The following is a 71,819-nucleotide window of genomic DNA, read 5'->3' as shown; positions in this document are numbered from 1 at the left end:
CGGGCCAAGTGGTCAGCTCAGGAAGTTCAGAGGAAGGGTTTGGAGGAAGGCTTCAGAGAAACGGTCATCTTAACCCAAATATGTGAGTTAAAATGAAAGTGAGGAAGGGGCCATTGAAACTGGTGCCGGCCCTCATGGATGATAAAGAGGGTTAGGATGGCTCATTGCTGCACGGGCTGCTCTCTGGGCTGCAGAGGGCAGAGACAGGCGGGCTGGTGGAGGCACAGGGAAAGGAGGGTTCCAGGTACCCTGGCGGATGCTGAGGGCTTTACACTTTAGACCCAGAGACTGATGGGAGGCACTGGAATTTTTACAATGGCAAAATCTCGAGATTACATCAGGATGTTGGCAAGATCAGCTGTCACACTGTGGAGCACAGATTAGAAAGAAGCAACTCTTGTGGGACATAATCAGCACGAGGGCGGTGTTGGCGGAAGTAAAAGAGAGTTCAGCTCAGATATTTAGGTGAAGGGTGCAACTAACTAAGTGGAGCTAGAAGTGAGGGAGGTTTAAAGCTTGTTCTGTGGTTGGCTTGCCAGAGCCACGAAAGGAACACAGATGCCAGAACCCATTAAGGGTTCTGTATTCACCGTGCCACTCGGCAAAGGCTGCCTCACTGCTGTGTTTTATGATTAGCTAAAGGTTGTCTTCTTGGGTATAGGTGTTGTTTTACTCAAGCTGATGGCTAAACTACTTAATGCATTTTTAATATTAAAGAATTAAGGAATTTCTTTGGTGCTGGGAATCAAACTCACAACCTTACACTTGCCAGGCAAGTGCTATGCCATTGAGCTATATCCCCGGCCCTAAAGGATTAGGTTTAAATTTTAGTGTCTGACAATAAACAATTTGTTTTTAAAAGCTAAAGTGTCCTGAGTGCAGGGATGCATGCCCGTAATTCTAACAGTTTGGGAGTTTTTTTTTTTTTTTTTTTTGTCTTTTTCATTTTTGTTGGTACCAGGGATCGAACTCACGACTACCTACTTACAAGGCAGGCGCTTATGCCGCTGAGCTAAATCCCCAGCCCCTACTTTGGGAGTTTAAGGCAGGAGGGTACCTAGTATGAGTCCTTCGTGGGCAAATTAGTGAGACCTTATTTTGAGAAAGACTAAGCATTAATAAATATATAGGCTTCTGAAGGTTTGAGCATCAGAGAAACATTTTGAAAAGATAATGTAAGTCCTCTATTCATACAGGTACATAAACACACACATGTGTTTATATATCATATATTTTCATACACAAATATATAATGCACATTTTATTTATCACATAAAAATTGTTTAGGTGTTATTAGACTTGTAACATTTCAAGATTTTTTTCTGCGTTGTTCATGAATAATTACTCTTTCATTCCATTTAATAATCCATTAAGTAGATACTGCTACCTCAGTTTGCACTAACGGAAACTTAAGAAGCTTGCTGAAAATCACACAGCTTATAAAGGAACAGCCTGGCTTTGAATCCAGACAATGGGCCTAAACTCTTTCGTAGTGTTTACTGTATCTGTTGTTATTAAAGAGTGTAGGAAAGCAATTGGGTGACACCGGTCTTATCTGTTAGTGTCCAGGTAAAGAGCTGCCCGGAGTTTAACAGTAGCTGCTTGCAAACTGCATGAAAAGCAAAGGGTGTTGTGGAGACAGCACTCCCCATGGTGATGGCTGGGTGGGCGCCTGGTAAATCAGGTCGTGTGAGTTCTTGATGACTCCTTACTGCCTGAGCTCCCACAAATGAGTATCTTCTCTGTGCAAATCTTTACTTTTACCAAAAAAGATGAGGACAGACACAAAACACAAGGGCATTACTTAAGAGATGAAAATTAAAGTTTACAATGTGCACAAACACGCTTTACATAAAGCTGATAATGTTTGACCTCATATGATTGTTTACAAACCCGTTCTGCAGTTTTAAACCTCCCCCTCCTCCACGCAGGAGGCCCTCCAACCCCCCACCCTCCCAGGGTTCAGCAGTGAAGGCTAAGGTGCCAGTCGTTCTGTAGGTTGTGTGAGGTCATGGAAAGGCCCATGGTAATTACAGTTCCCGTCCAGTAGTGATTATGGCCTTCTGAAAGCTGCCACCTATCATTTAGGATTCCTAGCCTGGATCGTTTTACCCAGAACCCCTTTTTTAACTGTCCTCAGCAGTCTTCCAGCTTGAAAGCCTCTCTGCCACTGGGCTCAGATGGGGATCCAAGGAAGCCCACTAAACTCACGCCAAAGGGGCCAATGAACAGAGCTTGTGAATGGCTCGCAGGCAGGGGTTCAAGAGTGGCGAGGATTCCCATCTCATTACCCCACACTGCTCACACTTCCCAGGTTCACCTGAAAACAGTGGTGCAGGGGACAGGATGGGGTGGGGGACAAAAGGAGGGAGCAGGGAGCGGATGTAGCCAGGAACAATGTACTCCTGATAGTACTTCGAGGTGTGGCATGCAGTCCGCCAAAGTCCGCCAAGGAAGTCTTTGAGGAAGACTGAGTTGCTCGGCTCTGGAGTGTGCATGGGGTGCCTGCTCTTTGGTGCCCGTCTCCTCACCAAAACATCACAGCCATACCCGCTTACTATGTTCTGCAAAGAGGAAGGGTAATCAACAGAAACTTCTCTGGATTTTTATGGATGAAGAGCTCTAGGTTTTCTCCTCAGTGTCCAGCTGCCCAGATCTCATCTTCAATTACACACTAATTAGCCAGACCTTACTAAAAGAAATCCTGGTTTTTCTGGGCATCATCCACCAGCAAGTCTAATACCCTGGAACACACTTCCCTGTGCCTACTGTCATTGAATGGCATCACCGGTGTGTGGTCTGAGGATAGTGAGGTCTCTCTGAACCACTCTGGGCTGCAGTGTGCACCTTAAATGTTCCCTTCAGGCCCATGTGTTAAAGGCTTTGTTGCCCAGCGTGGGTCTGTAGGGAGCTGGAGCACACACTGAGGGAGCCTTATGAGAAAAGCCCCTCGGAAGGAACTGGGCAGCCAGGTTGTTCCTCCTCTCTTCTGCCATGATGGCCACCCCAAGCCCAAAGCAGCAGGACCAACTGACCATGGACTGAACCTCCACAACTATGAGTCAGAAACCAGCCCTTTCTTTTTATAGGTCGATTATCCTGGGCATACTTTATAGTGACGGGAAGCTGACTGAGAAGTTATGCCCTCTTGATTCTGCGAACTGATGAAGAGGAAATTGTAAGTGAGAGGGAGAAGGGGAAATTAAATCTGTGTTGTGGGGAGGCACGCCATGGAATGATAATGTGCTAGTGATGAACTCAGCCTCTAGTGATTTTTTTCCTCTCTAGGTTCACAATGTATGGGAAAATTCAAATTATGATATGCAACCATTACAACAGATTAATTTTGTTTCTGGAGCATTGAACTGCGGTTATTACTCATTGATTCTGCAGCAAGTTAGGACACTGTTTCTAGCAGCATGGAACAAGTGACAGACAACAGTGACAAAGGTGTCAAATATTAGCATAATGCTTTCAAAAGGCTTTTCACTAGCTTTACCTCACAACTGTCCTGCCTAGAGGTCATTCATTATTGTTTCCACTCCACGAACAGGGAGCTGTGCCAAGGCAGACAAACTTCCCCAGCGCCACACAGTGAGGAAGGGATAGCTGTGACGGTGCCCCGGTCATCTGGAGCCATATCCCGGGCTGTTCCCACTCCACTACATTTCATTCTCCCCCAAACAATTCTTTTTAGTTTAAAAAGTGAGGGAGGGAGGGGGTCTTCATTTTTTTCTTTCCTGGTGGTTCCCGGGCCTGGTGCTGTGAAGAATGAGACAGGCCTCCCGGGAATTCTGCAGCCCAGGGGATAGTGACAGTGCGTGACCCTACTGGGACCTAAGACTCTCTGCTACTGGACCCCAGGAACTAAAGAGAAGCAACCTGCTTATGCCTCAAGGTGAAGCCAGCATTTAGACCTCAGGATCCTCACTTAGGCCACCTCCGGAGTAGGGGCAGCCCCGGCATCTCAGCACTGAGGAAAGAGCAGCCTGAAAGACAGAGCACCTACGAGGAGATAAAGTGGAAGGAGAGCGCGCACTGATCTGCAGGAAGACAAGGAGGCAGGCAGAGGTGAGGCGGAGGCGAGGCAGAGGTGAGGTGGAGGCGAGGCAGAGGCCCTATAAGTGCAGCGTGGGAGCCAGACAGAAGCCTGTGGTGGCACTGATGCCCCACAGTCACAGAGTGACTCTGGCTCCTCAGGACTCTGCTCGCAACCACAGAGCACACAAGCTCCAGAGGAGCTGTGGGGTGGGCCTTGCTAGAGTGAGCTGGACACTCAAGTGTCGCAAGGGAAGTGTGTGTTTGTGTCTTACAAGCAAACTAAACAAGTCAGACAGTGCTCCTGTGGGCTGGTCTTGGAGCACAGATGCCTTGTGGTGACCAGTACAGATCACTCTGCAAAGCCCTGAGTGAGAAGCAGACCAATCAGAATGATGCGCTCTGCACGGTGGGCTCCACCTCGGCCCTGGAAGCCCCAGAGAAGAGACACAGAGGGCGGCTGCATTGCGGTTCCTAGTGTCTGATCTGCAGTGGTGCCTGCTCCCTGAGGGAGGGAGTAGGGCGAGGTGTGACTAGCCCTGTCACAGAGGGTGCCTCACTGGAAAGAAAATTCACTGGGAAGAGCGGAACTCAGCTAAGGCATGGACGTCCTGCTAGGTGGCGCATGGAACGGTGACAGGTGGGAGGTTGGCTTTTGGTCCTCGTGTCGCATCCAGGACCTTCTTCTGCATCCCTGGCTGACAAGTTTGTCCACCCTGAAAGTACACGAACATGCAGCTCTGCATTCTCACTAGATTTTTCATATTTATTTTGGGAATTCGCTCCATGCCTGAGTTATTCATGGTCCCCAATTATATTCCATAGCCATCCGTGTTCCACAAAATCTTCCTGCATCTTGCTTATTTTTCTACTGTTTTTAACCACTGCTTTCCATCCTCATGCTCTGCTGCAGTTAGCGAGCCGGGATGGCAGGAGGGACAGGCTCGGCCCACCCTCAGGGAGACTCCGAGGTGAGGGAGGAAAGCGCTCCGGAGGCTGCCAGCACTCAAGCACTCTGTGTCCTGTCTTTGAACTTGTGTTTCCTCCACGGAGTGGAAGCGCTCCCCATTATTCTGAGTAGAAAGGACACGCTCCGCGGGGGTTCCCGTCATTGTTCCCTGAGCCGGCAAGCCCAGCTTCCAGTGCGTTTCTCCCAGAAACCCACATGGTTTCCTCTCCACTCTATGGCCAGTGAGAAAACAAGAAAAGAGCAGGTTCCTGTTTGTCACGGACAGAGGTCAGCTTCTCCGTGGGAATGTGTGCTGGGCATGTACACCCTCCCCAAGGCCATGTCTCGGTGTCAGGCCGCACGTCCTAGGCACTAAGGGCTTCCGTGTGTGGACTGAGTGCCTGGGACAGTGCTAGGTGATGGTGACCGATGGCCACAGCATGGGGACCTAGCAGGCCCCAGAGGGGACCAGCAGTGGCTCTTACCGTGGAATACTGTCTGCTCTCACTAGGTCTGGGCTGCAGTGACTAGCAATAGAGTGGTGCCACTGCCTCATTGCAGATTTCCAAGTGTTAATTTGTGCCCTAAAATAATCCAATTTGAAAGGTAAATATTTTTCCACTTTCTCTGCCTGAAAAATAATTAGACGAGAATGAAAATAATAAAATTCATCATTTACCACGATCTGGAATCTGTAAGTTTTTACTCTGTCTTATTTTATTTCACAATATTGAAATTCTTAACTTAGTCTTTAAGAGTCCAAATGTTTTGCCTGAAGCAGAAAAAGAAAGTGTTTAATAATAAAGAGATAATACCTTGGTATGAAGAAGGGAAACGCGGCACCGACTGCCCAATTTCCTCCGGTGACTGTGCACCCAGGTCCCAGCTCGGGCCGTAGTGCGTGGCTGAGTGGCCTGAGTCTTTGTGTCACTGCACAGTGGAGACACCACACCCTGCTGGAATCTCTTCTTTCTAACCCGGTGAAACCCTGGAAATGTCATTACATCCTACTCACTTCCTGCCAGAGGGGGCGGGTCAAGCTAAGATCCACCAAGGCTTTCAGCTTGGTTTTTGCATCGCAATGTCCCCTGGCTCCCGGAAGGACGCAGAGTTTCAGCTTTCCCGGCACCTGAGATGATGTTTTCCAGGAAGACTGTCCTAACTCACGGCAAAAAGGGAAATAACCCAGGAGACCCTCGGCAACGAAGGGCACAATTACATTATAAATGCTCCCTTTTCCCAAAACGTTGGTCATAGTCACCTCTTCCCGAGTGAGTGTCCATGTGCTGCCAGAGGAAACAGCAGTGATCAGGAAAGGGTGGGAGGTCCCCACTGGGAGGTCATCGGTCTCTGAAGGCACGGTTTATCTTTGTGCGTTGCTGATCCTGAGTGGCAGTGTCCACGTTTTAACTCCTGATGGCTCTGTTTCCCGCACCACACTGGGTGGCCGTGCCATACCCACACCATGTCTCACAGACACACGAGGCAGGAAGAGAACAGAGGGATAGCAGGCCTGGGACACTGCCTAGTGAGTCACTGCTCTATAGCACTGTCACCTTCTTCATGATAGAATAAAAGCTGATCTGTTTACGGAGGACTAAATAAAACCCCCAGGAACCACCAGCCCATTGCCACTGGAGTCGCACTTCATTTGATCTGACATTTTAGTCTTTCTACAGTAATGGTACTTCTATCCCTGACGGGTCTCTGCAGTTAACTGTGTTAAGAAAATTCCTTCGCTGAACAGGGAGGGGAGGTGGCTCTGTCACGAATATCTGTCATGAAATGTTTTCCCGAATCGGGCTGCTGGAACAAAACACCGCAGGACAGCTTAGACAACAAGAATCTGTTTCTCTCAGAGTTCGAGATCATGGCTCTGCTCCGCGGTCTTTGCTCAGCGCTTCAGGAGGCTGCACCTTGCTGTGTGTGCACGGAGCCTCTGTGCGTTTTCAGGGGGAGACACTGGCAAGCTTTCTGCTCTCTCTTGGCCTAAAGCTCCTCCTCCCATCGGGTGACCTGATCTTCAGGACCTCCCGTAACCCCCATCCCTTCCCACAGGCTGCACCTCCAGGCCATCGCGTGGACAGTGAGGGCTTCTGCACGTGAATTGCAGGGGCATTTCAGTCAGTGATAGGACAAGTTTCCTCTCCAGCCTCTCACATTTCTGAGTTTTTATGAGGAAGGGAACTGATAACTCTCTCTGTCTCTCTCTCAGTCTGCTTTTTACTCTTTCATCTTTCCTGGACTGCCCTTTTCAAGATATACAAAGCAAACAGCTTTGGAAAACAGATACCAGGTTCATCTACAGGCAAAGGCAGCTTTGTTTTTCATGCAATAAAGGTGATGTGTTTCTCTGAAGAAGTTGGGACAGATTTGAGGTTGTCTGTTGTTTAAAAACAGGGATTCCTAGTTCAGGACTTCTGTCCTGCGGTGGTAGTCACCACCCATGCATGTGTCATCTTGCCTTGGACCCTGGAATTTAGGACCCTGGGAATTAGTGCGGTAAGCACTGGTGTCTTGGTTACTATTACTGCTGGGAGCCTGCCTTCCGAGCTCCTGGCCTCCTGTCTTCCACCAGCAGCCCTGAATTTACGGTGGCCTGACTGATAACTTACAAGTGGGATAAAATCTCACATCCTTCAGTCTTCTTAGTAATAGCTAAGTGAGAACACACACACACACACACACACATACACAAATAAACCAGAAAACAGTATGTGGGGGTAGCAAGAAAAATTCACATATGAATAAATAAATCCTAAGCTACAGTGCAGTATTAATATGAAATTAAATATTTAATATTCTAATTGTTATTCCATCTAAGGCTTTCATGAAACATCAGCATCATAAATTTTCTAAAATTCATTCAGAGTTCATTCATTACAGAGAGCCTTATCCCAGAGGGAACAAATTTTTTTCAATAGAAATAGCCTGAATTATCACAAAACACTTAGTACATTTGTAATGCAAATTCAGCCCAGCATCTTTTATTCATTGATGAAGTCATTTCTTGGTTGGGTAAAGTTTATTTGTCACATGTGTACAGAATAAGGCAGCAGCATTCTCCCTGGATTAAGAACAACACTAACAACCAATGTAGGGGACCAGGAAAGGCCTCACACTTAAGAGACTGAAATTCTCATCTGGGAGATGGTACACCTTAAAGAGATATGCGTGACTTCAGATATGACAAATGCATTAAAGAGAATAAAATCACCAGGAGAGGGGGAGTGATAAGGGAGGATGAGAGGCTCAGCCTGAGCCCTGGGTGTCCAGAGGGAGAAAGACTTAGAGGATAGGGTGGGTGGAGACTTTGCAAGGGACAGGAATGCGCAGAGCCAGCCCTGGGAAGAGTGGGGCACACAGTGTGACAGAATTGGACTCCAGGAGAGCAAGGGTGGAGGGAGCTAGGGTTGCAGAGCTTAGCACATGAATTTATGGGGGCCAGGGTCAGTTCACCCACCCTGAGTATCACAGGAAGTTCTTCAAGGATGAGGACAGGCACACCTGGCCAGCAGAGGCCACAGAGGTGCACACAGGAGCTACAGATGCTGCTGCACAGGTAGGATCACCAGTGTCGGTGGTGATGCAGAGGTGATGAGGAGCAAGTCCTGGAGGAGACCTGAAGGCTCCCACTGCAAGAACTGTCAGTGGGCTCAGATGCGGTGTGAGAGGTCTTTGAAGGGTGCTCCCTAGGCTCCTACCTGAGCAATGGAGCCATGACCTGGATGGGGGCCAGGCGGGAGAGGTGCGTGCTTTGTGAGGGACATCACAGGTTACTTCTCACTCTGCAGAGCTGGATTTCCTGCAATGCACTGGCAGGGGCACGGGGAGCAGATGGGCTCCAATCGGGGCGGAGTCCAGATCACATCCCAGCCAGCTACGGCTGCTGAACACACTGCCTGCCTCAATATTTATTTTGTTTGCAAACCTGTAACTCAAACAGGGCTTCATGGGGGTTGGACTCTGTTTCACTGGAAGTCAGCTGGGCCATCTCGAAGGCGGAGTCCAGGGGCCATCCAGAGCCGGGTGTGCAGCCGGTAGTTGATGATGGGATGATGGTGACTGTAAGTGTACGCTGGGCTTGGCCAGGAATCCCCACGTGGCTATCCACGTGGCTGTGTGGCTTCCTCAGAGGCCCATGGCTGGCTTCCAAGATGATCTCCTGAGCGAGGCAGAGCTGGAGTGAAGGTGGGGTGCCTTTCCTGGCCTGGTCTCAGATTCCCACCTCCTCACCTCGGCCTCTCTGTTCGTCAGGGGTCACTGAGGTGGGCTTGCAGTCAGAAGAGGAGGAGTTAGTTCCCACACTGGCGGGCCCTGTGTCTCAGTGTGGGTGGACATGTTCTAAAGTCAGCACAGACAAACTTGACTCATCTGTAGGAAAGTGGAGGCTAAGTGACATGAATCAGGCGCACACTTGGCTGTCACATGGTCCCTCTCGCATGGGAAACTCAAATTATAAATAAACTGCAAAATAAAGGATAAATAGTAAGAAGTAGGGAAGTGGAGCTTTCTCAGCGGGGAAGGGGCCAAGAGACGGAGGGCGGAGAGGGAAGGGAAGGAAGAGGAACTGCCAGGGCTGTATCCATGCACCAGCTCCCCGGGAGGAATGCAGACGGTGTGCACCACAAATGGGGATAATAAACATGAAAGCTAATGAACGGAGAGGACTCAGTCCAGAGGGTCTTCAGCATCGAGAACTTCCAGAAGAGGAGTAGGAGAGGATGCAGGAGGAGCTGGCCTTGAGAAAGGGAAGTCAGGGGGACGCAGTGACCTGAAAGCCCAAGGACGCAGACTTGTGCTCAGTGGAGAGGCAACTGGGGAGGAAAGCTGGGTGGTTCAGCACAGGGCAGTCAGAGGAGGAGGAGGAGCGGGCACTGAAGAGCGTGAGCTGCCAGCTGTTAGGGACTTGGAGAAGAGCTGCTGTAGTTGTGTGGTGACGCCAGGAACTGGATCAGAGGCTGAGAGAGGTAACAGAGGAGGCAGAAAGCAAAGAGTATCTTCTGCCTTCTTCCACAGGTTCTACGGGACTCTTACACAGGGACCAGGCGGAGCGAGGGGGCAGAGTGGCTGGGTGGCCAGCCACCCGCAAGGCGTTCGCTTCTGGCTGTGGCAGGTGGGCTGTACTTCATCCCTGATGATGAATTTCCAGGGGTGAACACCTCATCCTCACCCAGAAGGAGGGCGACTTGTCAATTCTTAAGATTGACTTTGATTATGTGCCCTAGCTGAGAGGGGGAAGCTTTCAGCAAATAGATTAAAAACAATTATATTATTGCTTTTTCATTACTCAATGAAAAGTAGAGATAATGTGAGTGCATTTGTGTTGTTAAATTTCTTTTTCTATTTTAAGCAAAAGGGGAAAACCCAAGTGGGTTTTTTTGGGAAGCACCAACTCTTCATAGGATCTAGCATTCTTTTTTAAACCTGTCCCTCAAGACCACCCTCAGCCAAGCCGAGCGTGTGTAAGTGTGAGGAAGACTGCATGCTCACGGTGCTTGCTCCTGCAGCGCGTGTGCCGAGGCTGGGAAGACTGCACACTACACTAGCTGGGCTTGCCTTCTGGTGATCACTGGTCTAAATTTACTCTTTCCGCTTAGTCTTTACAGTACTTGGTGCTCAGTCCCACCAGGACCGTTGAGATGAGTCTACCCTACCTGAGGCTCAGAGGGTCAGAGGTCCCTGCAGAGCCCGACGCCCTGAGCAGCTGGCCCAGCCTGGGCTCTGGGCTCTGATCACGGGGACACCCTGCCCCTGTGCACGTGCGGGCTTGCCGGGACAAGCCAGCAGCCTGCAACTGCTTTACAGCACTTTTTTTTAAGTAGTCAAATAAAATTTTATTGAAGTATTTAAAAGGTACACCTCTCGACTAAGAGGAGAATGTGAAACCCTCAGCCATGTCAGTGATTTAATTTTAATTTAAAGTTCTTTTTCTTTTCTTTCTTTTTTTTCTGGTATAGAATAGGACAAAAAAATCCTGCAGTGCTGTAAAACTCCACCAACACAGAGCAGGAATGCTAAGCGAGCCTGGACGCTGAGGAGCTGAGTTTCATTTTGAAAGAAGCTTTGTTGGAAAGACAAAGACTGCAGACTAGAGTGCAGCCTTCATCAGGAGGCAAATGCTATGCTCGGAGCCCGAATCCTGCTTCTCAGCCATGTCCAGGGTGCTGCCTTGCTCCAGATGCCAGCGTGAGGAAGCCGCCTGAACACAGGGCACTGCCGTGCCTTACGGGACTGGGACGAGATCCCTGAGGTGGCTGATTTCCTTGCCTGCCTGCCTGTCCGCATCTAGCTAGAAAATTCGTTCGGTCCCCTGGAGACGTACTGAGCAGCCTCCATGTGCTCTCTATGGCCCGAGTGGCCAGGTAACTAGAACGCATAGCAGGTACAGTTATTGTTTGGGAAGAGGCACTGGGAATTGAAGCGTAGATGACAGTTTAGTTAAACTTTGAATGACACTGCTGTTTGGAACAGATGAATAAGATAGACATTTTAAGCAAAAAGAAGAATACATAAGAAGAATATGAGCCAATCAGGTTGGCTCATGCTTATAATCCCAGCATTTGCGAGGCTGAGGCAGGAGGATCATTGCAAGTTTGAGACCAGCCTGGGCTACAAAGTGAGCGCAAGACCAGCCTGAGCTGCACAGTGAGACCTTGTGTTAAAAAGACAGGAAAAAAAATTCAAAGACAAAAATACTAGCAATATATATACATTCAGTTTTAGTAAAAACAGATACTGAATTTAATGAAATGAACCGATATACAGTAAGAAGTAAAAAAATGCCAATATTAGGGACAGTCACCCCTCAGTGATGGCCGTAAGGACTGTGCTTCTCAGGCTTCTTAACTCTGAATAAACTCAGCATGGCTGCTCCCTGCCACCGCTCTCCTCATGGGAACGCACCTGGGACATATACACAGTGAATTTCCCCCTTCCGTTCCTCCAGGTCCTAATGCAGGGATGGCAAACCTTTATGGCGAACCTTTTTTAGCTTTCGAACAGCTTCCTGTGGCACATGTGCCATCGGTTTGCCCCCACTGCCCTAACTCCTCTCCTGTGGGTATTAAAATCTGCACTACTTAGCATCAGCCAACAGCGAACCCAGCCTCTTTCGGCTACTTCAGATGGCACACAGCTGGGCAGCCAGACCCTGGATTGCCACGATGCTAGAATGCTTCCCTCACTCCTTCTCTAGCTTTAGTGCAATCAAGTAAAGTCTAAAGTTTTCCATGTGGGCTGTTCTAGGGCTATCTGAAGGCAATATGGGGTGATGCAAAACAGAGCGGAAAGCTTAGTACCTTGCACCTGACTTTCCGTCTTGGCCAAGATATATATATATATATATATATATATATATATATATATATATTGCAACTGAAGGGAGATAGAGACAAGGGTTTTGCAAAGTGAAAAAGCAACCATCAGAGATGATGTCAGCAATGTTTTCTTTAAAACACGAGGTTTTAGGCCATTTTCAGACTAGGGGAGAGAGAAAAATGGCCACACCGGCAAACAAGCCCAGTTTGGGAACCAGCACCTCCGTGGGCCACTGCTGGACTGAGAATGGCCAGACCTCAGCCCTTTCTGGCCTGTGGGCTGGCAAACAAGAAGTACCAGTCCCCCCAACCTTGTAAGCAACTGGCTTCTCTGGAGAAACACAGGCAGTGATAGCTATGGAGGTGAAGTGCAATCGAATGCCTGTGGTGCTCTGGTGTTTCAGTGACACTGCAGGCCTAGAGCCAGTGGTCTGATTATGGGAACAGAGGGTAGCGGTATGCAGCGTGACATCTCCTCCTGAGGGTGGTAGCCATTGTTGATTCTCTGTGATATTGTTTTGGAAGTCCTCTATCATTTCCATTGTTTTATTAAGTTGGGTTTTATTTTCTTTTGTTTGCGTTTGATTATGTTCAATCCAATGGCAGGAGAAGCTATTTCAAGGATTGCAAGATATATCATGGCAGACTTCATTGTTTTGTTTTTATTGTTTCTATTCATTCTGCTCTGTTTGATTTTTACTATGTTCAAAGTTATCTGCAGCTATTTTGAAGACATCACAAGGCATTATGGTAACTATTATTAATTTCATAATGTTTTGAAGTCTTGTGTCTCTTACACTGGTTTGTTTTCATTGGTTTGCTTTAAGCTCTTTAAAATAAAATTTAAAATTAAAAAAAAATCTAGGCAATTGTGTTAGGCAGAATAAAGAACCCCAACAATACCCACATCCCAAGTGGTCACTGTAAAGACCACATCAGATAAAGCTTGCAGAAGGCTTGGCTCCCACCCCACAGAGTGCTCACCGCGGAAGCAGAGCGCAGTCCAGGAATGAGACCCAGCGGGGAACGGATGCGCTGTTCCCTTGGGGAGCTCAAGGTCATGGTGTGGTGTCCTGAGCAGAATCTTAGTTATCAAAAGGAAGTGAGTGTCTGGGCACTGTGCTTTTAACATGGCAAAGAAGAATGAGCATACGTGCATGCGCGTGCACATTTACTGTTTTTAATATGAAAGCTAAATTTTACCTGCCTGTAAAAGTGCTGCCAGGAACCTCACTCCATTTCTTCCAGTGTCAAGTAGGTTGTTCAAGTAGCTCTTGAGGTTCAGACTCTGCTTTTACAGAGAAGACTCTCTGTCCTTCTGGAAGTCCTTTTCCTGACACCGTCAGCTCTGATACTGAGCAGATAGAGCCTCACATGGTATTTCCTCTTGTCATCTCACACAAAGCTCCCCCCGAAAGTATGAGAAATGACTTTCTGTGACTCTGGACCTTCAGCTACATAATATAGTATGTTCTTATGTAGAAATGTAAGTGAATAAATAAAAATATCTGTGTTGGAAAAGAGATTGGGAACAGTTTAAAACCAAACTAAAATAAAGCAGTGTCTCAGGGTCCAGGCTCCAGTTTAGCACCAAGCAGAAGTCATGGAGATCATTTTCCCTGATGATTCCAGAGTTCAGCTACAGGGTACGTGATTTTTCTGAGCTTTCACAAGTGCATAGAAACTAAGATAAATGAGGACAGCATTTGTCATGAATCCAGACTCATTCCATCCAAACAGCTCATTAGAGGCTACAAGTTAGTTGTATATGCATAGCATGGAATTGTTTTATTTATTTATTTATTTTGGTACTGGGAATTGAACTCACAACCTCACGCTTGCTAGGCAGGCGCTTATGCTGCTGAGCTAAATCCCCAGCTCTTGGAATTGTTTTAAAAAAAATTATGAGATAAACAAGACAGAAATGTTGAAAGGAGAGAGAGGCTCATTGAAACCGTGGGCAGGACAGTAGTCAATGGGGTGGGCTTTGAGCTGCCCTCTGCCTCTTCTACTTCTCTGTGGATGCAAATTAGTTCACCAGGTCTCCTTATTTTTCAAAATCTAGGCAGAGAACAATGACCAAACCACCAAATAAGCTCTGTATTGGGACCAGTGCCGTGTGTGGGCCATTGCCAGACTGGGAGCGATCAGACCCCAACCCCTTGTGGCCTGCAGGCTGGCAAACAAGAAGCACAAGTCCCCCCAGCCCTGTGTGATGATGCTATCAAGGTGAAGTGTAATCGGATGCCTGTGGTGCTTTGGTGTTTTACTGACTTGCAGGCCTAGGGTCAGTCGTCTGATCATGGGATCAGAGGATAGCGGTACGCAGTGTGCATCTCCTTCTGAGGGCTGAAGCCATTGTCGATTCCTCATGGTCTTGTTTTGAGGTCCTATATCATTTCATTGTTTTGTTGGGTTGGGTTGGATTTTATTCTCTTTTGTTTTGTTTAATTAAGTTAAATCCAATGGCAGGAGAAACTATTTCAAGGATAGCATATTATGGTAGTAATTTTGGATTTACCATGGCTTGTTTTGAAGTCCTTTACTGCATTCATTGTTTCATTTTTATTGTTTCTATTCTGTTCTGTTCGGTTTGGTTTTTACTGTGTCCAAAGTTATCTGCAGCTATTTTGAAAACATCAAAAGGCATTATGGTAACTATTGTTGATTTCCTAATGTTTGGAAGTTCTGTGTCTCTTACACTGTTTATATTTTATTGGCTATAGTCTGCTTTATCCTCTTTAAAATTAAATTAAATTAAATTTAAAAAATAAAATAAGAGGTTTTAAGTGTTGACAACCCTCAGGTGCAATTAACTTGAAAATTCTTCCTGTAATATTTTCAGCCCATAAGGGGCAAATTCATGGAGTACAGATCCTGGTAAATTCAGATCCTGAGCTTCGGTGGTCTGCCTGGAAAGTCAGGGTGTGCCTGCCCCGTGTGCTTGCATTTCCAGTGCCGTGGGCTGCCTGGTGCCAGGCCTGTATTGCACTAACACACCTTCAAGCATTATCTGTAAATCAAATTACAGAAAAATAAATTTGATTTTGAAGTCATTTGGGAAAAATTTCTTCTGCTCAGTGTTTCATTGGTGTGCAGGGTTTACAGACTTGGAGGAGGAATCATGGGAAACACAACTGGCTCTGGTGCCCACACGCGGGAAAAGAAAAGAACATCCCAGAACATGTAAAGAAGACTCAGACCAGGGATGACAGAGTGCCCTCTAATCCGTGAAAGGGGAAGTCCCAGTGATTTAAAACCTGTGCGGAAGAAAAGATAGAATTACTAATTAGATTTTTTAAAAAGAAAAACGGAGATTTCATACTCTGCAACAAGGTCTTTTGCTTTAAAACTAAGTGATTCTTTTGTTGTTAGTGCTCCACACTGCAAACGTGATTAATTCACAGAATTCCAAGTGGGCCGCACCTGGGGAGTGGCCCCGCCAGCAGGGCAGCAGGCGACCCCTCTGGCCACTGCTCTGGAAAGCTCTTTTGATCTCTTTCTGGTTCTGAAGATGTAAGCCTCCTCCTGTAAGTTCCATGTGAATTTTCTTTCTCTTGGTGCTCAAATTCTCCCTTTGTGATGTGCTGTGCCCCTCATGGCACTTATCTTGCACATTCTGGTCCGTTTTTCCCACTCTTTTTTCTCACTAAATCACTCTTGAGGTGGGGGCTTTGTCTTGGGATTTCTGTAACCCACAGGCCTGAAAGCTGAGGCTCAGGTAAGGCAGATAGGAAGGAGGGGAAGATGGGAAAGAAAACTGACTTGAGGGCATTCTACCATTAAATATCAAGCTATCAAGCATCTTAAGAGAAAAGAAGGCAGTAGTGTTTAGCCTAAGGCAAGGCCTGAGTCCCAGGGCTCAATCTGACGCCTAGCTCTGCCACTCAGAGACAGCCCCACAGTGGGGGAATCGCTGCTTCTGCTGGCACACTGCGCGCCTCTCGATGGGGAATAACGGTTACCACCTCCCAGGCAGATGGGGCTGAGTCACCCGGAGGGTGAGATGCACACAGATAGAGCCCAGAGCAGTGCCTGCAGTGTAAGCTCTGGGAATACGTTAGCAACTACTGTTAGCTATAAGGGCACACTGAATTCTTTCCTTGCATGCACCAGGCAGAAGTGTGTTCCCATTAAGTTGTTGCCAATAATAACTTACGATTAAAACCTATCAAATAAGAAAGGAAAAACTGTTACGAATAGAAAATAAAATATTAAAAAATCAGCAATGTTTCTAATTTTTAATTAACCACATCCCTCCAATGCAGAGCAGAAATAATAGTTTTTGACTCTAAAATTTTCTCAGTTATATACCTGCACATATTGGCTTATAAATAGCAAATCTTGTATTGTTCCTCAATCAATTAAGGATTCATATAAGAATGTTTGAAATAGAGGGTGGTATAATTTGATAAATTTAGACCAAATACATAAACACAACATAAAATGAATGTTGGATATTATGAAAATCTAATTCTTACCTGAAAGAGAAATATGAAGAGAAACATCCAAAGGAAACTTCTGGAAGCTTTCGGCTCGAGGCTGGATGTTCTGGGAACATCTGGAATCTGCAGATGCTCATGTGTTATGCAGGTGTGAAACTTAAGGATCCACACGTGTGGAAGGAGGAGAAAGCACAACTCCTCAAGGAAGGAGGTGACCTGCGGCATGGGCTGCAAGGCCTGGCACACTGTGTGGACTCTGGAGGGGGGGGTGTGTCGTTGTCCCCCTGAGTGTCCCTGGCCTGACCATACCACGCGTAGTCACCAATGCAGGCTGCTCTAAGTGATTCCCATGCATGTACTCACACATCGGATCCTACTAAGCAACGTTCAAGGGAGCCTGGTTGCTGGTTTTATGATTGTTTTACCTGTACATTTTCCAGACACAGTCTCTGGCCCAGGCAAGCAAATGCCTCAAACTCACACGTCTAGTGCGGTTAACTCCCCAGAGCCAGGCTGCAGTGTGGTGGCCTCACTGCTGTGCCTCTGGGCTCAAGGAAGAGAAGAGCTTTCCTGGTCTTGTAGGAGCCAGGTTGTCGGACCTACCGGAGTTTATTTAAAGATAATAGAATAATTCCCAGGTTGAATTCTAAACACATTCTTGGTAATGATTCAGTTTGTTAAAATGCATGGGAGCATAGGTAGGAGCAATGGAAGATTTTATTATAACCACTTCCCAAAAATAAAGAGGAGCCTTAAATTAGCAACACTAAGAACAAACATAATGCTCATGGGTTCAATGTGAGTTCACCAGAAATGAATCTCACCAAACACATACCTGTTCCTTCAAAATATGTTTATGCGTTGGTGAGGAATGACTGTGGGTTGCATTGTAAAAGGCATTCTTGGAGTTTTTATTACTACAAAGATTAAAAACACTTTAAATTAGGCAGAATAGACAGTTGCTTCCATGGCATAGCTTGAAAATGCATTTCTCTTGAGAATTATCTTCTGCTGCTTAGACAGACCACAGAACAGACAAGGTGGTTCACAGGAGGCCCTTAGCTCATGGTGCTAGGCTGGGCAGCATCTGGCAGGGCCTCCTGCTACACCTAATGTGAGGAGCAGGTGAGAGGACTATTGGGTAGGGGCAGTCTACATTTGGGAAAGAATGACCACTCTCAAGGCAACTAACCCAGTCCCGAGATTGAACCTAACCCTTCAAGAAACAATATTGATAGTTTTAGCAACCCAACATCCTTTTAGAGGTTTCCCCTCACAACCAACGGCAATAAATCCCAAAATCTGTGTCAGAGGGGAGAGGCCGCACTGGTACCGCAGAGATATTTCACAATGCCAATTCTGTCGCCGTCTGGTCACAGAGAGCTGTAACCATTCTTAATGATGCTGCTACTGCTTTAGGGGACTTCCAAAGAGCCACGCACTGATAGCTACTTGGGAAAGATCTATGCTGTGGGGATAGCAGAAGAGACGGAGGTCTTATCTGAGTGACAACTTTTGTAGTTCTTAATGCCGTGTGCTATGGTTCAGTCTAAACTGTGCCCCCTACGGCCACGTGTGCTGGTAGGCAGAGCTTTTGGAAGGGGATTGCATCGTATGGGTACAGCTGCCCTGCTGTCAGGATGAGCAACACCCTCCTAGGTTCCCCTTTCTCTCCACCCCCGGCCACAGAGAGTGAGCTGCCTGCTCCACCAGACCCTCCGAACTATGCCATTTGCTGGCTAGGGACTGACATCTCCACAGACCTCTCCTCGTTTAAATTGTGAGTGTCAGTGCTGTGTTCAGTGACAAGAAAGTGACTAAGACTCCATGTAAATTGCATCCTCCACACCAGAGAGAAATTGATAAGCGTATAAACTGGATTTTAATAACTACATAAACTAGATTACCTGGGAATGCTAACGCATCGCGTGGACCTTGATGCCCACACTGCCTTCTGCCATCGCTCAGCAGAACACAATGATGTAACCCAAGCTCGTGAAACCAGAGCAGGCTAAACGCACACAGGGATACCCCAGGACTCCAGTTCTCCTAGAAATAAAATTACAAGCACATAAAGAAAAAAAGAGAGAAGGTGCGAGGAATCTGTAATTATCACTAAGTACAAGCAACATCTTTCACTTTTTTGCATTTCTTCAATTTTCAGTGTTCAATGTAAAATTACCACATGGCACTCTGCAAAGTATTGAAAATTACTAAGCTCCATGGAAATAACCAAAGAGATCCCTTGGTGTGTTACCATACTTTAAACTTCGAAAGAGCAGAAGGAACTGACTCTTTACTGTCATTTGGGTTGCAGTGGGATTGTCCAGCAACTCTAAAGCCAAGGCTTCTGGCCCCCCTCAGACTCAGTGCAAAGCCAGGTCCTACGGAAGGTGGACACTGCTGGACATGGGCAAGGGTACTGCTCTACATGAGATTTTTCCAAAAAGAAAATCTTGTTTATTTCCTCTTCTCTTCACTGCTACAAACCACAATCAAAATTAAAGAAAATCTTTAGAGGAAAATTTGATACATCAGTATTCAGAAGATTGCTTAGAGTTGAATCATCAAAAAAGGACGACAGGACCTTTAGTAACTGTGTCTCCAGGATGCTGCGACCTGAGGTTGAGGGAAACATAAAAAAGCAAATGCCTAATGATTCCCCAAATGCACTTGATCTGTCCATGTTCAATTAAAATATTTAAGCTGTTAATGGTAATGAAAACAAAACCCTGATCTAGAGAGTCTATTTTTTTCACAGAATGTTGTATTTTCTACTAATAATTTTGCTTATTCTCATCACAGCCAACTGCCATGAGTGTCTGGATAACAGAAACATTTTATTTTAAAAATGAGGAACTTAGGAGACACAACAAAATAACGAAGGCCAAGTCCTTCACCAAGGCCATCGCAGAGGAGCAGGTCCTGTCACTCCATGGGATGTGTCTTCTCCCAAAAGACACAGCAGCAACGCGTTCTAGTGCCCTCCCAGCCCTTGAATAGTTTCTTCTTTCTCCCTCCCCCATGCCAGATTTTCCTCTCTTCTTGCTGTGATTTGTACATAGAGAAAATTATCATTGTTCTGTGGAATCCCATGACCCTGCAAAACGAGACCAGCCGTGGTCCAGAGGAACGGCAGTAGCTGCGTGCATACCACAGGGTTGACATCTAGCTATTTATATTTAATTAAATCAGACTTTCCACAGAAATTGTAGAATGGCTAAGATTGAATCCCAGTTGGGAGATGCTTGGGCAATCTTAACAGGAAAACCAAGACTTAGATATTCTGTTTCTTTGTTTTTGATGAAGATATTGGGCAAGCAATGCAGGAAAAGAGGAAAAGTACCAAGCAGCAATCGTTTCAGACATTTTAATTATTGACCACAAATGAAAAAAAATCCTTTCAGCCTTTGAAATAGCAGAAGCTGCACTTACTCATACAAGAACCCAGCACTATGCTTCAGGGTACGAATCCCGTGACAGGGACTCTGACAGCTGACCCCTGGGGAAAGACATCGTGCACCTAGGTATCCAGCCTGGGACAGCGGAGGAGAGGAGCAGGGAGGCCCCTTCCAACAGCCCACTGCTCCAGGCCCCCCAAACACCCTACACAGCCGTCAAGCTGTGATGTCGAAATTCACCAACTCAAAACAATGGATTCACTTGTCGGTCACTTCTGTTACCAGTGTGATGCCTCCCATGTAACAATTTTCTAGGCAACTTGGCTTAGAAGAATAAATGATGAGTAGCTGTGTCTTAGGCATCATGAGCAAAGTAGTGGATGACATTTGGGATTTTTATTCAAATGCAGCCACATCTTACAGAGCTGAGCACACACACACGTCTATAAGCAGTGTGTGTGTGTATGTGTCCACCCTTTATAGAGAGGAGCCCTACTGGAGTTATCACAGCTTCTCTTCCCAGTAACCAAATCAATGGTTTGCCAGTTACAATCTCCTTTTTCTATTTGACAGCTTAATATTGGAATTTCTCTGAGTCTTCTTATTTTTTCCTCTCCTTAATTAAAATTGACTATGCTAGGTAGATTTAAATATTCTTTTTATAATCTTAAAGAAGAGTCAAGAGAGAAATTTATTTTATAGCTAACAGTACAAAATCCTATTAATTGAAAATAAAAATTTATATATATGGTGTTGGCAGGAACTAAAAAATAAATGAATACACCTGCCATGGTTGGATCAGTGACTACCAAAAGCCGTTATGTCAAAGGCATGGTTTCCAGCATGTAGTGCATTTTGGGGGGTGCTGTTAGGGAGTGAGATCTAGCAGGAGGAAGTTAGGGGCCATGTCTCTGAGGGGGACACGTGGACCTTGGCCACTTCCAATCTCCTCTGTGCTTATGTCTGTCGTGAGGTAAGAAGCTTCTGCCACACATTCCCGCCATGATGCCTGGGTACCACAGCCCCAGAAGCAATAGGGAGCCAATGGTGAACTGAACTCTCTCAAACTGTGAGCAAAAATATACTTTTGCTCATTCTACAGTGATTGTTTCAGGTATTTTCTCATAGAGGCAAAAAGCTAACATAGCTCTGTAGCAGAGTTCAGAATACTGACATAATTCAACAAAATCCAACATGTAAAGCAACATTTTAAAAAATTGAAAATATACTTTTCAATTATTTTGAAACAATTTAAATTGGATAATCTCAATTTAAATTTGGCTTCTGCCTCACACTATATATGAAAGGACTCCAGATTGAGCGTGTGCTTAAATGTGAAAGGTAAATTGACAAAAAAAATTTAAGAGAATCCTTTTGTATTCTAGCAGTGCAGAAAGACTTCCTAACAAAGTTTGAAAACGTTTCCTAACAAAGTTTCTACAAGCACAGAATCAAAAGTGGGAAACTAGAGCGTGGTTGTATGAAGTAATGGATTTCCAGACAAAAACAACAAAGAACCAAAGAACCAGCTGGATAATTGGAGCCATAGGTAGGGGTCACTGTCTGCGTTATGCAGTGGGAGTCTACCGTGAGCAGTAAGGGAAGAAGGCAGTGGAGAAAGAGGACAAGACACCATCACCACCAACAACAACAACCATCCTTAGAGCAGAAAGCCTGCATGGCTGAGAAAGAGACGCGCAGCTTCACCAACAGTAAGAAGTAAGCACTGACTATCCGGCTTTACTGTTTAGATGTCAACACGCCAAACTCCTAGAGGTCTATTAAGCAGCGCTACTGTAGCTATGGAGAAACGCACTCTGCGAGAGTTTTTGCTCAGAACAGGAATCAGTCCAGCAGGGAAGCCAAGCGTTTCTGCCTCACACCTGTGCTTATTTTCCCAGTGGTGTCTCACTCAGCTGGGCAGGATCCCCCGCAGCACGTTCTTGTGCCTTTTGGAGGCTCTGGCCGGTGAGCAGCGGGGAAAGCGAAATGTGGGCTCACAGCAAAAATGACAACTGAAGTCCTCGTAAAGAAGTGTAAAATATCACCAGTGAGCGACGTTATACACTTGATTAGGAAAGTCGCCCCATGTTTACTGAATATCCTGATCGCTTTAGCCCTCCTGTCTGGGATGCACCGCGGGTCTCATGCCTGAGAACTTAGCTCCCTTCGCTTCCTCACTGCACGGTCACTGCCCAGGGACACTGCGTTGCTAAGTTTTCTGTCATGCTGATAGTGCAATACTACAACAAGGTCAGTTTAACAAACAGAAGCTTCCTTTGCCCCAAAGTCTAGGACACAAGACGGCGTATCTATTGGTGACCTTGCAGGTGGCTTCCTGCGATGCTCAGGGCATCACAAAACTAGAGACAGGAGTACACATGTGTGTGTCTCCCCACCCACAAAGCCAGCAGCATTCAGAGATGGGGGTTTCACCCTAAAGACTCCACTCTAATGGCCTCCCCTCTAAATCCCACAGGCAGCTGAGCTTGCCCTGTAATACGCAGTGTTACAACTTGAGGGACTTGACCCGAATATGAGTTTTGGAGGGGCGAAGCCGAATTCAAGCCACAGCAGATTACTTATCTTTTCTAAAAGATCCTCCTTCTTCATCCTGGCTCAGAGCCGGGCTTTGGTTCTTCTGAGCTGTTTCTTTCTCTGGGAGGGGCGTGGCTGTGTCCACCTGCTCACAGATCACCCATTACTGCCCGGCAGTGACTCAGACTCCCTTAGCAGGATGGAGACCGGAGCAAATGAACTGTCTGCAAGAGAATGTGGGGTGCTTCTTTACTTTAACCAACTTTAAAGGCTATTTTTAAAAGACACGACAGGAGGGTCTTGTTTTCCACTTTGTCCTTGTGGTGCTGAGCGTCGAACACAGGGTCTACTTCATGCTGGCTACACCCTGGACCCCTGAGCTCCATCCCAGAGCATCATCTTCCTGCCACTTACTGCACTGAAGAAGATTTTATCCATACGGTTTAGGGAATATTCACTTCTCAGATTGAAATGAATACTTTATCCTCTAAGTGCACAGAGTGTACATAGGGTGTTGCCTTAGTTCAGTTTGGGTCGCTGAAACAAAATACCTGGTTCTGGGTAAGGTAATAAGAAAAGAGGTTTATCTGGTTCGTAATTCTGGTGACTCAGATGTCTACCACTCTCCTCTGGCTGTAGCTCGATGTGTTAGAAGGAAGCGGAAACAGCCACGTGCAAAACAGGTCAGGAAGCAAATAGCCAGGGGGCCAGCTCACTGGGCTTTTTGTTTGTTTTTGTTGGGGGATTGAACCCAGGTCCTTTCCACTCAGCTCCCTTCCCAGTCCTGCTTTTTATTTTGAATTGAGGTCTTCCTCATTCACTTAGGCACGCCAGCTGGGCTCTAACTTGCAACCCTCCTGCCTCAGCCTCCCAGGGAGCTGGGATTACAAGCGTGGACCGTCACACTCTGCTCTTTTCTGAGCATCCTTTCCTATGGGGCCTAAAGCAATCTCGGGAGACTTGACCTCCTTGGGAGAGGAGCATCTCCAACCCCTCCCATGGAGCCCTGCATTTTAGGGTGCCCACTTTGCAATACTATGCCCATGCTTCACTGAGTCAACCCAAACCACAGAGAGTGCTGCATTGCACTTAATTATTTAAAATATCTGTATCGTATTGAAAATATTAGTATAGTTGACCTTGTATAATTACAACCTTCAGGTGTGGAAATATAATTGCAGACGGAATCTGGCAGTTTTCAATATACTCCACGCAAACCACTTTTTCACAGAACAGCGACGGTCACGCGCTCCGCATCTCCGAGAAGACGAGGAAAACGGGCACCAACGCGGTCCCTCGCATTACTCACTGGCGGAGACTCTGCGATTTTAAAGTGCAAGTAAACACGGCCGAGGCTGTGAGACAAAGCCGCTCATTGCAGGAGGGTTGTTTTCTGTGGAGAAGCTGAGTCACCCGAGGACGTCCCAGGGCCCTCTCTGCACTGCAGAGCCCTGCACTCCGGGCGGGAGGCGCGGCGTCCTGAGCTGGGCGGGGACCCTGGCCGCGCAGATGGGGTTCCAGGGTCCTGACACGGGGCTTGGGGTTCCAGAAGAGGGGACGTGAGTGAAACTACCCGAGCCTATTGCAACGGTAGGAAGAGAGGGTCTGGAGTGAGTTTTACACTCTGCAAACGCTCCAGGGTTCTCAGCCAGTTCCTCACTGCCAGCACCTAAGGCGCCCTATGCGTTCCTGCTCTCTTTTGTGTACTTTATGAAGAAGTAAAGCAGAACTGCATGGTAGAGAGTAGCAGTAGTTAACGCCATGGGGATCTTCATAGTTACTCACAGTCCAAGACAGAGACAAAAGAGGAAGAAACACGCAGACAATGGCGCAAACTAGCGGGGAACTAAGAAACTAGTGGTGAGAAGGACGCCTGTTAGTATGGACGTAAAGTAGCTTTGAACCATTGGAACAGGTGACTGGGGGAATTATTTTAGCTTCTCCTGACTTCCTAGTTGTCTTCTTTGTTGCTCTGTGTGTGTGTGTGTGTGTGTATGTGTGTGTGTGTGTGTGTGTATTTTCTTCTCATGTGAGAGAAACCATGGGACAAAGGGTTCTAGTGTGAAGGACGCGAGCCGCTTGATTGCTGACCTGGTCGGTGCTCTTCCACACTAGGGCCCAACTTACCGGTTCAGTCGGAGTCTCACTGTGCTCCTCGGTGTGCGGGGGCCACAGTGGGAAGCAGGCACAACCCCGGAGCTCTGCGTTTCTCAAGTTCTGAAGAACAGGCGGATTAAACTGCTGGCCCAGCCTAAAGAAGAGACTTGTTTTATTTTCCCTTTCACACTGCTTACTGAAAAGTGATGCTGATATTATTAAATTTCTTAAATAAACATTGAGTACTTTCCTTTAAAATGCCTGTAACCTTTTGAGAAACACATACCATCTGCGGCATTTTTAGCACTGTTTTAAAAGAGCAAATGTTATACGAAGGCATGAAAATTGGTGGCAGAAAATGAGCTGCGGTGGTCAGTAGTAAACTAGGTGGCTTGTCCTAACCAGAAAGGACAGGTCCTGATACAGGCACGGGATGTGGGCATGTGTAACAGTTTTGAAAGTCAGACTGTACAGACAGTCTGAGGAGCTGACCTGGACGGAAATTTTGGGCACTGCAATCTTAACATATCACCAAACCCGTAGCAGACACTCAATTTATGATCATGAACAAGAAACGGAGAGTACACTTTAAAAAGCACACAAGTAATAGTGAGTACACTTTCAAAAGCACGTGTAGCTTTAAGTGGACTCTTGGTAATTAGAGGATGGCAGTCTGTCTATGGAGAAAAATATGCAGAATGTACGCATTTTTCACAATCAACTACAAAGGAACTGAAACCTTTCAGACGGGTATCATATTTTCTCACAAATGTGTTTATGACAAAAATGTGCTTGTGAGATTTAAAAAATATAAATATTTCCAAACGGAACAAATTCCAATGAACAAGAGAATGCCCCCACTGCAGATTCCATGCAAATAAAGTCTGTGTGACTAACGGTGCTGTGTACAGATGCGCTCTGTGGAAACCCACACACATACACAGCAGAGAGACCAGAAGCCATGGCTCGCTTTGCAGCCATTAACCGCCATATTCCCCACTTCTTCTGCCTCCAGAGCAATCAGCTGAATGCTCGAACTGCAGAAAACAACTGAGTGAGAGGCAACAGAGTAGAGTGGAGACAGGCTTACAAACAGAAAGACTGTCAAGGTCTCAGGCCCACATACTTTCCTGTTCGATTTTGTTATCTACACAGGAAGCAGTAATAATCCTCAGAGTAGATGATGATGTTGATGAGAATGGTGATGGTGGTGGTGAGGATGATGTGATGGTAGTGATGGTGGTGATGGTGTTGGTGGTGATGGTGTTGTTGGTGATGGTGTTGTTGGTGGTGATGGTAGTGATGAGGATGGTAATGGTGAGATACTAATGATGGAGGACGATGATAGTGATGATGGTGATGATGATAGTGGTGATGGTAATAGTGGTATGATGAGGGTGAAAACAACAGCGATGATAACAATGGTGAAGGTGATGGAGGCTGAGGATGACAGTAATAATTTGATGGTTGTTGGGGCTGTGAGAGTTCATTCAGTCAACTTGACTGAGCAGCCAGATGATTGGTGAAGCCATTTAGGGTGTATCTCCAGGATATTTGCAGAAGAGGGTAACACTTAGATTACACAAAAAAAATCCTCAGCAATGTGGATGGGCGTCAGTCCGTGGTTTGAGGGCCTGAACAGAACCAAAGGCAGAGGAAGGGCATCTCTCCTTTTCCAAGAGCTGGGATGTCCATCTTTCTCTCATGAAAGGAAACATTAACGCTGACACCGACTCAGGCTTCTTGGTGTGTGGGAAGGATCATTCATTTCTGCAAACAATACGTGTAAGTCGGCTGCCGTGGATTTATACTGACTCAAAATTTATGTTGAAACCTAACAGCCAGTCAGACCTCAAACGTGACTAAACTCACAGACAGGGCCATCAAGGAGGTGCTCTGTTCAAAGGAGGCTTAGGGAGTGTCCTAGTCCAGGAGAGGACATGAGGACTCCCGAGGACTCTGGTGGCAGGAGCACCATGTAACGAAGCCGTGTGAATTACTGAAAGCCATGGGCTGCTGCCAACCATGAATTTCCTTGACCTTAACTTTCCATTTCCAGAATATGAGAACGACTCTGCTGCTCACTAGGCCACGAAGCCTGCTGTGTGTTATCATGACCTCACTGGCAAGCTAACACGGGGACTTTCCCTAGCTTCGAGGGGCCAGCTTACCTGGGCAGTGCCTCTGGCTGACCCAGCTGAGTCACTGTGAGTCTGTGGCCCAAGGTTCCAGACATTCACCAATGAAGGCTGCGTGAGAACTCTGTGGCCTGCTTCTCTTTTGCCCAAAGTGTTGTATTGTTAAACTGAGCACTGCACACACCAATGGCTTAGAAAAATACACAGTGAGTGAAGCACAGAATGCTTTAGCAAGAAAAGAAAAGTTGGTGAATATTACTGATGAATGAAAAACGGGCGTGAGAGGATCGTGAGGGCCATGCACCCTTCCCGCTGCACACACGTCTCCTCATGGGGCTCACACTGTGTTTTGTTTCTTGAAGCACATTTATGCTTCGTTAGTTTAAAGAAGAAAGCCTCTAACGTAGCAGCAAGGAAGCTTTCAGAAGTTATTAAAGAAAATATTGAAGGTGCCATCAAGTTCTCAGCTATTGCTTTCGTCCCACATTTAGAAGCCTGTTTGTGGGTACCAAGGCTACACGATGCTCCAGGGAAGAAGAGGCCTTGCCTCTCCCATCCACTGCTATGCCTGTCACTCTGGGTGTCTTGGACTGTGTTGCTTCCGTGGCCAGGAAATTTTGTCCTGCTGCCCGGTCTGTGCTCCCTAGAGAGTGCATCGTCTCTCTAGGAACCCGTGACAGTCACTGTCACTGTGAGGCATCTCCTCTCTCTGTTAGCATGCACCTGCACACCCTTGGCGTGACCCTGTGTGGGCGTGGGACCCCAGGAGTGCCTCTGCTCCTCTAGAAAGTCGAGTCCCTGTTTCATGTCATCAGTGCTCACTCTGTGTCTGGAAGAAGACAGATGCTTAGCAAGGGTCTGAACAGCCACTTTCAAATGCATATCGAACTTTATTTCAAAAATAACGAATCTGCATCTTTGTTCTGTAAGTCTTGCCATAGCACAGAGCTCTCGGTAGAAAACATTCATATTTTAAGCAACTGTGGTAAGCAAAATAGCAGCCATCTAGGGCACCTTTCCTCCTCCCATCCCTGCCAGGTGCCCCACTGCTAGCGGCGTGGTGAGCATGGTTCCCGTCACTTTTCTGATGCTTTGGCTGCAAGCACACCTGCACCTGTGTCTCTTCTTCCTCCCATAACTGGTGCCTGACCAACTCTGCAGATGCTGCAGTGCTGTTACAGGGACAGGCGGTGCTCCCTCGTGGCAGCTGTGCGGGGCTCCTGCACCTGGACTTCCCACTGTGCCCGGGTGGGCACGTGACCTCTCTTCTGCCCCGTGGCTGGTTGGCTCTGTGAACAACTCCAACATCTCTGAGCATGTGCACTGGAACATTTAAAAAACAAATCACTGGAAATGGAATTATTTCAGTGAAGGTGATGTTAATTAGAAATGCTTGTCCCTGCTGACAGTTTCCTTTCTGCAGAAGTGACGGGCAAGCCCTATGTGACAATGGTGAGTATGCTTCAGATGAGCCCTCAGGAGACGTCCCATCCCCAGTCTCGGGTTTGTGCGACTTGCACAGAAATATGGCGCCATTCAAACTTTGTATTCTCTCTAATGATTGGCAGTGAATCTAGATTTAAATGTCTACTTGGCACTAAGGTTTTAAAATTATTTTTTCCTCTTTCTTTAAAGCTTGAATTTTCTTGCCAGTTTAAGTACTTATGAGAACATTTGATGCAATCCCTATTAATGTTTTCAAATAACTCATCAACATGCTTTGCCCATTGTCCTTTGACTTTTAACTATTTATTTATTTGCTTATTTTTGAGACAGGGTCTTGCTATGTAGTACAGGCTGGCCTTGAATTCACTATGTAGCACCAGCTAGCCTTGAACTCCCAACAGTCCTTCTGCCTCAGCCTGACTAAATTTTAACATTTGTGTAATATTACAGAATATATATATATATATATATATATATACATATTTTTTTTTTTTGCAATGCTAGAGACTGTGAATGCTCCAGAGGCACTGTACTGTAGTTACCGGATAGTCCTAGAGGTATTTTATTTATTTACTTGTTTATTTATTTATTTATTGCTACCAGGGATCAAACTCACGACCTAACACCTTCCAGGCAGGTGCTTACATCACTGAGCTAAATCCCCAGCCTTCCTAGAGGTATTTTAAAATGTAACTTTTAAAGTGGAAACACTTCTGTTAATTTATTACTCATATTTTCTAGGATTTAAAAACTTAGTTTAGGAAGGCTTTTAATAACTCATTATGAAAAAATTCTATATTTTACTTAATTATTTAATATAGATTCATCTTATTTTTCTCTTTTTGTTGCTGCTAACAATTGAACTCAGGCTTTGCATTGAGATACAGTCCCAGCCCTCTTTAACCATCTTTTATTTTGAGATAGAGTCTCCTTAGAGGCTCACTGAGTCTCTCAGTTACATAGGCATTGCTTAGACTGTGAAGCCTCCTCTCTCAGCCTTTCAAAGTGTCAGGATTTCATTCCTGTGTTTAGTACTTCTTAAACGTGGAGTTTACTTTGTCTACTGCACAGTAGGGAGAAGTCTAGCGTAGCTCTCTAAATGAATAAGGCATTGTCTGTCACTAACTGTGTGGCCCTCACCTTTTCCCTACTAAATGAAAATAGTGCCAGTTGGTAGGCATCGGTACTTGCATACACAGGCTGGTTTCTGTGGCCCACTCCTCTCTACTGCACCCCACTCCATCATTCCACCCCATCCATTCCGTCCATTCACCTGTTTCTTTGTATCAGTGCCGTGTTAACAATGCCTTTATCACCTGAACTTCATATCATAATTTTCAATCTTCTAAATCAACTTTTTATTCTTTTTAAAAATGGTTTTGCTATTAAAATTTGAATGTGAATAAAGTAATCTGTCAAATTTTACTTAAAAAATGAAGTGACATTTTGGTTAAGATTTCATAAACTGGAAAGTGAGAAGAGTGTCTCTGTGACTTAGGGCAGCTCGGCCGATCTCCCTGTCTGTTTCCTCGTCTCATGGAAATAAGGCGGCAGACAAAGTGCAGCATGGTGCTTGGGCGTTCAGCAGACATCTCCACAAAAGTGAGGAAATGAGCCTTTTAATTCCAGGAAAACAACTGATGCTATCAGCTACCTTGTGGAAAGTCGGGCTTTTACGTAAAAACTAGAGTTTAAGAAAGCTCCTACCCACCACTAAGAGCTTCTCAGCAATAAAAGACCTTTCTGATGTGTCAAGAGCTGTTACTAATGAATGCTCTTAAGCTGGGGAGTGAAATGTGTCAGCATTTATAGGATCTGCATTCCTGCATGACTCAGTATTTTCCATAGGACATGGTTTGCACTGTATTGCAAAATCACGTAGGAGTAAAGGATTCATTCAAAGAGTGAGACAGACTGACAGATTGCAATGGCATGGTGTGAGCCATTCTCGGACACAGATCAGGTCCCGCAGGGTGACTCACCTCTAAGACACTGCAGCCTGTGAATTTTTGTTGTGCTACAAACCAGAGTATTTATACTTATCCTAAAGGCCACTTTTCCCCTTTGTCAAATATATCTATAAATCCAGACTTTCCTCCTTTACCCCAATCAAAACAATATGTACAGTGTAAGAACGCAGGAGCCAGCATGCGATTCCAATCCCTTATGTTAAATTAGGCATCACGGTGATTCAGAATTTAAAAAAATGCAAGTGGTGCTTTTCTCATTAATTTCTTTTTGGAAATTTTTTTATAAAACTGTTATTTATATTACTGCAAATTATATAATAACTGTAAAATCACTCCATGTGGTGAGTTTACTGCTACTAATTTTCTCATACTTTCTAATGTAATACATATCAACAAAAATAAATTATATAAATACAAACTCTTGTGTGTCCTCAATAGCTTTTGAGTATACGGAAATTCTAGATCAAACGTTTTGAGTATTGTTTCCCTAGACTGTTTTATAAAGAACTGTTTTTATAAACATTTTCTGTCTCTAAAGATAATATTGTACTTTACTGAAAGACTAATGGGAAAATTAATATCCCATGTGTAAAGGAAAATTTTAAAATTGAAGATGATTAACTCATATAACTATATGGTAGACCTCAGTTCATCCAGCTACTATTAATGATAGTGCTGGACTTTGTCAGAACCCTGTGCTTCCAGAAAACAGCAATACTTCATCTCCTGCAGCCTTTGTGTTCTAATTTGGGGACGGGGTGGTTATCAGGAATCAAACTCGGGACCTCATGCTTGCCGGGCAGACACCACGCCACTGAGCTGTATCCCTGACTCCTTGTTTTCTAATTTTTAGGTGACAAATAACAGCTGAGTATATTTATGGGACACAGTGTGATGGTTTCAAATATATGTTCTTTTTGTTCATCATTTTTTTGCAGTAAGAAAACTATGAATCTCTTTTGGAAACTTAAAAACACACACTACATTATTAACTCTGGCCACTATAACATCCAAACTGACTTATTCCTAACTGAACTGTGTATTGTCTACTCCAGTACTACAGAGTCATAAGATTAAGTAATAGTCGATAAGTAGGTATATTTAAAGAGGCTGAGGGTAGAAGTTTTATTAGTTAAAGACGAGAGGGGGAGAAAGAGATGTTCGCTGATGACACAGAGGCCGGCCTTGGAAGGCCAGGCAGGAGTCCACAGGAGCCCAGCCTGGTTGGAGGAAGACACCGTCCCAGGCCAGTGCTCTGCCAAGATTGCGCCCCTGGCATTGCTGTGGTCTTAAGGAGCCTCTGGATGTGTGCCCGCCTACAGGGCATGGAGGTGCAGGTTGTCAGAAAGTGATAATGAGTCCTGTCCCGAACACGAAGCCTTCACCTCCTCCGGAGTTTGTGGCTCTCTCTGCGTCCGGGTATTGCAAGAATGGAGTCTTGGTATCAGCAGTGTCTGTGGTGCTCTTGATTGAGGTCTTCCCTGACACATTTTTCACTCTTCCCTCGAGTCCAGGTGACTACTTTTCAGCTCTATTTCTAGGAGACTGGAGTGGCGTAGGCACCCAATGGAATGTGATTGACTCTTGGGAACAAAGGAAATTCTGCTACCTATGACCTTACAGATGGAGGATGCCATAACTGCAATAGCACAAGAGAAAAAGGTGGCATAGAAAGCCGAATGCTTTATGGTCTGACTTGCATGTGTCATCTAAAAACCAAACAAAGCCCCAAACTTCCATTTTCTGAAATCTCTCGCCCTCTGTTTTCTGAGACACAGCTAGGTACCTAGACCACCCCTCTGCAGGAGGTGTGAGCCAGCTTCTCATGGCCGGGACAAGAAGCTGGGGTGGCCAGGGCCACACTTGGGGCTGGGTCTATGGTGAGGCAGAAAGCGGACAGTGGACAGTTCACCGCTTGGAAGAGTCGCCATGAGGACAGGGAGGCAGCAGAGGCCCACTGCGTCCTTCAAGGGCACCTCTGTTACCCTACCTTCTGTGCACCAGGTCCCACCTCCCCAGGGTCTGCCACCTCCCAGCAGTGCCACTGGCTGGGGGTCAAATCTTCAGCACGTGAAACTTTGGGGGACACTGAAGACCCAACCCTGACTGCCTCAGGCGAGTCACTGCCCTCTTCTCCTGTCCCCACAAGGCCTGCCAGTGACTCTCTTGTTACCCAGCACCATCCTCAGCACATGCTCTCCGGAGCCCCCTTCTTTGCTTCTTAAGTGTTACCAGGCCAGTCCTGCCCCCGCTCTTCTGAGGCCGGCTAGACACAGACAAGCACTCCTCCCTCTCTGTGCTGCCCGAGGCCTCCATGAGGCTGGCTTCATCCAGATTGTACAATCAGCACACCTGCAGCTAGAGCACGCCTCCCTATAAAGTTCTAGAGCAAAGCTGTCTTGTCAAGACATCCTGACCTCTGGGTCCAGGGTGCTCACTCTGCTGTAAACAGCCTGTGTAGAGCTGCATTCCTGCTCACTGGCTCGTTTTTGTTTCCATGTTTTCCTTGTTGTTGATTTGCCATTGGCATTAAGAGTAAGTTCATATTTTTGTTATCTTCCAGCTTTCAAAATATGTTGAAGCCTACAAAAATAAGAAACTCTACACTGATCTTTATTTTTTAGAAATACAAAACACTTAAAATGAAACATTTGCTGCAAATACTCTGAACCCATGAAAATGATTTTATACCTTCCAACAAAAACACAGTTTTTAACAGGATTCCACTCAAGAGAGGGATGAACCACTGATGATCTGTGTGGCACTGCAGGGACAGGACTTCCTGTGCCAAGCACGGAGTGTCTTCATGTTGGTGTCAGGTGTGGGGCAGAGAGCGTTCCGGGCCCCAATGCCGCTCCCCTTCACACCTGGCATTGTGTGTGTGGATCTCGGAAGCAATGAGTCAGCGGTCTGTGGGGCAGGGTATGACATGAGCCATTCATTTAACCACACATCGACATCAGCAAAAGCTGCAGCAGGAATCAGCGATGGCCACTGCACAGAGGGAGCCGGGGGAGGCAAGTCCAGGGCAGCAGATTGCAACACGGGGCTCTGAGTGTCCTCCTGCGTTGTTTACCTAGGGCTCACTCCTCTTCCCTTGCAAGTGTTGGTCTTTTGAAATTCCTCGCGCTGACTTAGGACATTGGAGACTGCTGGTGCAGTGTGTTTTCTGATCTCACAGCATCTGTGGTACTGGACACTGCTGCTCCCAGATAACCCAGCCACGCCCTGGCCACAGGCAGTGAGGACCCTGCGGAGGAAGAACACGCTGCCCTACTGCTCAAAGCTAAGCTGCAGTTCCTGCCCCCACCAGCACGATGTGTTTCTAACAGAAATAAGAACAAGAGCAAAGTTCACTGGGCAAGGAGTCTTTGGCAAGGTCTCCCAGGCTAACTTCCAGTGAGGAAATGTTCCTGCCATGAAATGAAAACACAGGCTTTCAGAACAGGTGTGTTTCCTACACCTTGGAAATTCGATGCAGTCTCAAAAATTTATTTAGTTGCATCTGTATGGAAAACTCAGTATTCAGAAGAAAATTAGTCATATTGAATATATAATTTTTATTTTGAAGCTAGTGAAACACAACAGAACAAGACAGAACAAAGCCAATCAAGACAATGCAGTGAAGTTGGTACAGAACTTCAGAGCAGGTTACCAGGATAACAGTAATGGGTACCATAGTACACCTTGTTATCTTCACAATAGTTGGCCAGGTATAGTGAAATCAAACTAAAAACAGAACATTATAAAACCTATCAAAACAGAATACTGAATAGAGAAAAATAGTCAGAACAAAGCAAAACAGTGAAAACAACATTAGCCTTCAAGCAGAAGATAGAAGAAAAGCCCCCATATTTGCTATGTTGCATACGGTCATCTTTCCAAGAGAGGCTCAGACCTCGGCCCCCAGTTGCTAACAGAGGAGGCAGGGACAGGAAGTCAGCAGCTCAGAGGAGACACTGAGAGGTTCTCTTCCCGGCTTGCCCCCCGCTCGCCATGGCTGCTTCCCAGGACGGGGGCTCATTGCTTTCTTGCTGGGCCCATTAAGTTCTACCATGGCTGGATCTCAGGAGATGCTGCCTGATTCTCTTCCTGGCTTGCCCCCATATCGAATATTTTTAAAGTCACACCATTTATGCTATTAGCTGAGAAATATTTTTGACTGATTTTTATAATGTAATCCATTGTAAATTTGGCTATAAACAAATTGACATAAAATTGAAATAAATTGTCACTAGTCTTCCTACAGTGTAATATAATGAACTGTAATATTGACAAGAAATCTAATAATTTAAAACTCGAGATTGGTAATAACTGCAATTATATGCCATCATTTTGCTAAACAATTTAAATAATTTCTTTTGAGAATTATTCTCATGAAATGTCAAAGAGGCATTTGAATCTATTCAATTGTTCAAAATTATTTGATTTTTTTAAGTTATTATCAGTCTTAATCTGCTTAAGAACTGAAATGAAATCATGTTGCATTTAAATTTATAGGGTGTTTCTATTCCAAGCAAAATTGAATATAAAGAGTAAAGTTTAGGATTACTATTTCCTGCATACTTCGAGAAATGTAGAAAAACTATTAATATTTTTCAAATTTCAAGGTTTCTTAAATCTCAGAATCATGAGTGGGTATGTAGCCAGCCTGCCATTTGGAAGACACATGTACTCTGTGCTTTTTTTTAGTGAGTCAGGAAAAAAAGTTCAGAATAATGCCTTAGATATATCATGCTATGTAAAAATGCAATATGGAAATCTCCAAGTGACACGCTCTCCACTATTATTCTATGAGCACTTTTTCCTGGATAGAGGACCATTTCTTAAGTGCAAGTCTTCATGAGGGAAGATAAACCCCTGCGAACCCTGCACAGGCGGGCAGCTGGTGTGTTAGTGAGCATCCTTCCCACCACCGCACCCAGCGCCTGGGGTGAACACCTCCAAGAAGGAATGGCTGGCCCCGTTCACAGGCCTGGAGGATTGTGGGGGTCAGAGTAGTCGTATCTACCACACAAGAGGCCACTCACTCTGGGCAGGGAGGAAAGGGGAGAGAGGAAGAGGTATGGACGGGTCCCACATGTCCTGTACGGGCACAAGCCCAGCTCCCAGTGACCTTCCTACAGGCCTCTCCTCTTAAGAACCCCACTGCCACCAGACAGCGCTCAGGCTTTTGGGGACTTCTAGGACCACAGGGCTTTCCAAGACTTCCGGTGTGGATTCAAGCAGCCAGGGTGACAGTCCTGTGCTGTGTAGCTGATGGAGGCCACTGGCTGGTCCTGATCTCAGGGCTCTGAGCTGTCCTCAGTGGCTCAGCACAGCCGAGCAGGAGATGTTGACCCTGAATTCACCTCTGTCTTTCTGCAAGGCTGGCCTTACCCAAGAAAGTCTCAGGTGCACTGTGTCAGGCATCAGGAAGTTCCTGATGGGAGGGACCAGGTGTCTCTTCTACCCACAGCCCACAGCTGGTCCCTCCCAAGACCCTGCCACAGCCCAGGCCTTCAAGTCCCAGCACACTGACACTGTGAGCTAGCTCTGGGACTCTGGAGGGTCCTTGGAAGTGTCCCCTCCTTGGGCAAGATTCACGTGGACCATCCAGAAGGTGACAGAGACACTGAACAGAGGACCTAGGTCATCTCTTTGGGGGAGCTATGCTCCAGCTATAATTATTTAAGGAAAAAAATTTACCAGCATAAATATGTATCTTTGTTTACAAAAGCAAACAAAAATAAAACAAAATAAACAGAGCTAACCAGTAATTATGGTTAGAAAGTTTGAAATCCCAAAATGAAACCAAATTCACTGTGCTATTTGCCAGGCAAACTCTATGTCCCACGTGGAAATACAGCTAGTGCGTTAGCGATAGAAACCAAACAAAAGGCAGCTGACTCGGTGTCTCTTCCCTGTCTGTCTGCAGTAACCCTTCCGCACTCTGGAGCAGGACTGTGCGGCATGAAGAGTTAACACAAGCAGCTCTCTGTGCACGGCTAACTCCCAGCCCCAGATCACACGTGAAGGACAGTGACCACTTGTTAAAGGGTCGGAGCTGTGTGTCAGGGGGCATCCACTCTACGGAGAACAAGGCAGAGCCCTGGCACCCGGGACCCTGGGTCAGCCTCTTTGTAAAGTTCAAAAAGAGACACAACTTACTGAAGTGCTAAGTAACAGACTTATCCTCAAGGCGCCCAAGAGTGGATTTACTCTGCAGGAAATTAAACCGGAGCTACTGAGGGCTTGAGCTCAGCTTCATGTTTTCAAAAAAATTCAGTTTCTTGCAGCACAACGCGATGCCTGTCTGGACTGCACCACTTTTTCACTTGTGCTTGTAAGAACATTGATGCTCTTAAGGCATTGACACATTAGGATTAAAAAAGGTGTCTTGTGAACAAATCTTGTCTAGTTTGGTTTTTGACAATTTTTGATCTGGAAATAGAGCAAACAAAGGACTGACAACAGCAACAACAGTAACAAAATGCCAAGAACAGCAGGACCAAGATTAAGGTTCCCTGCCTGAGACAAAGAAGAGCCGGGAGGAAGCTGTGCCTGCCCTCGGTATGGCACACAGCCTGCTCTCCCCCGTGCCCGTCCGCCTGGAAACACGCGTTCTCCCACGGAGAGATGCGTGGCCGTGGGTTCCCACGTCCTTTGGGTGAGAGCCTGTCAGAAGGAGGAGAGGATCCACGGGGGAATCTTCTGTTTCGATCCATTCAAGCAGGATTGGAACACTGTGAAAGAAGTAAATAGCAAATAAATGACACATGGTTCTCCGTTTAACACCCACAGCTCCCCTGTGATTTTCTTTACTTTTTGTTTGCATTGGTCCATGTTCACAGTGCACAGTGATCGCACTCATCCTGGGGAGCGGGTCCACCGACTGCGTTGTAGTTCTTTTACGTCTCCACCCTTCCTCTCTCCACTGGCTGGCTTCGTCTCTGGGTCCCCTCCATTTTTCATCACCTATCCTTTATTCTCCTACTTAACTTGTTTACACTTTGGTTTTTAGTGAGAAATTCACTCACCCACCTGTGGTAGGAGCCCCTTTCCCTGCTTTCCGTTGTATTACTTGGTTTTTGGGTACCGAACTTGGAGGGTCCCAGAGCGGCCAGTGTAGGTGGCCGGAAGTGAAGAGAAGTCACTGGGAAGCTGAGGGCAGAACTAGACGGGCAGCTCAGGAGGGACCCAGCATGGACACGGGGCCCATGGCCAGGCCACGGCCCTCCTCTCCAGCCGCTCTCGAGGTGGCTTGCTTGGCAGTCTCTCGGATGCCCTCCCCTTCTTGCTGTCCATCTGCAGTTTCTGCGAAGCCGATTTCCCCCAGGCAAACCCTGCTGGGGAGCTCCCTGTGGGCCCAGTGCCCAGCAGGGCAGGGACAGAGGCTCTGGTGCTCTTTTCCACACTCTCATTGTACCTGGTTGTTGTTCTTTTTTTTTTTAAAGCATAATTTTATTTTTTATTAGTCCATGTTTGCAAGACACAATGATTGCATTCATCGTGGGGAGTCGGTACACGTGCATAATGCATCTTAAATCTGTTTCCATGGCTCCTTAAGGTAAGGTCTGCCCAGCTCTTCCCAGCCGTGAGAATCTGCAATCGACCGTTAGCTACCCGTGGGTTCCTGCAACTGGAAATGAGCAACAATAACGTCTGTTTACCAAATGTTGTGAGGATAAGGTGACAGCTGGCACGCACAACGTGACAGTGGTTTTCTGCATGAAGAGGCATGAAATTGAGTTTAATTAGAATTTGCTATAAACCCTGAAATCAAGGCTCAGGAGAGCAGCAAAATACAGGTGACAGAATTGGAACTTCAATTAGTCTGAGAATAGCTTTCATATTTCCTGTGTTCCACACTAATTAATTAGGACCCACATAGGCCTAGAATGCTCCAGGTATGTTTAAGGCAGAGGAGAAAAATAGAAAACTCTTGACACACGTGGAGAGAGAAAGCGTCCGTTCGGAAATGTCACGCAAAACAGCCTCCACGGCCACAGCTTCCTCAGGAATTTCAGAGAGCGTGGGACGGTGGGCGCCTGGAAATGGTCCATGGGCATATTCATAGGCGACCCTGGGTACCTGTGACAGCTGCTGTTCCAGTGTGCAAGCGCCTGCCGAGAAGGAGCTGTCCGAGCTGTCGCCCTGTTGTGCTGCCGGAGGAGCAGCCAGGACCTGGCCCTCCTGCTCCAAAGCCCGCCTTGCCGCTTCCCGGGACTCCCCGAGTCCCGGCCTCTGCCTCAGTTTCTCCATGGAGCTAGGCTGCCCCGCGGGACCTCTGCTCTCCAGGTGACTGCTTTTCAGGACTGAGGTCCTCCTGATCCTTGTCTGCCTGCCCTGCGCAGCAGCTGCTAGTCAATTGCTCTCAGGGTCTGAGTGTTAACACTTGCGTTTCCCGATTTCCTGCCTCTCCTTCACTTGTCCTTTTCTGTGTTTTTATATGATCTTTGGGTCATAAAATCATGTAGTTGTTGCAGATTTCTTGTAGTTTGTATCCACCAGCCTCCGGCGAAATGACACCGTTGGGACCTCTACTGCCTTTTTTCTTTAAATGTTCTTAAACTTGTGTTTAATATTCATGTTTGGCATATGTCTGTCTGACCTTTTCCTTTAAACATTTAAAGCTGTTTCACACAGATTTAGCTCATATTGAATATACGGTTTTAAAAGTTCTGCTGTCACAGAAGAAATGCTTTTTATGTTAATAAAGTGCTTTCTCCCATTTCTAAATTATTACGTGAGAAGCGTCCTTCTGGCACCTGCTCTTTCCTCAGCATTTCATCAGTATAATTTAGCTGTAAAACACCCTGCATATGTCGAGTTTCATGACTGAGGAGCATACAATTCTTTTGTCTTCTGTAATTTCATAAATGGAACAACCTACATATGTGTTTCTTTGAGAAATCAGAAATGTGGTTTTCTATTCCTATAAATCTGCCGTTCCTCAATTTTTACTTCATATATTTTGAAATTTTTGCCCAGTTCATTGTCCCAGCAAGTTGCTAGTGTACTTTTGAAGTGTCTGGGTGCTCCTCCAGCCCTGACAGCTGGGTGCTGGGCTTTGTGACCCCTAATTTCGTAGTGTCTGGGGATGAATTCTACACAACGGTGCACACTTTTCTCCAGGAGTTCATTTGTCTTTTCAACACCACAGATTCTCTTCCAGCAGGTTTTTAATATTAATTCTGCTCCATGATTCTCCCCTTATCTTTGGAAGCCCTGGTTGGGCACTGTTGGGTGTTGCCACCTTCCTTGGCTCTATCCTCAGGTCTTTCTGGAAGGCAGCTCTGAGTCTGACCCTCCTGGGCTGTGCACAGCATGCCCATCACTCACACTTCTGCTTCCTGGCATCCCTCTTGGAACCACTGACCCCACCAGACACCCTGCAGCCCCTGTCTCACCGGGTCTAGTTTATTCCTCCATAAGTCTGTCTGGAGGACAGCACTGGCTGGGAGGACACCTCAATTTGGTGCGTCAGGTGAGACACAAGAGACAAGGTAAAATAATGACAGAGCTGAAATTGCTTTACTCACAGAGGCTGGAGAGAAAAGATGCTCAGGCTGGTAGAGACTGGGCCCTCAGGTGCTCCTCGGGAAGGCAGGAGCTGGAGAGCCGTGGGCCCATGGGCCGTCACTGCTTTGGCTCTCCCCACAGGGCGGGGGAACTTCCTCATGTGACACAGGTGTTGGCCTCCAGTTTGGTCTTGGCCCGCAGCTGTGGGGCAGGGTGGGCTGGATTTGGTCTGTGGGATGAGAGACAGGGAGCCTTTCTGGGAAAGCTGCACCGCGAAGGGGAGGGGACCAGGCCAAAGGGGACAGGTGTGTGGGTGAATTCCAGAGCAGCAATGGTGTTGAATGGATCCAGCACGTAGCAATCTTATTGTCCGCCTGGTGTCCTGTGAGCTGACTTTTGTACCCGAATCTTCATCTCTGGGGTGATTTCTTCCATTTCTGTCCTAGTTTCCCATCGCTGGGTGATTTCCCCTTAGTCTCCTATCCATTTGTTTTCTCTTCAGTTGTAACTGGCCTGGTTTTTACTAATTCATTAAATGTTTTATTTCAATGTTGATAACTTAGTGCTAGAAATTTTACTTGTATTTTTAATACTGTTTAAAAATAATAGTGCTAATAGTATTCTTTCTAAACATGTAAACAAATTTTTGTAGTCCTTCCTTGATACTTTGATCATGTTAAATTTCTGTGATCAAATTCTGTTATTTGTTTCTTGACTGTGGCACATAGCTTGTTTTCATTGTGTTTTTAAATTCATCTTCAGTATGTCTGCGTCTTGCGTAGCTTCTTCATATGTTTAGTTTTTGTCTGCTGTGATAATGTTATCATGTCCTAACTAGTTTGATCATGAGAGAGAGGGAAGAGGGCGAGGAAGAGGGAGGGGGAGCGGAGGGAGAGGGAGAGAATGAATTACATTTTCATTGAACACCTCCCCCACAGCGTTTTCCAAATTGCAAGGGGGAAACGGACTTGTGTCTGCTCTTTCTTGTCCTTTAATCCACATACACTTCCAACCAGTGCCTCTCGCACTTTGGTGTGGACCCTTGCACACTTCTCTTGCCCACCCATGGCTCAGGTCTATAGGCTAAACAACTGTGCACTGGCCGCCAGGATCAGATTCAAAGTGGTCCAGATTATATCACATCCAACAAATATTCCTCACAGTCTTAAATATGGTGTGGGTCCATTCTCATATTTAATATAGATGAAGATTTTGTCTCCAGTTCTTTCTTTGCTTATTATTTAAAGTGCGTTTTATTCTGAGATGTATTTCCGACTCATGGAGCTAAGATACAGTAGCTTACTTATTCTAGAGGAAACAGGCATTTAAAGGGTTTCTCTGTTAATTATGTATGATTGTACTTCATTATCAATTTGGGTCAGTCGTTTGACATCCCTAAACATTAATATCCTCAGTCATAAGATAGAGACTGTAACATTCTTTGGATTGTTGTGTGGATTCAGTTGAGAAGCACAAACACTCCTAGCACGTTGCTTAGATGTCAGCCTGTGTTATTACTACTAGTAGATTTCAAAAACTGATTTTCGTCTCTGGGATGTATTTTTAATAGAAAACAGCTCTGTAGCTTTTGGAGAGGTGGGAGCAGCAGAATTTAGGTTATCTTAATCAGTTGTTCTTTATCACCTCTGGCAGGATTCAGAAATCACTGGAAAATCTTACCTAAGGAAAAAACCCTGTGAAACTAATATCCTGAATCTGAAATGAAAGATAATTGTCTCCCCAAGAATGTGACACAGGTCAGTGATCACAGCATTTCATTCGAGCTAAAAGAAGGTTAAAAAAAGAATCCTACAAATGAAGTAAGAAAATAAGAAGCTTTTCCTCCTTTACCTCCGTTGTGGCAAAGTTTTCAGAGCAAATGTATCACCAAGCAAGAGCATAACAGATGTATAAACTCCAACATGAGCGATACGCATGTCGTACTGACAGCTTACAAACCAAAGGGATAGCCCACCGTCCTGCTTACGTTGGTAAGAAAGGTTCCTTTCATGACGGTGTGGGCTTCCTTCCACCCTGGACCAGAGCAGCTGCACCGGGAAGAGCTGTGTCAGCTTCAGAAAGCAAGATGTCTCAGAGCGGGTGTCCTCCTTCCCACCAGCTCCCAGCGCATCTGAAGAAAAGAATGTAGATTTGCTGTTAGGAAGCAACAGTTGGCAATTGTGTAGGCTACCTTCCCTCTAAATTTCCCAATTTCAGTACTCCATGACTAGGAAGTTAGGTCATTTGTCTCAGAATCCTGAATTCCAAGCCTTCAGGACCACTGCAGTTTCGATATGGTTTTAAGTTATGTCCGCAGTGGATTTGTGTGTTTTAAGTGTGGGCCAGAGGGTGGTGTTAGGGAGTCTCAAGACCATGAGGAGATGGAGCCTGGCAGGAGACCTTGGCTCACTGATCCTTACATCCGAAAAAGATTTCACAACATGTGCATATGACATCCAGTGTCAATGTCTACATTGTCCATCTGTCTGTCTGTCTCTCTGCTGTTGAAATAGTCACAATTCATTAAGCGTTATGCCCTTACATGACCCTCTGGCAAAAAATTTTTCCTCTTTGAAGTTTTTACATTACACATTTCTATACAACTTCTGTGACTGCAATATCTAAACCATGAACTTAAAAATGTCTCCGGCAAAATCTAAAGCAAAGTAAAATTACAAATAAAGGGTTAGAAGCTCAGGCCATTGATAGAAATGCGGACAGGAACTCGACAGACTGAGTTTACACAGGAAACCTGTACTTGTAATTACTAAAAGGGCTTTACCTCTCCATCTGTCCCCCAAGCTACCTTTTAAGGAAATAAAATATATTTGGAATATCTTGAGAAATACTTCTAATTCAAGAAGAAATCAGGCATCATGTGTTTTCCATAAAAAACAATAATTTAAGCTCTATCCAGGAGGACAAAAATATTTGTAAAAGACAAATATAATTTTAATTCCTAAAATCAAAGGATTACATAGAAGAAACATTTTTTTTTTTCTCAAAAAAGCTATTTAAAAACTGATGATTTTTTTTCCCCTGCAAATTTCTCAGTTTCCAAAAGTCATTTAGTGGTTGTTCACAAATGAAAAACACACACTGCTCTCTGGGTTTGAGGCCAGACAAATTTGTTTGCAAAAGATGTCAGAGCATTTTAAAATGTTCGATGTTTATCATACACCAGGCCAGAAGTAGGCAGTGGGAGGAAAGAAGACCTTTTCTCATAAAGCCTCCCAGAGAGCGATCTTGAAAGCATACCTAAGATTTCCTCAGATAAGGAAGAAGCACAGAGTGCCCTTTGGGAAGGGCTACGGTGACCTTGAGTTTACAGGAGCCTTTGTTTACACAAACGTCTGGGAGTCACCTCTGTGTCTGAATCTGTGACAGAGATAGGTCAGGTGCACTTCAAACATGCAAACGAATTGGCTGATTTCCCAGGATGTGCTCAAACAAGCCAGCAGCACTTCAGACTCGGAGCCTCTCTTTCATATTCTGAAATTCTGCGTCACACTGATTCTGTTCTTCTCTGTAATCTCTGTATGGATGGTAAAAGTTAGGAGAGTTGATGGTTGTGGAATGCTTCCAAATCTACTAATTACATTTGCAACAGTAACTGAGATTTTCATGTTTGTCTGTCAGAAATTATATCTTAGAATTGCACTTGACTTCTTGAATTTATACTGAATTCATTTACAATACCCTTTTCTCCTGAAGGATTTGCCATTAGTTGTCTGAAAAAAAAATCAAACCAGTTTCTTACTGGAAAGACTTTTAGAGATAATGTAACTGGAGCACCAGCTCTCAGAGTTGAAGAGACTGGACTATTTTAAAAAGTGAGACAGCATTCTAATATCACATTGCAAGTAGTTTCAGAGCATGAACCTGAACATATTATGATAATTCTCAATCTTATTCCTCCTGATATGCCCTGAAGAATATAAAATTTTATATATTGTTTTAAGTTTCTGTTCCTAGAACAAAAATACCTAGGATAATCAAATTAGAAGAAGCAAAGTTTCTTTTGGCTCATGGCTTTGGCGGGTTCAGTCTACGGTCAGTTGGCTTTGGTGCTTTGGGCCTATGGTGAGGCTGTTAGGGAGTACAGGTGAACTGAGCTGTTGTCCATATGGTCAGAGAGTGGAAAAAATAAAACAGAAAAGCAGGGGCAGATGCATACCTCTCCTGGGGCCTGTCCCCCGTGACCAGAACCCGCCAACCATTCTCCACATCTCAGAGCTCCTTTGCCAGGCCCATTGCCATCCAGTGGGGGACCAAGCCCCTTAATACATATGCTGTGAGGAACTTTTCAGAGTCAAACTCTTGCAGGATCAACAATCTTTAAAGAAAACGCAGTGTGTAATGTCTTTAGAGGAATAGTAAATTTCCTTATGTTTTACTTAATAGAAGTTTCTACATTTTTTGTTCTAAAATTTCAATCTTTATTTGATAGTTTCAGTCTTATAGTCTGAAAGTATGAGGAAAATGTAATGTGAATCCCAGTGCTTCCACTATGTTCTGGGAGGCTACCAGGGCGCCAGAGAAACTCTGGCCAGAGGAAAAGCTTTAAAGCCATTGATAGAGGGTGTGAGGGCGGCACTGATTCTCCAGACCCTCAAGTTTTCTCAGCCGCCTCGGTGAGGCTGTGATTTGGAGTCTTTGTGTTCTCTGAGCTCACTGAGGACAAGAACCACCGCGTCCTCCTCATGTTCAGTAACCTGAACCAGGTACAGTTTGCCATCATAGCTCATCTATTTTTATATGACTGATCATCAATGTTGGACCAGCTCCCTGGAAGCTATAAAATATCTGCATTTTTCTCTCTTCCAAGTGCCAGCAGTAAGCAGCAGTCTATAGCAATTATAGGAAACTGTGTAAAGTGTTTTTTTTGTTCTGTTTTCAGTTTTTCTTTCCCATCCTCCCTCCCTACCTCTCTCTCCTGTTTCTGACACGCTCTGTCTCTTTTCTTTCTTCCTTGTTCAAACAGATAGCTGAGCACAGGTGGTAGAATTTTCTTTGAATCTGTTATTATTAATAAGTAATAGTTTAGGTTAAATATTTGTGCACCTTTTCCTCTCTTAGTAAGAAAGAATAGTCTGTAGGTAGGAATTCTTTCTTCTTTCAAAAGCAAATTTAAGAGGATTGTTTCAGTTTTTGATCTACTTTTCAGTATAACTAATAAATAAATAAATAAATAAATTTTTGGTGATGGGGCAATCAGCAGCAATTTGAGGTAAGGAATAAAATCATTTGATATTGATGGGACAATAGACATACAAGAAGGTTTTATTTTACAGCAATTATGTGTTTGTGATAAGCATCAATGGCAATTTGCAAATATTATGACTTTTCATCCACATAAAAAAGGTTTTATTGTTTGGAAGATATATCAGTCAGGTTTCTTCCAAGAAATACTAAGTCATATCTAATGATGTATATAAAGACATTACAAACGAGATGGAGGGGGTGAGGAAAGGATGGGAAGGTAATGAAAAAGAACCACAATGTTGCCTGTAATCCCAGCACTCTCGAGGCCGAGGCAGGAGGATTCTTGTAAATTCAAGGCCAGCTTCGGCTACAGAATGAGCTGAAGGCCAGCCTGAACTGCATAATGAGAGCTGGTTTCAAAAAGACAAAAAAAAAAAAAAAAAAAAAAAAAATGGCGATGTGTGTGTGCACGGACCAACTCCACACAAGGAATGTAATCGTTAGGGACTGCATGGACCGATAAAAATAAAGTCAAATAGAAACTTCCCAAGATAAAAAAAAATTTCACTATAAAAATGAAAGGATTTCTTTGGTAACCTGTTCATTCTTCCTATTTATCATACGCTCTTCCTAAGTGAAAGAGAGTCCAAAGCACATTTTTAAGATGCTAAGACCCTTGCACTTCCTGCATTAATAGAACAAGAAAAAACTGTCAATCAGCCTGAAATATGACATGACTCAGCATCTCAGGGGCATATTAGGACTGCAAAAAATGAAAATTTAATGCTGATCTGTTTTGGGCTCTAAACAAAATAAAGTCTGACACTGGAAAAATAAATAAATGAAAAAATGGGGTCAGGCTGCTGTGGAAGCCGCAGGTGTGAAGTCTGTAGGGCAGGAAGGAGGCTGGAACCCAGTCAGGAGCTGTCAGGAGTTGGTGCTGCATTCTCAAGGCGGAATTTCTTCTCCGTCAGGAAAACTCCTCTGTTTATTTTAAGGGTCTTCTACCTGAAAAGACAGGCCCGCTCACGTTACCAGAGAATAAGTTCAAAAAAGGCAACGGACTGCTAACCACACCTACAAAATACCTTCACAGAAACACTTGCATTAATGCCTGAGTAACTGGGAATTCTAACCTGGCCTCGCTGACACCTAAAACCAGCCATGAAGAAATACGAAGTTAGAACCAGGCCAATAATCTTCATGAAGAAATACGAAGTTAGAACCAGGCCAATAATCTTCCCTAGTTAAATGAGTTACAAATCTCCCAAACAATATTAGCACAGTAAGCAAGTCTAGTGCCATTCAAAGAAGTTAAGTTTGAATATTCAGTATGGATAATTTTGTTGTTGAAGCATCGAAATACTTCTTTTTTTTCACTTAAATACCTGGTTCAAGTATTAGCTCTGTGTCTGAAAATGAGTCTTGTGTTTTAAAGAAGATTTCTAACTTTGACATCAAACCCTTTCTGTTCCTGGAAATAAAATGAGCAAGGGTCACTGGCACATAATCAGAGTGAGAGAAAACCAAGGCTTGCACAATCCCTACGGTACTCCAATATTTTCTTCTTATGTCCTGCCGTTTATGTAGGGATAAAGAACTGCAATTTAATCAAAAACACCTGTTTCATGTAGCTGCCCAGGGTTCAGAGACACTGTGCACAGTTACAGTTATAAAAACTTTCATTTTCAGGCAACAAACACAAAACCATATAGATGTAAGATGCGTAGGGATTCCAACTGCATCCTTTTGTCTTATTTCAGAATCCTTCTACCTAACGCAGTGTTCCCCGGCAGCTGAGAGGGAAGAGGCCGTCTGCAGGCCGGAGAGCCTGTGCCAGGTGCTTGGAGAAGGCTGCCTTCTCTTCCCTTAGTGATGCCAATTATTTATCTCAGGGAAGGGGTATTTACACAACCTCCAAGCGGACATGCTTATCTTTATTACATATTGGCCACCTGCCTTTCCTTCGAGCTGCCAAAATATACTAGAAAGGCTTCCTAACTTCTGCTGCCATTTCCAGATCACTTGAAATGAAACCCAACCAGGAATCCTGAATGCGTAGTTGCTCTTCTGGGTTGGAAATGCTGGTCACCTGCTGAGTTGATACAGTGTCTCTTTGCTTCTGTCACTCACCGTGGCCACACTGCCAGGTGGGTTAGGTATTTCCAAATGAACGACTCCATGCTAAACTAAACACAACCAGCCAGGCAATACTTTTTTTAGATTTGTGCTCAACTATAAATAAATTTAGAGATGCACAATATGGTTTCAATAAACCAACAAATGTTGGAGCTTCTTTAATAATTATTTTTAGGAAATGAATTCTGGATGGGAAATGAAGCTATTTATATTCATCAAGAAAGTTATTTTGTAGTACAGTCACACTGGAAATCAGCATGCAGATTTCTCAAAAAACCAAAAATAGAAGTGCAATAAAATCCAGCTCTGCCACTCTTAGTGCAGAGATTGAAGTCAGCACATTGTCTGTATACCTGCATGCCTACATCTACTGTACCACAATGCAAAATGGCCAAGGTATATGTTGTCATCAGGGATTGCAAGGAGAACAGACAATACAGGGCACAGAATTGATAGTATTATTTATAATGATCACCCAAGGAGTCACATACAAAGGAAGTACAGGAAATCTTCCACACACTAAAGACCTAGAAAATCAGCTGAGAGCCCGGATCCCATGGCAACAACCTGCATGAGTTAAGCTGAAGACCTAGAGCCCATGACATTGCCCTCACAAGTCCAGCTGAAGGTCTCTTGAGACCACAACAATGATTCATTTAAGTCTTTTTCACAGATCTGCACTGGGAAGGCCCAAAGGTCATCAGTGGAAGCTAGAAAGTCTATACTAGTGGGGTGAAGGATCTGTGCTAGTAGGTTGAAGGTTCTGTCCTCGAGCCAGAAAGTGACACTCAGGATAAGGACCAGGGCTCCTCTGAAAAGAATCACCACCATCCTCAGTGACAATGAAGTTTTGAGCTCCTCTGATGAGAACAGTCAAGTTCATATCAGGAAACCAGTACGACAAGCTTCTCCTGGAGATTGAATGGCACACATCTTCTCCTCTGGAGCCAGGAAGCAATGCTCAAAGTGAGGATCAGAGGTCCCCAAAGTGAACCACAGCCATTCTCAGCAACAGGGTCTGAGCTCCTCTGATGATAACAGCCAAGTTTGTATCAGGAGAGCCACCTGACAAGCTCCTCCAGAAAAACCAACAGCTTCAAACAACACTCAGGGGAACCCACAATGCTACTCTCTTCCCCTCCACTTCTGTTTATACTGGTGACAGTCCTCAGCTGGGCCCTCCATGCTCAGCACCACACTGATTCAGTTCAGCTGGTGTTTAAGTTAACCATCAGTTTTCAGTCCCCCATGGTATGGAACCATCCTGGTCCTCATCAGTAGACAAACGAATAAAGAAAATGTGGTATACACCCACGATGGAGTAGTACCCAGCTATAAACAACACAATTACGTCATTTGCAGGAAAAAGAAAGCTTGGTAAGTAAACTACATTAATCTCAGGGAGACAAATATTGCAAGTTTTCCTTAATCTATGGAATCTAAACAAACAACAGAAAACAAAAATTCCAGGAAAGTAGAAGGGAAATTATTATTAGACAAGAGGAATGGGTGTAGGGTATAAGGACATATCAGGGTAACAGGTATGATCAAAATTCATTAAGTACACAGCTGAAAATGTAAAAATATGTGTAATAAAAAGTTAGCTGTTATCAGTATTTTCAGCACTACTGTCTTTGTACACAAGTGCAAGTTACATGCTTTGCAAATGCTGACTAGCATTAATGTGAAAAAAAGGATATTATTTTAGTGACTGCTGGAAACAGCATGGCTGGTTCTGGGCATAGTGCTTGCTGCCACAGATATCACGCTGAAGAGGATATTTCAAACCTCTGGGCCTCAATTTCTTTAAAAGATAATGAGGCTGGTAGGTAGAATTTTGTGTTTTATAAATGCCCTTATTTGACAAAAGAATTATTGCCAGGGCTATGTTTTTATGATTCATCTTATTAGAAGATTTTGAAAACAAAAAGTTAGAAAAATATCTCAGAATATGAGCTGTTTGGATGGAATGAGTCTGGATTCATGACAAATGCTGTCCTCATTTATCTCAGTTTCTATGCACTTGTGAAAGCTCAGGAAAGTCAGGTACCCTGTAGCTGAACTCTGGAATCATCAGGGAAAATGATCTCCATGACTTCTTCTGCTTGGTGCTAACCTGGAGCCTGGACCCTGAGAATGACAGTAATAACTGATCACTGCTTTATTTTAGTTTGGTTTTAAACTGTTCCCAATCTCTTTTCCAACACAAATATTTTTACTTGTTCATTTACATTTCTACATAAGAACATACTATATTATGTAGCTGAAGGTCCAGAGTCACAGAAAGTCATTTCTCATACTTTCGGGGGGAGCTTTGTGTGAGATGACAAGAGGAAATACCATGTGAGGCTCTATCTGCTCAGTATCAGAGCTGATGGTGTCAGGAAAAGGACTTCCAGAAGGACAGAGAGTCTTCTCTGTAAAAGCAGAGTCTGAACCTCAAGAGCTACTTGAACAACCTACTTGACACTGGAAGAAATGGAGTGAGGTTCCTGGCAGCACTTTTACAGGCAGGTAAAATTTAGCTTTCATATTAAAAACAGTAAATGTGCACGCGCATGCACGTATGCTCATTCTTCTTTGCCATGTTAAAAGCACAGTGCCCAGACACTCACTTCCTTTTGATAACTAAGATTCTGCTCAGGATACCACACCATGACCTTGAGCTCCCCAAGGGAACAGCGCATCCGTTCCCCGCTGGGTCTCATTCCTGGACTGCGCTCTGCTTCCGCGGTGAGCACTCTGTGGGGTGGGAGCCAAGCCTTCTGCAAGCTTTATCTGATGTGGTCTTTACAGTGACCACTTGGGATGTGGGTATTGTTGGGGTTCTTTATTCTGCCTAACACAATTGCCTAGATTTTTTAAAAAAAAATTTAGATTTTATTTTAAAGAGCTTAAAACAGACTAAAACCAATGAAAACAAACCAGTGTAAGAGACACAAGACTTCAAGACATTATGAAATTAATAATAGTTACCATAATGCCTTGTGATGTCTTCAAAATAGCTGCAGATAACTTTGGACATAGTAAAAATCAAACAGAGCAGAATGAATAGAAACAATAAAAACAAAACAATGAAGTCTGCCATGATATATCTTGCAATCCTTGAAATAGCTTCTCCTGTCATAGGATTTAACATAATCAAACAAAACAAATGAGAATAAAACTCACCCCAACAAAACAATGGAAATGGTACAGAACTTCAAAACAAGACCACAGCTAATCAGCAATGGCTGCCACCCTCAGACGGAGAGGTCACATTGCACATGGCTATACTTTGATCCCATGATCAGACAACTGACCCTAGACCTGCAATTTCAGTGAAACACCAAAGCACCGCAGGCATCCGATTGCATTTCACCTCTGTAGCTATCATCACGCCTGTGTTTCTCCGGATAAGCCGGTTGCTTACAGGGTTGTGTGTGTATGGGGGGGGGGGGGCTGGTACTTCTTGTTTGCCAGTCCTCAGGCTGGAAGAGTCTGGGGTCTGGTCATTCTCAGTCTGGCAGTGGCCTGCACACGGCGCTGCTCCCAGACTGTGCTTGTTTGCTGGGCAGCCATTGCTCTCTGCCTAGATTTTTTAAAATAAGGAGACCTGATAAAGTAATTTGCACCCGCAGAGAAGTAAAAGAGGCAGTGGGCAGCTCAAAGCCCAGCCCGCTGCCTACTGTTCTGCCCACAGGGAGGTTGTCTCTTCCCTTGACGTTTCTGTCTTATCTCGTAATTTTTTAAACAATACCATGCTATGCATGTATAACTAACTTGTAGCCTCTAATTCATAGCTGGTCTCAAACCAGAAAATGAAGGCTTTAAGATTAGGGTTTAAAAGGAAAGAAACTTTGAGTTCTGGGAAGTTTCCCTTCAAATACAGTTTATGATTTGAATGGTTGTTATCACATCTTCAGTGTCTTCTTAGAGACCTTCCTGCTTATAGTCATATTGTGTTCATTTGAGAACAGCTGTGCTCTGAGGTTCTAAGTGATACGGTACTGCATAGGAAGTAAATGTTATACCTGTGTCATCTATTTGATTGTTTATTATTTTATGTGTCTCCCACTTACCTACCTATATTCTAAAGCAGTATCACATTATATTAGTTCTTCCATAAAGTGAAGGAGGAGCCACTTCTTAGTGTTCATGTCCCACAATATCAACACTTAGGGTATTCCCCAAAATAATGGCACTTGCTAACCCACTTAGCTAACCCACAGCAAAACTATATTTCATGAACTTGCCTTTATTTAGTAATGTCCCAGGCCAAGTTCATTTGGAAACAGATGCCAAGATGAAAAGGCAGATGGTTTACTGGCCTGCAGATGGTTTACTGGTGAGGTTTTTTGGTACCTGGCCCATAAAAAGGATGAGAAACAGGACTGGGTACAGAGAGAGCATGTTGAAGAAGCGTAAGGGAATCTGGAACACAAAACAGTCTCTAACCCTGTTGTTCTCAAGGCCAAGTGTCAGGCTTCTCTTCCTTTGGAGTCAGCTCCCTGGAGGACAGGGTTGAGAAGTCACCCTTCTCTGAGGGACCCTGCATAAAGCTTAGGCTCATCTCCAGCCTTTTCTGCCTCTGATTGCAGGAATGAGAGTTTTACATGTACTGGTGAGGACTGTGCTCTAGATTTCACTTGAACTTGTAATTATTTTGTTTTTCCCAAATATCTCATTAGCCTCTGGCAACAGCCACATGAGGCCGTAAGTTTCACAACTGCTACTTTTCTTGAGCCTTCTAAGATATTTCCAAACATAGCTATTTCCTTCATTTGCATATTCAGTTCCACTTGCATCTCATCACACTTTACCAGTAAGTTTTAACCATTGCACGCTGTCACCTTTTGTCAGGGGTCATCTAGATTCCACAGAGTGTCACATCCTCATCTTTACTCTGTTGATTTAACTCCAAAATTGCTTTGTAGAACTGATTCCTAGATCTAGCTCTCTTGGACTAAGTTTCCAAGGAATAGATTTCAACAGAAATTTAAGAGGAAGAACAACAGCTTTAAATGAACAAGGGAAAGAAGAGGATTAGTCAATTTATGATACATTTCTCAGGAAATCCTAGAGTGTGGAAAGGATCTATTTCTTACTGTGTTTCCCCAAATCTCAGGTCACTGGGTGGACCAATGTCTCCCTGAATGGGCAGAGGCATTCCTGAGGAGGGTGGGACCGATCCATAAGCCATCTCTAAGCAAGGATGGAGTGCTTTGGTCTGGAGCAGGAATCCACACCTGTTGGGTGTTACAGTGTGGATCTGGAATGGTCTCTGAAGACTCCTGTGTGAAACTTGGTCCCCAGATGCTGGTGCTTTTGGAAGGTGGTGGAGACTTCTGGAGGCATGGCCTCAGGGGAAGTAGTAGGTTACTGATGTTGTGCTTGGGATGATACATTGGGATCCTGGCCCCTCTTTCTTGTTGTCTCTCTGCTTCCTGATCACCATAAGGTGAGCCATTTTTCTTTAGCATGGCCACCCCACCATGATGCTCTGACTTACCACAGCCTTAAAGTAATGGAACCACTTACCATGGACCGAAACCATTAAAACCATAAGCCTTTCTTCCTTTCATGTTGTTTACCTCAAGCATTTTGTGATCGGGATGAAAAGCTGATGAATTACACTGTCTCAATTACATGTTTTAGAGTGGGTTCTTTGCCCTATGCCCTTCCAATAAATTGCCAAAAATTTTAGAGTTTCTAACTTCTGCTACCATAATATCAATTGTAAGTAAATATTGATTTGTAGCCTAGAAATACTATACCTATTATTTTCTTGAGACTTGCTTCTTTATCTTGGATTCAACAAATATCTAAAAAACAACTAATAAGAATGTATCCAGCACTAGGGAGAGTGATACACAGGTACATGCGCCACCAGCACAGTGACTCAGGACAAGGTCTAATCTCATGGAAGTTGCATTTCTGTGAGGTGAGCTGGCAACGAACTGCTTAGTTCATTCACTTAGCTGAATTTGAATCAAACATTGATTATTTTGATTGACCCTTCTCTAAGTAGTAGTTAAATCACAAGTAAGATTAAAAATAAAAAGTTCCTACTCTTAAAGATGTAGTATATTAGCAGGAGAGACAGAAAAGGTGTCAGCAAACTGCAGAATGCTGGTAAGTGCTATGGGTAAAACAGGAAATGGGAATGTGATTGAAGGGCAGGGGCCGAGGACAGCCCAGCAGGGCAAGCCGAGGCGGGTGGCCTTGGAGATGGCACTTGACCAATGGCAGCAAACTGGTCCTGTGCAGACACCAAGGCTCTATCAGGACAGGAAAAAAGCTTGAGCTGGGTAGGAGAGAGGAGGAAGGGCGGGGACGGTGGCTGCCCCGCGGGCTGTGGTAGGATTTCCTCCTAATACTGGGGACCCACTGGAAATTCAGGTAGGTACACGCGAAAGCTGACTGAAACTTGAAAGATTAGTATGATTATAACAAAAAATATTGAACACGTGGTGTATTAATCTTTTGTGAGCATAATAACAGAGATTAAATTTTAAAGAGGATTATTTTGGCTCACAGTTCTGGAGCTCCAAGGGCTGCACCTTGTGATGAAGTTTTCTTGCTGGCAGATTCGTAGGGCAGCAGAGGGCATCTTGGGGAAAGAGACGGGGACACATGTGGGTGTGTCTCAGGTCTCTCTCCCTCTTCTCATGCAGGACCAGATTCAGTCTTGGGGGCTACTGATTGGCTTATCTACCGCTGCCACCTGTAAAGCCCCTGCTTCTAGGCTCCAGAATTGGGCTAAGCACCCCTCTTCTAACATCCTGTGGTGGGTGAAAGGCCTGCAGGAGTCCCAGCAGGCAGACCCTGCTCCACCTCAGAGTGTGGCCACAGCACGCAGGGGCTGCGGAGTGGAAAAGGCAGATGCCGGGCTGTGCAGCACCCCAGCGGAGGTGGAGATGCGCACGTTTAATGAATATGTTTCATGAGGAATGGATTGGGCACAGAGGGCAGGAAAAGAGAAGGAGGTTTTGGCTGAATGTGTGACCGACCAATACATGACCCCATTGCAAAGGCAGCACTCCCGGCACGGCAGGTGGGGAGGAAGGAAGAGGCGAGCCGAGCCCACCTCCCTGGAGACTGTGTGATCCCAAGCAGGCAGCAGACATGTGAGCAGACAGCATGGTGGGAACTAGTGGTACTGCCCAGATGTAGGCCGAGAGGGTGCTCCCAAGAGAGAGTCCTGCCCCCAAGGCTGGTTCCAGCACAGGGAGGTTGCAAAGACCCTGAGGTACAGCTGGACGCAGAGGCCAGACCCACAGGACAGCTATTGCCACACTGTTTTCTAAACTTGGGTGTTGAAAGCAAACTCCTTGATTAGGTAAGAAGGTCTGAGTGGGAATTGGAAGGTGATCGGCAGAGCAGGGGCAGCGGGGTTTTCAGAGCTGCAGGGCCTGGCAGAGGACATTTGCTTACTCCTTGCCCTTCCGGGGCTCTTAGCGACCTTTCAATAGGGCAGCAAGGTTCTGGGTGACTGTGAATGCGCTGGTCTTTTGTGGCTCAAGTTTTAAATTTAGAATTAATTTTTGGCTGGTTTACTATCAGTAATTTTACAGAATATATGAAATGTTAAAGATGCTTTCTATTTTCAACATGTTTTGCAATACAACATGAAAGTTCTACAATGCTCACTGTATCAATGGGCTAAAGTGAGTCGTCGCGGAATTCAGTCCTTTCCTCAGGATTTACATGGCGTCTGCAGAGGGTCACCTCAGCTGTCCAGTGCCATTGGCTACGGTGAATTGCTAAGTAGTGGAGGAACAGGCGTTAGAACTTGGGTCTTTGTGTCTTGGTCCAGGTGTCTTCCGATGTATACTTGGCTCTCTCGCAGAGAATAATGTTTAGCAGGGCCTCATTCTGGACTCCTGCTGGCTGGGGCAAGTCTGTGTAGAGACATTGCAAGGACTGGCATTTTGCATAATTAAAAATGCTTGAGGCACACAGAGAAGGAAGAAGTAAGCTGGAAAATTCACCAAAACCGAAAGGAGGAATCTTGAAAACCTGCCTTTCTCTCACCTCTAATCTTTCCCTTTACTGGAAAAGGGCCATTTTTCTAAGACTGAGAAAAAATGAACTCCTGGTCTCTCACACACTTCCTTTAGAACTGGGGAAGTTGTTCCTAATGCTGCATTGTTAAAGTCAGTCTTTCCTTGCAGGTTGCCTTTGGACTGCTTTTGGTGATACCATGACTTCAGGCTGTACGCAGGAGCAGCAGTGTGTTCTGTGCAGGGGGCGTTGTACGAGTCGAGTGCGTCTATTTTATTTGTAAGGTGATCTAGCTCTTTTACTACGTAGGTGATCTTGCTCTTATTGTTTTAAAGGTGCATTTATTGGCAGTGATTAGAGAATCAGTCGTTACTAGCTAATTAGTCTCAGGACAAACATGCAGGTGCGTGTCTGATGCTGGGTCTCAATGGGTTGGTGTGGTCCCTGAGGCTGGAGACCTTTCACTGCTCAGGTGCGGGGGCTCACTGGGGAGAGACCAGTGTGAATCAAACAGGAACCAAAAGCAAAACCAAACTAAATTTCTCCTGCTCTTGACGTGGTCCTTTAAAACTGTCATACCGAAACTCGGCGAATAGCTCTGCACACCTCTTTTTCTACAAACTGGCCCTTTCCGCAGCTCAGGCGCACTTATTAGTCGGTTTTGCATTGCAGCAGCAAAACCCCCATGGCCAGCAGATTTCTCAAGGCAAAGGCTTCTCCTGGCTGTGACTTCAGAGGTGTCCGTGGTGGCTTCACACTGCAGCCTGTGGGCCTCACCGGACGTCATGGCAGGGAGCATGTGTGGAGCAAGTTGGTGGCCTCATGGTGGCCACAAAGCAGAGAGAGCAAGGAGGAGGGCAGGGGCTCATAATTCCCTTCAAAGTCAGGCCTTCGAGGACAGGAGACCTCCCTCCAGCCCACCCTGGCTTCCCCAGCGCCTCCCAGAATGGTGGGACTAAGCCGCCACCGCCACCACTGGGTCTTTTGGGGATCTGTGGTGCCCAGCACACAGCCATCCTGTGCCTGGAACTAGAAGAGCAGCCCAGCCCGGTCACCCGTGTGTCTGGTGTACACAGCTTCTCCTTTTGGGACGTGTGAGTGATGGATGGCAGTTTTCCTGCCTGAAACAGAGATCATATCCCTACTGCCCTTCGGTGATCAATCTAACCGCTACTGTCAGATGGAGGAACCTCAACTCCACAAAAAGGAAAAATGATTATTCAGAAGATTTAGTTCTAAGACAAAACTTTAATAGCATACGTAGAAAAGCCAGATGGGTGTTTAACATACGTTGAGTCTAATAATTTAGAACATTAATGATAATAACATAATTATTATTATTAAGCACATGAGGCTATTTGCTTTAAATGTCTGTTTGATGTGGTTGAAACAAGCTTTCAGATGAAAGCCAATAACCTTCCATTTCTTTGCTCCCCTCCCAAATTCTCTCTACGGATCACAGCCTTGTCTGAGCCTCGTACCTGAGTCCTAAGGAGGTGACGCCTCTGCTTTGGGGGTACAGAACTCTCACCCCACAGAGCTCATGCTGTCTCTCCCCTGAGAAGTGACAATGCAGACCTGGTAACCCAAGCCAAGGCAGGAGAAATGTGTGTCTCATCTGAATATTTTTCAGACACAAATTATTATTAAAAGGAAGGCTTGAAGGTCCCCAATACAAGGAGCTGATAATATTTGAGGACCCGGGAATGGTAAGTACCCTAATTAGATCTTCATACTTTACACCCATGGATCAAATTATCCCCATAAGTAAGTACAAATATTATACATCCACTTAAGAAAAGAAGTGACTTTTTTCAAGCTGAGGTATTTTTGGGAGGGTGGGGTGGGGGAAGGCTAAACACCATTCGCAGGTGTGCTGTGTAACAGTAAAGAAGGAGGCACACTCTGCTGTTACATCCAGTGCGCCTCAACTGAAAAGGTTTGCGTGATTCATTATGAGCAGTAATAGCAGAACTATAATCCTGTAATCTAGCATTCTGAGAGGCTGAGGCAGGAGGAGTACAAGCCTGTGCCCGATCTGGGGAATTTTGTCTCAAAATAAAAATTTAAAAGTGGCCAGGAATGTCTATCAGTGCTAAGGCCCTGGCCTCAATCCGTGGTACTACCATAAATAAATAATAAAATAGAAAGAAAGAAATTCCAGGAAATACTCAGAACCTCACTAAGAACATTATGAGAAGTTGAGGGGAACTGATCCTTGGCATGATGTAAATGTAAAAAGTGAATTCAATTTCTTGCACAAACTTAAAACCAAACGTCACACAGCCTTCCTGCGTTTGGGTCCAGCGTGTCTCTGCCTATTTGGATAAAAGCTATCGGATGCACATTTTTTGCTGCGCTCTCATCAGGGAAGCATGAAAACAGATGCGTCTCTGCTATTTTCCTTGTTAGCATGAAAGCAAGGGCTCCAGGCCTCAGTGAGGCAGGCTCTGGGCGGAGCCTTTGCACCATGGAGCTGGGAGCGCTGGCAGGGTAGACCCGATCTTCCCCTGGGAGCACCAGGCCTCAGCCCTGACCCAGTCCCCAGCCCTGCCTAGTTTTTCTGATTTCAAAGTTCTTTGTGGGACACAGCCCACAGAGGAGGACAGTCACCTCGACCTTGGTTCACACATGACAAGGAGAAAATCTCTCTGGGAACCCACTTTGTCAGAGTTTGCAATGCTTCTGGTACTTGTGGGGTGAAGGTAAAAACCAACCCGAGAGCTCCGATCCTGTTCTGCTGATCACCGAACACAGGAGACCAAATACATCTTTTCTAGTCACAGTACACACAGCAGAAAGGAAACCTGGAATATTTGGTGAAAGAAAATAAATCAAAATATAAAAACTGAGTCTTCTTTTATGTGCCTGCAAACCTGACAGTAACCAGATGGTACTCTTTTTTCCTTCAGATTGGTGTTTATGTGCAGACGGGCCAGGTTTTGTCCAGTTTGGGAAATGCTCCAGAGGTTGCCTGTCTCAGGTTTTGACCTTCTTGTCTGGGAGCCTGGGGTTGGCATTTGTGCCGGGGCTTTGTGTGTGTCTGTGTGCAGGTTCGCTGACACATGGGGCCCAGGGCTCCTCCTCCTTCACACAGAGCACAAGTTGTCCCCTGGTGAAGACTACAGAGCTGAAACCCAACCACAGTGACACTGGGACTTTTTTGATGAGGAGGGTAAGAAAAGATTAAAGTACAAACTCATAAAAGGAGAATGCTGAGCATTTCACCCTGGGTGAATTCTCCATTTGTTGATAGTATCTTCAGAAACTTTCTCAAGAGAAGGAGTCAAACTGACCGTGGAGGATAAAAATCACCAAATTAGAGCATGTGCTCTCGGCTGTGGGGTGCAGGTCCTCCACACCCCTCGGAACAGTGAGAGCAGTGTTGCAGGAGACCCCTTTCACGTCTCCAAGTGAGGCCCTGCTGTGGGTGTTTCTCAGGAGAAATAAAATTCTGTGCCTTACTCCTCACTTTCATCCACGGATCCCCGAGCCCTTTGGTTTGTTCTTCCTTTTTTCTTCGATTTTCAAAGACTCTGTGTATGATGTAATTTCAAGAGCAGAATGAGGAAGCAGCGTCGGCTGCCTTGGCGCAAACCCCGGTGCTGCCCAGGGGGGCCCCTGGGGACTGAGACCCCGGACACGGCCTCTCCACAGCCAAGCTCTGGGCGCTGCGGTTCAGCTCAGAGGCAAAGTCTCGCTTTCCTGGCAGTCTCCTCCTCTGCACACTCCCTCTCTCCGCCTTTGCTTCTGCCTGATGCTGGACCAGCCTTGGCTGACTGAGAGTCCTGTTTAAGCACATGGGTTAGCTCTCAAGGAAGGAAGAGATTAAGATTGTAAAGCTTTGGTTAAGCTGCACTGTATTTTTTTTTTTTTTTTCTGGTGGTCCTGGGGGTTGAACTCAGGGCCTTGTGCATGCCCCCGGCAAGTGCTCTAGCACTGAGCCGCACCCCCAGCTCCCTATTGATTCTTTTATAAATTTCCATTAGTGCAGGTCGGCAGTGCTCACTGTCTCATAGGCTCCTGTCACACCCCCCCCCTTCCTTCACCCCCATGCCTTCCTCCCCGCCCCCTGTGGTTGGGCCCCCTCCCATCTGAGAAAGACCGAGCCCCCTTCACCCTATTAGCTTCTATTTCCTTCTCATCCTTTGGGTCCTCGTGTAAGAGGAGCCATGTGAGAGTTCAGCTTGTGGATCGGCCACTCCATGGGCATCCTGGTCACAGGGTGCCCCCGCCCTCCTGCACACACTCCCAGGTGACCCCATGTGGCCTCTGCTGAGTGAGGACATGCCACTGTGTCATGTGCCGGAGGAGAGAAAGGGTGCCAGGCGCTGAGGTGGTGAGCAGGTGTGTCTGTGTGTCTGCCTGTCTCTGTGCGTGTGTGTCTCTGTGTGTGAGCATCTGTGTGTGTGAGTGTGTCTCTGTGTTTCTGTGTGTGATCCACTCCAGGAAGCCCCGATGTCTTCTGCTCTACTCTCCCGCAGCTGGGCTGGACCTCAGAGGTGCGCTGTGCCTTCCTAGGACACTGCTCCCCTTTCCTTTCCTCCCTCTTCCCCGACCTCTGTCTTTGGAGCCTGAACAGTGTGACCTGAACCCAGGCTGTGCAGGGAGTGGGTCAGCAGGTCACTCACTCCAGCCTGCTGGCCCCATAGCCTTCAGTGATCCTGCCCAGCCTGGATCTGCTGGTGTTCGGTGGCCTGCGTCTGGGTGCACCCACTGCTGGTCAGACCCAGTCCCTCCCTGCTCCTCACCTCTTCCTCGCTGAGGAGCCCTCCACTGTCTGCTCTCCTGGGAGGGGTTTCACTCAGTTTCTCCTCTCCTCCTTTCTCCAGATACCTTGTGAGGACCTGATCCTGGGCCCCTGTGCCACCACCAAGAACCTCCCCAAGATGGGAGAGGACAGGTGGGGAGGTGCTGAGGAAGATGACAGGGATCACAGAAGGAAGCAGGGCCAGGCCAGGGCAGCCACACAGGGGCCACGGGGACCAGGTCCTCATGGGTGTCTCAGGTCAATGGCGAGGAGCGAGCCTCGAAGCTGCAGGGTATCCCCAGGGCCCCCTAGCGACCTCCCAGGGGAAGAGTGTGGTACCCTCCTGCCCTGTGGCCATAGCCTGAGTCCAGAGCCTGTCCCCCCCCCCCCCGCAGTCCTTCTCTCAGGAGTTGGGCGGAGCCTGAAACCTTCTCCTCCCCACAGCCCAGCCACCACCACTGTGCCCCGCTTGCCGTCCCTGCCTGAGGTCACTTCTGTCCTCATCTCCTGCCCTGACAGCCTACAAGTGTCTTCTCTCTGCTGACCACAGCAGTCCCTGTCCCTACTCGGCCTCCTTGCAAGTGTCCCTATCCCTCGTGGCCTCCTTGGACACTTTCTAACCCCAGATGGGGTCATCTCCTGACCCCTCTACCCAGTAGGTCAAGGCACTCGGGCATCATGGTGAAAATGACTTCAGCCTTTCACAGGTGCAGTGATCCCAGGCAGCACTGAGTGGGAGCAGCAGGGGTGAAGGTCAGGTCAAGGGCATCACACTGTGTTTTCATCCAGGGCAAGCACTTGAGATGGCCCTGGGTGGTGTGGGCCCAGGGGTGCAGAAGGGCAGGATACCCAGAACTGAGTAAGCAGGCCACAGGAGAGCCATGATCAATACTCTGGCCTCTGCTTCCCCCCAGACAGAGTCTGGGACGTGCAGAGGCCGAGTGTCTGAGGACATCGTCCAGGGCTGCATACTCTGAGCTTGGCAGGGTTTGGGGTACAAGTGCCAGATCAGCCTGTAATGATTTACAGGCTTTCATGCTGTGACCCAGACAGCATAGAGGAGTAGCCCCAGACGCAGGTCTGATGGGACCCGGCGGTAGAGCCAGGCCTCCCAGAGGCCACACTGCAGCAGGGTTGCTCGCTGAGGGAGGGGCAGGGCGCCCAGGCCAGGACCTCCCTTCACAGCTGGGCACCTCCGAGCTCCCCTGCCTGGAGCCCTGATGATTGCCCAGGGCTCCCTCCTGTCTAAAGACAGGGACTTCAGCGTCTTCTCTGAGTGTAATTTCACGTGGTCCCTGGCCTTTTACATTAGAGGCTGCCGTACACCGAGTGGATTCAGAGAGGACGCAGTGTGTCCTCTAGTGAGAACAGAAGCTTGGGAGCTGCGGTAAACAAAGGGACATGCGTGGGGAGGCGATTGGCCACAGGGTCCCGTTCCCTCTTCCGGCACTGTCTACGTGGGGCATGGCGCAGGTGTCCCTGTCCTGACTAGAGGAAACTCTGTCAGCGCCAGCCTCCACAGGGGCGAGGCTGTGCGTGCTTCCAGGGCTTCCTCCCGACAGAGCCTCCTCGCTGCTCAGGAGTTGGGCGGCAGCCACCAGATCAACAGATGGCACCAGCGACAGAGCTTGGAGACATAAAGTGGACCTGTCCTTAATGCCTGTGGAAGTGCCGTGCGGGCCACCACAGCAAGCTGGTGCCCAAGTAAGCAAATAAATGGGGAGACAAAGTATAATCCACGGATAACCCAGTATAATCCACTCAACTCTATCATTAATCTCTTTGTTCATTCACATTGTTTTAAAATTTTGCTTTCTCAAAAGTAGTTTCAAACTTTCCCTGGAATCTCCAATAGCGAACGCAGACCCAGTTATTTTTCTCCTTTCCCATGAACATTTCACCAGGGGCCGGTGGGGTGGGGAATGGGTGTGGGCAGAGCTGGAGGAGAGATAAAGGGGAGTTAATAGTTTCATCTTCTCTGGAAATGTCTTCACTGCTTTATTTAAATGGAAGTGTCTGTCATTGCATATGTTGGTCAACACCAACACCAGGATTTAAAAAATCAAAAGTAACTTTAATTTGAGAAAACTGGGGGAAAAATTAGTAGCCATCACATTCCTGAGAGAGCCAGGACATTGAAGGCCGTGGAGACCCAGGAAGTTCTACGTAAGTTCCTGACACTCAGAGGGCACTGGGGGGCACGGCCCCAAGACCAAAGGGCTGGGCAGGACGGAGAACCAATTCCCTTCCCCTAAACCTGCAGAGAGTAGCCTTGCTCCCCCCAGGGCTCAGAATTCGGTTTCAGAATCAGGAGAAAAAATTTCTATGGTTTTAAATCCCCAAGTTTGTGATCACCTTTCACAACTCTAGGAAAAGCTGTGAAGTGGGACGGTCGTAACGGGAGTGCACGTAGGATTGACTTCTCTTACCCAAGGGCAACATCAAGGGAAACTTTTCTGGTGACCTCTGTCTCTGTCTCTGTCTGTCTCTGTCTCTGATTGTCTCTGTCTCTGGCTCTGTCTGTCTCTGGCTCTGTCTCTGTCTGTGTCTGTGTCTCTGTCTCTGTCTATCTCTGTCTCTGTCTGTCTCTGTCTCTGTCTGTCTCTGTCTCTGTCTGTCTCTGTCTCTGTCTGTCTCTGTCTGTCTCTGTCTCTGGCTCTGTCTGTCTCTGTCTCTGGCTCTGTCTGTCTCTGGCTCTGTCTCTGTCTGTGTCTGTGTCTCTGTCTCTGTCTGTCTCTGTCTCTCTCTGTCTCTGTCTCTGTCTCTGTCTCTCTCTGTCTCTGTCTCTGTCTCTGTCTCTGTCTGTCTCTGTCTGTCTCTGTCTCTGTCTCCGTCTGTCTCTGGCTCTGTCTGTCTCTGGCTCTGTCTCTGTCTATGTCTGTGTCTCTGTCTGTCTCTGTCTCTGTCTCTGTCTGTCTCTGTCTTTGTCTCTGTCTGTCTCTGTCTGTCTCTGTCTCTGTCTGTCTCTGGCTCTGTCTCTGTCTGTGTCTGTGTCTCTGTCTCTGTCTGTCTCTGTCTCTGTCTCTGTCTCTGTCTCTGTCTCTGTGTATGTGTGTAGTATCGCTGACCGTGCCCTCAGCAGTTAGCCAGGGTGGTGGCAACCTCTCCTCCATGCCTCATTCCTTCCTGCACCTTAGTTTTTCTAGCCAAATTTTTGGGTTGGAACACGTCTGGGTAAGCTCCCTGTGTGGCTGTAGTTTCATCTGTGCGCTGCTCTTTGCGGATGCAAATACAATTATTAGTCCACCCAGCCTGGCAGGATGACAGCCATTTAACGGTTGCGTTTCTTCCCTCTGAAGCTCACGTGGGCTTTCTGAGGGTCACATCATCTGTTTAAGATTTGGAAGGCTGTAAGTTGGGCCAAGGGACCAGGCTGGGTCACCTCTGCGGTCACGAGGGCTGTGCTCTGTGGAAGGAGACAGACCATGAGGTTGTGGGCTAACCATTACACTCTCCTGCCTCACTGTGCTCCATGATGGGGGTTTTGTCTGTGGAGCTCTTGGCACAGGGGTGGTGACCAATATGCCTTCAGGGAGAAGGTGACACAGTAGTGAGAGTCTTGGTCACAGAGAGGAAGCCGATGGAAAAAGAGGATTGTGGTGGGAGGGGAGGAGGCGGGGGGAGGGGTGGATGGGCTCCACATCAGAGGCTGCCAGGAAGGATAAACAGGAGGGAGAAGTCTCTGGCCGCACGCTGATGAGCAGAGACCAGGTCAGTGGGTGGATCAGCTCCCATGGGCGGAGTCAGGGTTGTTTCCCTCCGGAAGCTTCCACAAGCCCTGCATGGTCTCAACACTGCAATGACCACCCAGCTGCACAGATGCAGTCTTAGCTCCTCAAAGAAAGGGGGCAGCAGCTCCTGATACACAGTGGGCTGCCTTCTTCCGCCCCAGTTACTTGAAATCTAGGATGTATTTTACCTTGCAGCACATCTCACTGTGCTGGCTTCCACAACACAGCTGTGGTGCTGTGTCCTCAGAAGAGAGAAGTCACATACATCGCACAAGATTCTCCATGATGTGGGCTGACAGCCAGATCAACCCACAGCAAACTGAAAATGTACAGACTTGGAAATGCGTCGTGAACATTTGACCTAACAAGCATCAGGGCTGAGCAACGCAATGGGGAGATGGGTTAGCGCCCCATGTGGCTTGGGGCTGTCATTCTGACATTGCAAGAATTTATCAAAGAGCATGTCGCTAACTTAGGAAAAGATCAAAATTCAAAGTTCCCAGTAAGATTCCTAGCAAATACACGTATCAGTTTTGCCTTATGATCAAGTCAAATTATCATAAAGTCAAAGCATGGTCAGTCAGGGGCCATTGACACAGAGAGGGCCTCCATGGCCACTGGCTGCTGGTGTCCAAGGCTTGAGACTGTGGAGATCGAACATCTGCAGAGCAGTGGGCTCCTTTTCCCTTGAAGCCCCACCAGCATTTTTTATTGGCTGATTTCGTGCTGATAGCTATTGTTTCTGGGGTGAGATGGAATCTCAAGGTTGTTTTAATTTGCATTGCTCAAATGACCAGTGATGCTGAACATTTTTTCATGTATTTATTTGCTATCTGTATTTCTTCATCTGAGAAGTATGTGTTTATCTCAGCTGCCTATTTTTGGGTTGGATCTTTGATTTGGGTGTTCTGATTTTTTTCAATTCTTTATGTATTCTAGATATAAGTCCTTGTCTGAGGGACGGTTGGATAAAACGTTTTTCCATTCTGTGGGTTGTCTTTTCACTCTGTTGGTGATTTCTTTTGATGTGAAAAAACTTTTGGTTGTTCTATATTTAGTTGTTGATTCTGTTTTATGTTTAACAACACTTTCATTTGCAGTAACTCAACTTCTAAAGCAGTAGTTTCCCCTTCTGTCACCTAGAACTGTGAATGGCTGAAAATCTCTGAAATACTTCAGGGTGGCAGGGATCACAGGTGAACCTGATGACAGTGTCACCCCTCCCTGGAGCTGTGCTGTGAGCTCAGATAGCAGAACCAGCACCTCCAGCAGATAAGGGCTCTAATTATAGAGATGGGCTCTGCCCCTTTACACGCTCTGATTTTCCCACAGTATCAGAACCGATAAAGGCAACAGAAATAGGCTGGCTGGCCTCTGTGCTCTGGGAGCACATGCTGATGACTCAAGATGTGTCAGACTTGTGAGGAAAGTGTGACACCATGTTTGCATGGGGATTTGTTGCCATGAGCACCTCTATGCATAAATAATACACCAGAGTACTATGGGTGTGCTTTTTTCCAGTGGACTATTTCAACCTTTGGAAACGTAGTTTGTGAGGTTTTACAAGAAGAAAAGAAAAAAATTGCAAAAGGTTATGCTAAAGACAGAAAATCCTTTTACATGCTAAGTAGATTGATCAGCTATTGAAAGTGGCCTAGGCTTTACCCTAACTTCAACCACCTGACAGCATCACGTGCAGCCAATATTACAACTGTTTCTCTCCTTATCCCCTTTCTTACATCGCTCCTTCTGATCTGATCATGGTCCTGCTTGCTTCACAGGAGAAAACAGTGAGGGCATTGTTTAGCTTTGTTCTTCCTAACATTCACTCGGCATTTCGTGAGTTTGAGAGAGGAATATTTCAGTAAAAAAGCTAAATTTTTTGTTTGCTGAGTTGGTTTCCAGTCTTTCATCTATGGTTAGCCATCTTTTCAAATTCAGTATTAAAATAAGAGCAATATTTCATTTTTACCACACACAGTAAAAGACTGGGATATTTCAAAGGTCTCAGAAACTTGGTCACAGGCCCAGCTTTGAACTTTGCTGTGCAAGGTCTCGGCACTGCTGTGGGGGTCTTCGTGACCCGTATCCAGCCCAAGGTGGACAAAGGTGGGCAGAGAGTGGGGGAACAAGGTAGGTGGGACTTGGGAAAAGAAGTCAGGGTCCTGTGCAAACTCTGGGTCCTGAGGGGCACAGGCAAAGCTGTAGTTACTTATTGCAGAGAAATACTTTCCATTTGGTTTCAGGTTAAATAAATTTATAAACTTTTAAAAAAATATGTACTTTTTTCACTGAAACTATTAATTTTAGCTTTACTTTAAAAACTACAAAGTGAGTTTTGTTTTCTTTTCAGGAGGAACTCATGCTTCCCACTTGATTCCAATTCAAAGTCTGTTTCTCCGATGTCTCCGGCAGGTCCAGCAGGATGGTCCCTGCAGGATCTGAAGTTAATGGTGGCCCTCACTACAGTGGACACTATCTCATGGTTTGTTCAGTGGACCTTCCTCACATTGAGAGATGTGCCCAAGGGCTAGTCCAAGTGGTCAGGCATAAGGGGCAGAAAACTTTCTCATCGAGAGAATCCTTGGGAACTTCACTGAGAAAATCTGTCCTATTTCAATGAAAAGAGCTCTCAGCCAGGAAAAACTGATTATTAACTGATCGGCTAAGACTTGATTTGTGCTCTCCAGCAGAGTACTTAGGTCACCTAAAGAAGAAGAAGACTCAAAAAAGAAAGAAAGAAAGAAAATAGAGAAGGAAAGGGGAAAGAGAGGGAGGGCAGGAGGAAGGAAGGAAAGATGGAGAAGGAAAAAAGCAAGCAAGGAAGAAAGAAGAGAAGGAAGGAAGGAAAGAGAATGAAGGAAGGAAGGGTAAAAGGAGAGAGAAAGCAAGCTAGCTTTTTTGGAATCTACTTTTAAAAATTTGCTGTCATTACTTTAAACTCATAGCTTTGCTATAACTCAGCTGCTAATGATCCTACACTTCATATACATTTATTTTATTTAAAGAACTGTTTCCTCTGCTTCTTCCAAGTTATTTTCTTGAAATACTTTCCACAGAATCAGAAACAAATGCTTTGACATAAAGGGAATGTCAAATCCAGTCCGCACGAATGGAGGAATGGAGTTAGATGGTTTACATTTACCCAGGTTTTGCTTTCACTTACAGATGTAAAAAGTTTTTACTGCGTTCATATGGTTTGTTGTGTTGATTTATTTTTTATTTTGTCTCCTTTTTTTTTTTTTTGAAGACAAAAATACAAAGGAGCCTCTAAGGAATTAAGTAATAGTCTAAGAACACTGAAGACAGGTAGTTTACACATCTGGGTTGTCAGTCTGAAACACTAAAAATAGTACAGGTCCTGTGAATACTAATATTCTAAGAAGAAATGATAATAATTAAGAAAAGAAAAAATTAAAATTAATAGTTCTTAACAGCTACAGTGGTTAATAAAGTTGCTTTTTTTTTTTTTTTTTAAAGAGAGAGGTTATTACCAAGGCCAAAGGACATGAGTGTTCCAAATTGGTAACACCTGTAACTTTAAAACACTCTGATGTAAGCTTCACTGCCAAGCCCTGCGAAAGGGGAGGCTGGTAGGGTCACTGGGATTAGGACACACACTAAAGGGCTTCCTAATTGTTCCGAAGGGTCCTGGGATTGGGCCTGAGGCCAGCACACTTCAGCCAGCAAAGCCTCTCAGTTAGGCCCAGTCTGGTGCCAAGTGGCTCAGCAGGAGCATGTGAAAGGGCTTCTTTTGACTTTTGATCAAGTTCATTTAAAATCCTTGCCATGGGACCTTGAAAATCACCATCAGAAAATATGCCCGGAATCCCTCAGACCTGGGAAGTACTGGCGCTCGGTGGCTGTTCTGGACATAGAGCTTATGGCCAAAAAGTTCACCATGTTCCCAAGTAAACGGATTCCAAACCAGGGGTCACGGGACACCCATTACTCCCACCAGCAGCACCGAGCTCTCGGTGTCACAGGGAGGGAACCTTCCGTACACCTCTCTGTGGGTGCAGAACCCAGCACTTAATTCAGGTTCTGTGGAGTTGGGTGGATACATTAGCAGATTTCTTGAGCTGGCAGACTACACACCCAACAAGCAAACAGGAGTCTAACGCTTGGTGAGCCTTGTCCTAGCCTGGTTTCCCGGTTACCCATGGTGAGACCTGAATGCTTGTGCTCCTTCCTAGGACAGCAGAAAGGCTTTTCTTCGCCCTGGGAAATCCAGCTCCGTGGCAGTGCGCCTGTCCTGTGGAAGCCCTCCAAGCCCTCCTGCTTTGCCTTGCTTGTTTGTGGTGAGAAGTGAAGGCTCTGGCTGGGATCGGAGGACTACAGAGAGATTCAGCGCACTTTGTGTGCCTTTTAAGCATAAGAAAAACAGAGTTTGACTAATATGTACGACCAGTCCTCTGTGTTCAGTGCCTCTTTGTCTTTTCCACTGAATTTTCTTTATGATGCTAATACAAGGTGAATCCACAACGCAGAAGGATTCAGACTTGATCCCTTTAAAACATCATAGATGCCATGGAGCCCAAAACAACAGAGGAAGGACTGAGCCCCAAAGGAGAGTCAGGGCAGACTGCGGTTTCTGCTGCCCCTACGCCTTGTCCTCAGGCTGCTCTGCTGAGCTCTGTGGCGGGGAGCAAATGCAGAGAAAGGGTGGGTAGTGCGGGGACTCAGAAGTCTGCCAAGTGTGTTCTACCCAGGAAGAGGTGGCAAGTGTCACCTGTAAACGTGTACTCCTTTAAATGTAACCGATATTTACAAAGTAACGTTTATCAAGATCAAAACTCTGTGACATGGAGCAGGCGTTACGTGAAAGAAGTGGAGGAGGCTGCAGCAGAATAATGCATAATAAATAAGAATCCCAGGCTCAGCATTGTTCAAATGCTTCAGAACACACAGTCACATGGACACATGCGTGTGCACACACACACCCACAGCAGTAGCTACGTGTGGCCCTTTGGTCATTATTTTTAATCCAGGAATCCTACCATAATGTTTTGTTTATTTATTTTTTAGGTAGGAGTCAAGCTTGGATCTATTTACTATCATGGGAAAATTTTCAAAGGTATCATTTCAAGAATCCTAGGCTCAGCGGAGCCAAAGAAGGACTTTCTCACCCATTCCTAAAGCAACAAAGACTCAATCCACTACCCGGTCACCAGGCTAGGCTCAGGGCTGACTGTGCGGCAGTCCTCTGTTCGAGCTCCCCCTGGAGGGAGGAGCCCCCAGAGCCCTCGCTGGGCTCCAAGGGAAACTGAGACCCTTGGCAACCTGCAGAGTGCCTGGTGCAACCAGGCTGAGCAAGTAACAATGCAGAGAAAATAGGAGCATTATTGTGTGGATCTTCCCCATGTCTTGTTCAGGAAATAAGCAATAAGATGTCATATATGCACACAACTGTGATAGGTGTTCTAGAAATACAAAATCAGCAGCTCGAGGCCACCCTCTGGGGAAACTAAAAGTACACTGAGCACACCCATTCCTCTCGCCTTCCCAACACCTTCAAATTTGTTTTTATCTATGTTGTGGTCACAGAGCTCAGCAGAGCAGCCTGAGGACAAGGCGTAGGGGTAGCAGAAACCGCAGTCTGCCCTGACTCTCCTTCTTCTTCCTCCTTCCTCCTCCTCCTCCCTCTCATTCCTCTTCCTCGTCTTCTCATCAGTTTCTTCTTTCAGTATTGAGGACTGAAGACAGGCTTCTCACTGCGGTACAAGCCCAGCCTTTTTTACTTCTTGTTTTGAGACAGTCTCACTCACTTTGCTCAGGCAAGACTCCAATTTGGCATCCTCCTGCCTCAGCCTTCCAAGGTTCTGGGATTACAGATGCACTATGTACATCTTAAGTAATGGTGATCTTCAAAATTCTTTTCCAACTGTCCCTTCACTTTATGTTCCTTTATTGGCATACTCTCTTTCTTCCTTCTGGTTCCAGTTGCAGTCTGTTTCCTGAAGATCAGCACCTTAAATCTCTAGATCTCTATACTGAATTCTTCTGAGTGACAAACTTGTGCTTTCTATTTCCTGCTGAAATTCCCAACTACAGTGATTCAAAGCCCTTTCCAACCCAGCACCTCCCAACAGTAATTCAAGGCTGTCAGTGTTCAGCCAGCCAGCAACCCCCACAAGGAGTGCGGTGTAGCTCCTCTGAAGGAGATGTGGCATGGCCTGGATCCAGTGGGGAAGGACACCGAGAACGGCTGATGTGATACCACACACGGCCAGGAGCACACGCGCCAGCCGGGCTTCTGCTAGCTGCACTTTTGATAGGGTCCCAGTACATGGAGATCCAAGCTCAGCTCTGACCTTCATTACAATTCAAATAAAAAAAAAAAAAAAAAAGGAACATTTACCCCAAGGTAATTCGTTTGCTGCCCACCTCACTTGAAGAGTTTAGAGACCAGATGAGCAAAGAAGGATCCAGCAGCCTTAACCCATGTCCAGTATACCTGCATTTTCCTCAGATGTTCCTACGTTCCTCTAGTCCTGAAAATACCCAAGCGGCTCCCTGAGCTGCAGTTGAGAGCCAGCACTTGAATGCCAGGCATTTTCCTTATTCATTCTGTACCCACTTAAGCGCAGCAGCTGGCCAAGCCTGCTTCCCCGACTGCTGCCCACTGTGGCCTCCTGAAAGGGCCTCTTACAATCCCCCCAGGCAAGCCATTTCCACCTGCTTAGCTCTGAAACAGGCCCTTGGCTATCTGAGGTTGCACTGTTTCTGAGGAGGTCTTTCTGTTCCCTGCATCATCACAGTTGCGCTTTTTTGGTACAAAATTGCAGATAATGAAGAACAGGACCTTTCAAAAATGCACAACAGGGTTCCTGTCCTGAGAAAAAGTATCTTTTTATTGTGACTGTCTTGGGAATGAGATGAACTCTGCTGGCACAGCTTACAAAAGGCCACACAGTGGTGAAAATTCCGGGAGACAGGCGGGTCTCGCTGGAGTGTTCTGACACCCCATGGCATTCCTTCTTCCATAGTGACAGGAACCCAATGTTAAAAATGGTTATTTATTGTTTTTATAGCCTTTGAGTGGAAAACCATTCATTTGTAAGGCGAGTAAAACCCTTTAAACACTTACCATCAGCATCATGAAAGAGATCTTTAATAATTGCGTCCCTGGAGTTAACTGGGCAAGGCCACATTCTCAGCTTGTTTGGCATACGCTGGCCTTGTTCTTACCCAAAGTGCTATTTGGTGAGTCTATCTAAGGAAGGCCTACGTGTTTTCTTTTGTAATGCTAAAAATCACACACACACAAAACAACTGAGGTGAATGAATGAAGTTAAGCTTTTGAAAAAAGAAGAAAAAGACAAAGTCTCCCTAGTGCTTGCATTTGGAAATAATAAAGTTTGATGGAGGAAGAAGAAGGGGATAAGTGACCACAACATAGATAAAAACAAATTTGAAGGTGTTGGGAAGGCAGGAGGGATGGGTGTGCTCAGGGTACTTTTAGTTTCCCTGCTCCACCAGAGTCTCTCGGCTCTCTGCAGTGTGCCCCTTAGACACAAGCATGCCCATTCGTGAAGAGCACACTGACAGACAGACAGAGGAACTGGCACAACCTGTTTCCAAATTCAGGATGCAAAAAGGGTTATGGCTGCCACCATTGCCTCTATGCGACCCAGCTTGTCATCACAAAATATCTGAGAGATTTATGTTGACACATGGTGTCCAAAGGTTCAGTCCATGGAAAGGGTGCCCTGTTGTCTTGAGCCTATGGCAACACAGGATATCACGGTGGAGCATGGGATGGAAGAGGCCATTTCTTTTGTGGTAGCCAATGAGCAAAACAGAAAAGGGTAGGAGCCAGGATCCTAACACCCTAAGGACTCAGCTCCCCTCAGCTAGGTGTCACCTCCAAAAAGTGAGAGGTTCCACCACCTCGCAATAGCACCCCAGGTGAGGACCAGGCCTTTGGGAAACACTCAGGATCTGAGCCTCAGCATCTCCCAATCAATTGTTCATTCCTCTACATTCTTTTTAGAAAAACCAAAGAAAACAACATGGTGTTTCTCTTTATGACAGTCTTCATAAAAAACAAAGGTCCAAGAAATTCAGTTCAAAGAGAACAAGTACAAGAATTTGTCTTGATTCCAGTATCAAAGAGATGCTTGTCTGTCTGATTAGATTTATTTTACCTTTGCAGCTTCC

At 45.8% G+C, this 71,819-nt stretch overlaps 2 long non-coding RNA genes across 3 annotated transcripts; one reads left to right on the top strand and one right to left on the bottom strand.

Annotated features, from left to right (window-relative positions):
* Window positions 1-33,881: 33,881 nt before the first annotated feature.
* LOC134472783 (uncharacterized) lies at window positions 33,882-37,984 on the bottom strand. 2 transcript variants are annotated; one of them, XR_010042766.1, is made up of 2 exons: window positions 37,361-37,984; window positions 33,882-37,066 (listed from the first exon to the last, which is right to left on the bottom strand). It is a non-coding gene; the product is annotated as an uncharacterized LOC134472783 (long non-coding RNA). The 2 variants fall into 2 exon arrangements; XR_010042765.1 differs by having other exon boundaries at window positions 37,365-37,984.
* A 17,305-nt stretch (window positions 37,985-55,289) lies between these two features.
* On the top strand, window positions 55,290-58,730 carry LOC134472628 (uncharacterized). Its single transcript, XR_010042514.1, has 3 exons — window positions 55,290-55,459; window positions 56,638-56,884; window positions 58,088-58,730. It is a non-coding gene; the product is annotated as an uncharacterized LOC134472628 (long non-coding RNA).
* Window positions 58,731-71,819: the final 13,089 nt, after the last annotated feature.

This window comes from Cavia porcellus, unplaced genomic scaffold (genome assembly GCF_034190915.1).
Source record: "Cavia porcellus strain 051 isolate PalLab524CR breed Dunkin Hartley unplaced genomic scaffold, mCavPor4.1 scaffold_24, whole genome shotgun sequence".
Taxonomy (NCBI): domain Eukaryota; kingdom Metazoa; phylum Chordata; class Mammalia; order Rodentia; family Caviidae; genus Cavia; species Cavia porcellus.
This window is presented reverse-complemented; position numbering and strand designations above follow the sequence as displayed.